The 63,336-nt window shown below is 43.4% G+C and overlaps 1 protein-coding gene across 4 annotated transcripts; it reads left to right on the top strand.

Moving 5' to 3' along the window:
- The first annotated feature begins 4,809 nt into the window (after nt 1-4,809).
- Nucleotides 4,810-60,712, top strand: TFEB (transcription factor EB). 4 transcript variants are annotated; one of them, XM_073666792.1, is made up of 9 exons: nt 4,810-5,052; nt 49,818-50,038; nt 50,711-50,965; nt 53,841-53,921; nt 54,030-54,150; nt 54,969-55,025; nt 55,590-55,665; nt 59,583-59,751; nt 59,855-60,712. In XM_073666792.1, exons 2-9 carry the CDS (start codon nt 49,841-49,843, stop codon nt 60,227-60,229), a joined length of 1,332 nt encoding a protein of 443 aa, XP_073522893.1. In that variant the 5' UTR covers nt 4,810-5,052; nt 49,818-49,840; the 3' UTR covers nt 60,230-60,712. The 4 variants fall into 4 exon arrangements, with proteins under 4 accessions (XP_073522893.1, XP_073522904.1, XP_073522903.1 ...); XM_073666803.1 differs by having other exon boundaries at nt 4,811-5,052; nt 59,604-59,751; XM_073666802.1 differs by having other exon boundaries at nt 4,818-5,052; nt 59,601-59,751.
- Nucleotides 60,713-63,336: the final 2,624 nt, after the last annotated feature.

Here is a 63,336-nt window from a genome sequence, read left to right as displayed (position 1 = left end):
AGGTAGGATGAGATTTTCTGGACTCTGCTCAGGTGCAAGGCATGCCAGCAGGTAGGATGAGATTTGCTGGGCTCTGCTCAGATGCCAGGTATGCAGGCAGGTAGGATGAGATTTGCTGGGCTCTGCTCAGATGCCAGGTATGCCGGCAGGTAGGATGAGATTCACAAGGCTCTGCTCAAGTGCCATCAGGTAGGATTAGATTTACAGGGCTCTGCTCAGATGCCAGGTACGCTGGCAGGTAGGATAAGATTCACAGGGCTCTGTTCAGATGCCAGGTATGCCGGCAGGTAGGATGAGATTTACAGGGCTCTGCTCAGATGCCAGGTATGCCGGCAGGTAGGATGACATTCACAGGGCTCTGCTCAGATGCCAGGTATGCCGGCAGGTAGGATGAGATTCACAGGGCTCTGCTCAGATGCCAGGTATGCCGGCAGGTAGGATGAGATTTACAGGGCTCTGCTCAGATGCCAGGTATGCCGGCAGGTAGGATGAGATTCACAGGGCTCTGCTCAGATGCCAGGTATGCCGGCAGGTAGGATGAGATTTACAGGGCTATGCTCAGATGCCAGGTATGCCGACAGGTAGGATGAGATTCACAGGGCTCTGCTCAGATGCCAGGTATGCCGGCAGGTAGGATAAGATTCACAGGGCTCTGCTCAGAAGCCAGGTATGCCGGCATGTAGGATGAGATTCACAGGGCTCTGCTCAGATGCCAGGTATGCCAGCAGGTAGGATGAGATTCACAGGGCTTTGCTCAGATGCCAGGTATGCCGGCAGGTAGGATGAGATTTACAGGGCTCTGCTCAGATGCCAGGTATGCCGGCAGGTAGGATGAGATTCACAGGGCTCTGCTCAGATGCCAGGTATGAAGGCAGGTAGGATGAGATTTACAGGGCTCTGCTCAGATGCCAGGTATGCCGGCAGGTAGGATGAGATTTACAGGGCTCTGCTCAGATGCCAGGTATGCCGACAGGTAGGATGAGATTCACAGGGCTCTGCTCAGATGCCAGGTATGCCGGCAGGTAGGATGAGATTTACAGGGCTCTGCTCAGATGCCAGGTATGCCGGCAGGTAGGATGAGATTCACAGGGCTCTGCTCAGATGCCAGGTATGCCGGCAGGTAGGATGAGATTTACAGGGCTCTGCTCAGATGCCAGGTATGCCGACAGGTAGGATGAGATTCACAGGGCTCTGCTCAGATGCTAGGTATGCCGGCAGGTAGGATGAGATTCACAGGGCTCTGCTCAGAAGCCAGGTATGCCGGCATGTAGGATGAGATTCACAGGGCTCTGCTCAGATGCCAGGTATGCCAGCAGGTAGGATGAGATTCACAGGGCTTTGCTCAGATGCCAGGTATGCCGGCAGGTAGGATGAGATTTACAGGGCTCTGCTCAGATGCCAGGTATGCCGGCAGGTAGGATGAGATTCACAGGGCTCTGCTCAGATGGCAGGTATGCCGACAGGTAGGATGAGATTCACAGGGCTCTGCTCAGATGCCAGGTATGCCAGCAGGTAGGATGAGATTTACAGGGCTCTGCTCAGATGCCAGGTATGCCGACAGGTAGGATGAGATTCACTGGGCTCTGCTCAGATGCCAGGTATGCCGGCAGGTAGGATGAGATTCACAGGGCTCTGCTCAGATGCCAGCAGGTAGAATGAGATTCACAGGGCTCTGCTCAGATGACAGGTTTGCCGGCAGGTAGGATGAGATTCACAGGGCTCTGCTCAGATGCCAGGCATGCCGGCAGGTAGGATGAGATTCACGGGGCTCTGCTCAGATGCCAGGTATGCCGGCATGTAGGATGAGATTCACAGGGCTCTGCTCAGATGCCAGGTATGCCAGCAGGTAGGATGAGACTCGCTGGACTCAGGTCAGGTGCCAAGTATGCCAGTAGGTAGGATGAGATTCACAGGGCTCTGCTCAAATGCAGGTATGCCGGCAGGTAAGATGAGATTCACAAGGCTCTGCTCAAGTGCCAGCAGGTAGAATGAGATTTGCAGGGCTCTGCTCAGATACCAGATATGCCGGCAGGTAGGATGAGATTTACAGGGCTCTGCTCAGATGCCAGATATGCCGGCAGATAGGATGAGATTCACAGGGCTCTGCTCAGATGCCAGCAGGTAGGATGAGATTCACAGGGCTCTGCTCAGATGCCAGCAGGTAGGATGAGATTCACAGGGCTCTGCTCAGATGCCAGGTATGCCGGCAGGTAGGATGAGATTCACAGGGCTCTGCTTAGATGCCAGGTATGCCGGCAGGTAGGATGAAATTTGCTGAGCTCTGGTCAGGTGCCAGGTGGTATGCCAGCAGGTAGGATGAGATTCACAGGGCTCTGCTCAGATGCCAGCAGATAGGATGAGATTCACAGGGCTCTGCTCAGATGCCAGCAGGCAGGATGAGATTCACAGGGCTCTGCTCAGATGCCAGCAGGCAGGATGAGATTCACAGGGCTCTGCTCAGATGCCAGGTATGCCGGCAGGTAGGATGAGATTCACAGGGCTCTGCTCAGATGCCAGGTATGCCGGCAGGTAGGATGAGATTCACAGGGCTCTGCTCAGATGCCAGGTATGCCGGCAGGTAGGATGAAATTTGCTGAGCTCTGGTCAGGTGCCAGGTGGTATGCCAGCAGGTAGGATGAGATTCACAGGGCTCTGCTCAGATGCCAGATATCCCAGCAGGTAGGAAGAGATTTGCAGGGCTCTGCTCAGGTGTCAGGTATGCCAGCAGGTAGGAGATTCGCAGGGCTCTGTGAGGTGCAAGGTATGCCAGCAAGTAGGACGAGGGCTTTGTCACATATGCCAGCAGGTAGGAAGAGATTTTCTGGCCTCTGCTCAGGTGCCAGGCATGCCAGCAGGTAGGATGAGATTTGCTGGGCTTTGGTCATGCGCCAGGTATGCCAGCAGGTAGGATGAGATTCACAGGATTCTACTCAGATGCCAGGTATGCCGGCAGGTAGGATGAGACTTGCTGGGCTCTGGTCAGGTGCCAGGTATGCCGGCAGGTAGGATGAGATTTAAAGGGCTCTGCTCAGGTGACGGCAGGTAGGATGAGATTCACAGGGCTCTGCTCAGGTGCCAGCAGGTAGGATGAGAGTCACAGGGCTCTGCTCAGATGCCAGGTATGCCGGCAGGTATGATGAGATTCACAGGACTCTGCCCAGATGCCAGGTATGCCGGCAGGTAGGATGAGACTTGCTGAGCTCTGGTCAGGTGCCAGGTGTGCCGGCAGGTAGGATGAGATTCACAGGGCTCTGCTCAGATGCCAGGTATGCCGGCAGGTAGGATGAGATTCACAGGGCTCTGCTCAGGTGCCAGCAGGTAGGATGAGAGTCACAGGGCTCTGCTCAGATGCCAGGTATGCCGGCAGGTATGATGAGATTCACAGGACTCTGCCCAGATGCCAGGTATGCCGGCAGGTAGGATGAGACTTGCTGAGCTCTGGTCAGGTGCCAGGTGTGCCGGCAGGTAGGATGAGATTCACAGGGCTCTGCTCAGATGCCAGGTATGCCGGCAGGTATGATGAGATTCACAGGACTCTGCCCAGATGCCAGGTATGCCGGCAGGTAGGATGAGACTTGCTGAGCTCTGGTCAGGTGCCAGGTGTGCCGGCAGGTAGGATGAGATTCACAGGGCTCTGCTCAGATGCCAGGTATGCCGGCAGGTAGGATGAGATTCACAGGGCTCTGCTCAGGTGCCAGCAGGTAGGATGAGAGTCACAGGGCTCTGCTCAGATGCCAGGTATGCCGGCAGGTATGATGAGATTCACAGGACTCTGCCCAGATGCCAGGTATGCCGGCAGGTAGGATGAGACTTGCTGAGCTCTGGTCAGGTGCCAGGTGTGCCGGCAGGTAGGATGAGATTCACAGGGCTCTGCTCAGATGCCGGAAGGCAGGATGATATCTGCAGGGCTTTGATCAGGCAGCCATGGGCTACTGACATGTCCACTGGAACATATTGTTTTGCTCAACTCTACAATCTAAAAGGTTTTTTCTTTAGTCACTCCCTGTGGATGTGCCCTAAAGCTGCTCCAGTTTCTGCTGTAAGCCCTCATTCAGATGTCTGGTTTTCACATTACACCCACTATAGTCTGTTTTTTTCCACAAAGAAAACATGGAGACATCCGTTTTTTATCCAAGTGCATGGATCTGTGGAAATAACAGTCAGCACACAGATGGCGTCAGTGCAGGACTACATCCGGCCAGGTGCTGTCCATGTCTAACATTGTGATGGAGGGTGGCTCTCTTAGCTTGCACCTGTTCACACCTGCTTTCTGTTTGGAAGTGACGGTCTTTGATACTTAACATTGTAATGGACATATGAGAAAATAATTGATGAAACTGATGGGGAAACCTGACACTGACTATACACTGATGAAAACCATTTGTTTTTCTTCAGGTGTTGATTGCCAAGCCTGAGGTTTTCCCATCACCCTGAGTTGAGTTCCTCTGTATGAGCCTTACAGCGCTCATTACTACCTCACAACCAAATGCTACACCTGTAGAAATATGAAGTCTTCTGATAAAATCAAGGCTGTCAGGAATATCAGCTCCTATATGTGACCTATTATTTGACGCCATCCAGTGGGGCTGTCATACACCAATGCGCCCTCTAGGTGGCGCACCTCGCCGACGAACTTTCACCCAGTTTTAGCGCTAAAGTACTTCCAGTTGGTGACAGTGACCCTCACTGACCACTGCGCATCATTCAGGTGAAATACGGCATTTCCCATAAAAGACTCCCACCTACAAAGCGAACGCATATTAACTGCGCATTACACAGGGCAAGCGCCCTTAACAAACATGGCGGGCTCTGACAAGCCAAAACTTCAGCTCCCATGATCCTCCTGGACGGGGAACTCCATCCTAGTCTCCTCCACAGCTCTTGGGCTCCCCCTGCTGATTGAAGCTGACTCCGTTTTGACAGAAGCCGGTGACAGGGGGCGGGAGAGTCTGCCGGGAGGGGAGCAGAGACCGGGGACCTGAGGCGGACGCGGTGCCGTTCTGGGAGTATTGGAAAGTTGTCGCCATATCAAGGACAGGACGCCCTCGTCAGGTAACCATAGCCGTACTGCGTGACCTTCACGGGGACACAGCGGGAAGCATGCCGGGGGCTGAGTGCCGAGTCCTGCCCCTCCGGGGTACAGCCGTGAGTGACACTGGGCATAGGGCACGGGAGTAACGGGGAGTGCCCGAGGGGGAGGAGCTCCGGTGACACCTGTCATCACTGCACCAGGACACATCCGGGCTCCAGGAGGTTATTGGGGTCACAGCTGGCGGTGCTGTGCGGGGTCGGAGGTGACATGTGCTGTCAGGCAGGGCTGCAGATGTGGAGCGCTCAGCACAGCCGGCATGTCACCACTGTATCGCGACAGCGTCCTCCCTGCTGGCTGTGCAGCTCGGGACATCAGGCACACTGCTCTTATCAGGGCTGGCATGGCGCCTGGTCTTGGGGACCCTCGTCACTGTGCTGTGGGGGGCGCTGCTCTTATCGGGGCTGGCATGGCTCCTGGTCTTGGGGACCCTCGTCACTGTGCTGTGGGGGGCGCTGCTCTTATCAGGGCTGGCATGGCCCCTGGTCTTGGGGACCCTCGTCACTGTGCTGTGGGGGCGCTGCTCTTATCGGGGCTGGCATGGCTCCTGGTCTTGGGGACCCTCGTCACTGTGCTGTGGGGGGCGCTGCTCTTATCGGGGCTGGCATGGCTCCTGGTCTTGGGGACCCTCGTCACTGTGCTGTGGGGGGCGCTGCTCTTATCAGGGCTGGCATGGCCCCTGGTCTTGGGGACCCTCGTCACTGTGCTGTGGGGGCGCTGCTCTTATCGGGGCTGGCATGGCTCCTGGTCTTGGGGACCCTCGTCACTGTGCTGTGGGGGGCGCTGCTCTTATCAGGGCTGGCATGGCTCCTGGTCTTGGGGACCCTCGTCACTGTGCTGTGGGGGGTGCTGCTCTTATCGGGGCTGGCATGGCTCCTGGTCTTGGGGACCCTCGTCACTGTGCTGTGGGGGCCGCTGCTCTTATTAGGGCTGGCATGGCTCCTGGTCTTGGGGACCCTCGTCACTGTGCTGTGGGGGCCGCTGCTCTTATTAGGGCTGGCATGGCTCCTGGTCTTGGGGACCCTCGTCACTGTGCTGTGGGGGCCGCTGCTCTTATCGGGGCTGGCATGGCTCCTGGTCTTGGGGACCCTCGTCACTGTGCTGTGGGGGGCGCTGCTCTTATCGGGGCTGGCATGGCTCCTGGTCTTGGGGACCCTCGTCACTGTGCTGTGGGGGGCGCTGCTCTTATCGGGGCTGGCATGGCTCCTGGTCTTGGGGACCCTCGTCACTGTGCTGTGGGGGCCGCTGCTCTTATCGGGGCTGGCATGGCTCCTGGTCTTGGGGACCCTCGTCACTGTGCTGTGGGGGCCGCTGCTCTTATCGGGGCTGGCATGGCTCCTGGTCTTGGGGACCCTCGTCACTGTGCTGTGGGGGGCGCTGCTCTTATCGGGGCTGGCATGGCTCCTGGTCTTGGGGACCCTCGTCACTGTGCTGTGGGGGCCGCTGCTCTTATCGGGGCTGGCATGGCTCCTGGTCTTGGGGACCCTCGTCACTGTGCTGTGGGGGCCGCTGCTCTTATCGGGGCTGGCATGGCTCCTGGTCTTGGGGACCCTCGTCACTGTGCTGTGGGGGGCGCTGCTCTTATCGGGGCTGGCATGGCTCCTGGTCTTGGGGACCCTCGTCACTGTGCTGTGGGGGGCGCTGCTCTTATCGGGGCTGGCATGGCTCCTGGTCTTGGGGACCCTCGTCACTGTGCTGTGGGGGGCGCTGCTCTTATCGGGGCTGGCATGGCTCCTGGTCTTGGGGACCCTCGTCACTGTGCTGTGGGGGGCGCTGCTCTTATCGGGGCTGGCATGGCTCCTGGTCTTGGGGACCCTCGTCACTGTGCTGTGGGGGCCGCTGCTCTTATCGGGGCTGGCATGGCTCCTGGTCTTGGGGACCCTCGTCACTGTGCTGTGGGGGGCGCTGCTCTTATCGGGGCTGGCATGGCTCCTGGTCTTGGGGACCCTCGTCACTGTGCTGTGGGGGGCGCTGCTCTTATCGGGGCTGGCATGGCTCCTGGTCTTGGGGACCCTCGTCACTGTGCTGTGGGGGGCGCTGCTCTTATCGGGGCTGGCATGGCTCCTGGTCTTGGGGACCCTCGTCACTGTGCTGTGGGGGCCGCTGCTCTTATCAGGGCTGGCATGGCTCCTGGTCTTGGGGACCCTCGTCACTGTGCTGTGGGGGGCGCTGCTCTTATCAGGGCTGGCATGGCTCCTGGTCTTGGGGACCCTCGTCACTGTGCTGTGGGGGGCACATATAGGAGTACACTGACCAGAATGACTGAGCGATTGCCGGTTACTGACAATCTCACCAGATCCCAAGCAAACCTCATTCCCCTTTACTTAGATCCATAGATCTCTGTGCTTTCTATAGGTCACTACCCTTATATGTGCTCATGGATCTGTTACAGAACACTTTCACTGGAAAACCCCTTTAATGGAATCCTGCCCCACTGCTCCTGCAGACGGATGGGCTGAACTGATTGATGCACAGGTTTGTGGGAAAAGCGTGAAAGGGTTTTCTAGTAATCTGATATTGGTGACCTAGTCTTAGAATGGGTCATCAATATTAGATTGGTGACCAGGCACCTTACATCTCACCGATCAGCGGTTACCAGCCCCCGTCATATTCAACAGTGTACAGATCGATTCGACACGCCATCACACTTTTTGTGGCTGCTCCTTGTACTGCAGATTACCTACTAATTAATGGGAGCAGCGGTATCGGGATGGCCACTAATCAGTGTGAAGGATCGGGATGTTCTGTGCACTGTTCACATATGGCTGGGGCTGGTAACAGCTGATTGGTGAGAACGTCAGGTGTCAGACCCCCATCGATCTGATGTTGACCCATCCTAAGACTAGGTCATCGGTATTAGTGGAAAACCGTTCGAAGGGAAGCTGTTGTCAGGCTTTCCTTGTAAGAGCCATTACCTCCATGTTCTCCAACCTTTTTAATTTACTCCTAACAATCCCACTGAAGGGGGAAAATCTGTTATCCAGCACCACATTCTAATGTGCTCTGATGGTCTTTGGACCGTGCTTGGCACCCCCCATCTTCCTGTCTTCTATGTTATCCAAACAGCTGGCAAAGCCTCTATATATGCAGGCTCTCGGCCGGCCGTGTACATCACTCACAGGTGGAAGGGCAGCTTTACAAGGCAGAGAGGGGGCGCGAGCACAGTCCAGAGACGCCCATCGGACCACTCCGCGCACATTACAATGCAGAACTGGACAATTGCAAAGCTTTCTCTGATTTTGATCCTAGTTGTGGACTAAAATCACTTGAAGGGCACGTTCACACAAACGTTTTTTTGTTCCATGTGGAATACAGACCGCACATGGACCAATGAACCAGATGCCTTTGTGGAATAAATCTCGGCATGCTGTAGTCTGATCTGTTTTTTGGGTGAGGCTCACCTATATTTCAATAAGTGCACAAACAAAAGATGCCATGCAGACACCATGCGTTTTAACAGATCCAATGTGATTATTAACATAAATTATATTTGGTCTTGTAAGGTTTTTTTTTCATTATCAATGAATAACGACTGATACTATATGGGTGTCAAACATGGACTAGATTATCTTGACCCGAGCCAGATAACATCTGAGTGCAGTCCTATTTTCCCAGAATGGAGAAGATGGAGAAATATTTTTCTTCCATATTATCCTTAATTATCCAAGAGAATCTGATCAGACTGTGATTTGCATCATTGACCCGATTCTCTCGGATGAGGGAAAATACGCTGTTGTGACCCCTAGCCCAAGAATGGGTGATTATGAATTGTGTGGTCATATTTAGGCCAGTCCTGACTCCTACAGCGCAGAGGAGAAGTGGCCATGCAGGAGTGCGGCTGTGCTCATTGTAGTATATGGGAGAAGAAACAGCCGACTGGTCCAGCTTCTGGTATATACTACAATGGACAGCGTTGCATACATCTTCTTTTCCTTACCTCTGCCTTCCTTATAGGTGGCAGCCCTATAAAATGAACTGGCACCTGTTAGATATTTATGGCACATATTTTCAAGAAATATCTAAGGTAGTAATTGTAAAATTATGGCCATGGATTGGTTAGATTTTACCATATGGCCATAGGAAGCAAAAAGGTTGTGCATTCCTCCATTAGATGGATGGCAATTGTTGCCATAACAGGCAAAGTGTGGGCGGCTTGCCCCTAATGTATCTCGGCACCTTAAAGGGGTTGTCCACTACTAGGAAACCCCTTCTTAAACTAAATGTTCAGCCCGATAAAATAAAAAAAACTATACTCCCCTCCTGTGCCAGCTCCGCTTCAGCGGTGTCGGCACTCGCGGTCTCAGGGCTGTGATGTGGTGGAATGACATGTGATGCCTGGCGCCCAATCACTGTCTGACAGGCTATCTCTGCATGTGTCACAACTGTCAAACATCCGTGACACTTGAAGGCGCAGCGACATTAAAAGAGATGCCGAGCACGCCAAAATACTCGGCGAGCACGCGAGTTAATAGAACACGCTCTCTCATCACTAGTTTCATGCCATGTAGTCCTTCTACTCTATATAACCCTGCACCCACAACTGATTGGCAGCTTTCTGCCTATGCACATTGCACCTAGAAAGCTGCCAATCAGTGGTGTAGACGGGGTTATATAGAGGACATTATTCAGAGAATTGGTAGATCTGCAGCAGAGAAAACACTGGTTGCTGCCATTTTGATAAAATCCCTAAGTGACACATCACTGGAATCAGTCTGTGCCCTTAAATCATGCTGCTCTCAGATTACACAGCAGAACCTGCTGACAGATTCCCTTGAATTAGGAGGAGGTGGCACATGCACGGGAGCTCTCTGTTCACTTCTAGAAGAGTTCCCAAACTGGCTGAGGAAGAACACATGTCTTGTCACTGTGTCATAAATGTGGGAGATGGGAATGTCCCTGTAAGACTTTTCCCCCGAAATGTTGATAAACTCCTGAATATTGAAATTGCAACACCAAGAGGAAAAGTTGTGGCATTAAGGAAATCTCAGGATCTTTAAACATGGTAATGATCTGCAAATGATGAAAAATTGCCACATCTTGCTCGTATTACTGAGAATGGCCTGTGCGTTATAAACATACTACTATGGGCTGCTTCATCTCCGGACTTATCTCCCATCGAGCACTTCTGGGACTTCATCTCTGGACTTGTCTCCCATCGAGCACTTCTGGGATTTCATTGGTCGACCATTGTATAAAGCGAGCTGCCAGCAGATCTTGATGATTTTAAAGGCAATGAGCTGTGGCAAGGACAGCCATAAAACAATGACCTCTGTTAGGAAGCCACCATGTTTTATTGGCCCTGATGTAATGGTGGACATGAGATTTGAGTCCTGTGAATGTCGGGCTTGGCTTGTTTTTTTGGGATCTTCGCTATGTGATTTGTGTCATTGGAGTGCGTTACATAGTTGCGGTGCTGGCGTTCTGCTGCCACCATACTTGTATGTATGGGACATAATGAAATAAAATGAGGCATCTGTTTATATAGATGTGAGAAACATTTGCAGAACAGGACTGTTGTGCAACGTCTGTCCTGTGATTGCAACAGAACTGGAATTATTCTGTGCACCCCTCACAGTGCTGTTACTGTGTGAAGACGATGACTGCTTAAAGGGGAAGGAGCTCAATGAGGACCACTTGGCAAACAAATATATATTACATTTTTTTTTTTTTTTTTATCTGCTGATGTATAAAATATTTTTCTAAGTTCCCTGCCCCCAGTCTCATACGTACCAGCCGCCATCTTCATCTCTTCCCGGCACCGCTCCGGTCGGTCTTCAGCAGTTTGTGACCTGCCGGATCACTCCAGTTTTTGCTGCACGATCCAGAACAACTCAATATACAGGTGCATCTCACTATATTATAATATCATTAAAAAGTTAATTTATTTCAGTTCTTCAATACAAAAAGTGAAACTCATATATTATATAGAGTCATTACAGAGTGATCTATTTCAAGGGTTTATTTCTGTTAATGTTGATGATTATGGCTTACAGCCAATGAAAACACAAGTCATTATCTCAGTAAATTAGAATACTTTATAACAGCTTGAAAAATGTTTTTAAAATCTGAAATGTTGGCCTACTGAAATGTATGTTCAGTAAATGCCCTCAATACTTGGTCGGGGCTCCTTTTACATCAATTACTGCATCAATGCGGCATGGCATGGAGGCGATCAGCCTGTGGCACTGCTGAGGTATTATGGAAGCCCAGGTTGCTTTGATAGCAGCCTTCAGCTTGTCTGCATTGTTGGGTCTGGTGTCTCTCATCTTCCTCTTCACAATACCCCATAGATTCTCTGTGAGATTAAGGTCAGGTGAGTTTGCTGCCAATCAAGCACAGTGATTCTGTTGTTTTTAAACCAGGTATTGGTACTTTTAGCAGTGTGGACAGGTGCCAAGTCCTGCTGGAGAATGACATTTCCATCTCCAAAAAGCTTGTCGGCAGAGGGAAGCATGAAGTGCTCTAAAATTTCCTGGTAGACGGCTGCGCTGACTTTGGTCTTGATAAAACACAGTGGACCTACACAAGCAGATGACATGGCTCCCCAAACCATCACTAATTATGGAAACTTCACACTAGACCTCAAGCAGCTTGGATTGTGTGTGCCTCTCCACTCTTCCTCCAGACTCTGGGACCTTGATTTCCAAATGAGAATTGGAAATCTGGGACCTTGTGGAATGTGTCAATGACTGCCTTCTGGACATTTGTCAAGTCAGCAGTCTTCCCCATGATTGTGGAGCCTACTGAAACAGTCTAAGGGACCTTTTTTAAACGCTTTGGAAGCCTTTCCAGGTGTTTTTTTTTGTTAATTATTTTAATTTACTGAAATAATGACTTTTGTGTTTTCATTGGCTGTAAGCCATAATCATTAACAGAAATAAACACTTGAAATAGATCACTCTGTTTGTAATGACTCTATATAATATATGAGCTTCACTTTTTGTATTAAAGAACTGAGATAAATTAACTTTTTGATATTCTAATTTAGTGAGATGCACCTGTAAGTCTGAGAGCTAGAACAAGGCTCTAAGGCTTAAATTGAGAGCTTGTGACCATTACTTCTGACTTCCGGTCAGTTCGAACTTGCGGTCACAAGATGGCGGCGCAGAATCTTATTGGCTCCAAGAAGACCTGAAGACTGACTGGTGAGTATAATATTAGGGTTGGGAAACTTTGATTAGTGGCGCCACTCCTGGGCTAAAATTAAAATGCTGGAGTGGAGCTTTAAAATGATTGTTCGTTCTTGCTCTTCTCTCGATAAATGATTGTTTTGATCGACTTTAGACTGATCTGTATGGTTGCCTTTTTTGTGCTGTTGTGTTCATAGCTTTATTGCTCTGAGAAAGGTTTGCCCAATAAACTATCCCATGTCACTGAATATTGTGCAGAGGACAAAAAATAGTTCTAAGACTATAAATTCAAATTGACCATAAAGGGAATGGAGGTTAAGGAAATGACTGTTAAAAAATGTTTCCAGATATTATAAGGCTGTGTTCACATGTTACGGCTACATTGCGCCATCTCAGAAAGCTGAGGCAAAAAAAAAATAATGCACCGTGACAGCAGCGTGTGAATGTAGTCCAGATAGTGACCACCCATTTACTGACAAGTCTACTAATCTTGGTATTGTTGGGGTCCCCGCAGTTGGATACGTCGGAAACGCCTTACACACATCTGCCCGGCTTTGTGATGGCTTACTGTGTAAAGATTTAGGCCGATGTGGAGAAAATGTTGCAAAGAGTGATTTAAGAAAAATAAATAAGTAAAAAATAAATATAATAAATATATATGTAATTAACAGGAGAAATCGAAACCAATATTCCAATATTTGATGTGACCACTTTTTGCCTTCAAAATTCCATCAATTCCTCTAGTTACACTTGCACACAGTTTTTGGAACAACCTCCCTGCAGAGTTCCTTCAAACACCTTGGAGAACTAACCACAGATCTTCTCTTTATTTTTATCAGTTAACAAAATGCAAAAATCTAACTGTCTCTTTTTGAAAGTGAGCTTGTACTGCAGCATTTTTTTACACATCTGCCTAAAACTGTTGCACTGTATTGTATGTACACAAACGACAGTGCAAAAACATGTTTGCAATATATTTTATACACGTAAAATGAAAATATATTATACACACACACACAAGCTTAAAAGTCTGCAAACCCTTCAAAAATATTAGTCTTTTTAATTTTTTATTCAATGAATAAAGAACATAAACAATATATGAAAGAGATCGTTCTTGAAATTCATGCCTTTTTGGTATTGTGTCCAGCATTAAAATCCAAAATAATAAGATGTGTTGTGTGGGGTATTTTTTTAATTAAAAAGAAAAAAAAATTCAACGATTTTAAGAAGCCACTAGTGGGTTTTTAAGGCACACTCAGCCCAAGCTGCTTCTTGAGTGCTTTGCCAGTCTCTGGCCATCTTTTCAGTCTTCTTCCCATTGTCTTCTGTAATACAGTATATCGTCAGTTCAGAGCTGGAAAACACCAGAAGAACGGTCAGGTCACTTAATCACTTGGCATTTTTGAAAACCTGAAGCTCAAAAGATGAGCTATATGAAGAGCGAGTTGTTTTTACTTAGTAAAGCTTATATTTAATGTTGATCGAGCATGCTCGGGCGAGCACCTATTATCTTCAGCATGTTCGGGCTTTAAGTTTTCGTCGCTCCGTGAACATGATTTGCGACTGTTTGACAGCTTTAATACATGTGAGGAATGCCTGTTTTTCCAGCATTCCTCACATGTATTAAAGCTGTCAAACAGTCGCAAATCATGTTCACGGAGCGACAAAAACTTAAAGCCCGAGCGCTGAAGATAATAGGTACTCGCCTGAGCATGCTCGTAAATCTCGAGCAACGAGCATGCTTGATCATCACTACTTATATTCATTCTCTTAAGAATTTAGCGCTTTTTCAGGCAGTTTTCAAAGGGTCTTCCACCTTAAGACATCATGTGCACATACCATCTGAATTCAGTAGATGCGCCAAAGAAAGTGATGTCATACAGATGTCCAAAAACTGATGGGCATTTATTCTCTTCTCCCTTATTTAGGGGATGTCTGGAAGGTCCCAACTAGGGAATAGTGTTAAATGTAGAATTCTGCTTGAGCTGTACTCTCCTATCCATAGAAAAATGTAAAGCTGCTACCAGCGCTATCTACATGATCCAGTTTTATCCTAATTCGTGTTTGTATGCATTTGCACTGTGAATTCTCAGTATCCTGGCCTATGAGGCTTTTACTCCCCTTCTGTAGTGGTGCATAAGAGCAGTATACCTGTAATACCACACCTCTGAGCTGATGTACACGTCTGCTGTCGGGCACACCCATGCCAATGGACACAGGGTCACACTTGCTGCACATACTCTTCAGCTGTCGGACACCTGTAAATATCCCAGCTAAGCTTGGTACTCTCTGCCCCCCACACATATAAACACCAGCTCTGCCATCCACAGTGCTAAATAGGACTGGTGACTCCTAGCTACTGAGCCGCGCTGCAGACTACAGGATGCCTGTGCTAACCAGTGCCACAGATGCCAGAGGAGACGGACTCCCTGCTCATCCATATCGGCCACGTGATTTCCCACTGATCTGTTGTATAATTATACTCTAAAGAGAATCCGGTGCTTTTACCCAAATGTGAATTGTACGTTGAGTAATTTCCCACTATTTTATGAAAATGAAACCAAGTCCAGACATACGAGCAGTTAACCTTCTGTACTGTATATTAAATATTGCAGTTGCTCTTCTTCCTTTTTTTTTTTTATATACGGTACTTACATGCATTTATTTGTCACTAAATTCGGTTTCATTAAAAAATTTTGCACAGTTTGTAAAAAGCCAGTCTCTTCAGTTTCCCTGCACATTCAACTTTGTGGTCATAAATCAGCTGAGAGCTCAAAATAAAAGCACTTAGAGAGTTAGAAACTCTCCAATTGGACTTAGCTCACCAGTGGATTCTCAGTTAACCCATTCTGCAGCCAACAATAGGCTGTTAAACAGATGCTATAGAAGGCAAATGGTGCAACATTTTTAATGAAACAAATGCACGTATTTTTGGTTTAAAAAAAAAAATAAAAAATTGCCCCAATGGTGGAGAACCTTTTTATCACACAGTGCTGTGATGGCTACACTGCACTGCCACCTTCTAAGAGCATGCGCTTGATGTTACTACAACCCCTGGCAAAAATTATGGAATCACCAGGCTCGGAGGATGTTCATTCAGTTGTTTAATGTTGTTGGAAAAAAAGCAGATCACAGACATGGCACAAAACTAAAGTCATTTCAAATGGCAACTTTATGGCTTTAAAAAACACTAAAAGAAATGGAGATTAAAAATGTGGTACTCAGTAAAGGTAATTTTTTTCAGACCAAGCAGCGGGAAAAAATTATGGGATCATGAAAAACAAACACACAAAAGAACACTCCAATACATCACTAGTATTTTGTTGCATCGCCTCTGGCTTTAATAACAGCTTGCAGTCTGAGGCCTGGACTTAATGAGTGACAAACAGTACTCTTCATCAATCTGGCTCCAACTTTCTCTGATTGCTGTTGCCAGATCAGCTTTGCAGGTTGGAGCCTTGTCATGGACCATTTTCTTCAACTTCCACCAAAGATTTTCAATTGGATTGAGATCCGGACTATTTGCAGGCCATGACATTGACCTTATGTGTCTTCTTTCAAGGAATGTTTTCACAGTTTTTGCTCTATGGCAGGAAGCATTATCATCTTGAAAAATGATGTCATCATCCCCAAATATCCTTTCAATTGATGGGATAAGAAAACTGTCCAAAATATCAATGTAAACTTGGGCATTTATTGAAGATGTAATGACAGCCATCTCCCCAGTGCCTTTACCTGACTTGCAGCCCCATATCATCAATGACTGTGGAAATTTGCATGTTCTCTTCATGCAGTCATCTTTATAAATCTCATTGGAACGGCACCAAACAAAAGTTCCAGCATCATCACCTTGCCCAATGCAGATTCGCGATTCATCACTGAATATGACTTTTAATCAGTTATCCACAGTCCACGATTGCTTTTCCTTAGCCCATTGTAACCTTGTTTTTTTCTGTTCAGGTGTTAATGATGACTTATGTTTAGCTTTTCTGTATGTAAATCCCATTTCCTTTAGGCGATTTCTTACAGTTCGGTTACAGACATTGACTCCAGTTTCCTCCCATTCGTTCCTCATTTATTTTGTTGTGCATTTCCTGTTTTGGAGACATATTGCTTTAAGTTTCCAGTCTTGACGCTTTGATGTCTTTCTTGGTCTACCAGTATGTTTGCCTTTAACAACCTTCCCATGTTGTTTGTATTTGGTCCAGATTTTAGACACAGCTGACTGTGAACAACCAACATCTTTTGCAGCATTGCGTAATTTACCTTCTTTTAAGAGTTTGATAATCCTCTCCTTTGTATCAATTGACATCTTTCATGTTGGAGCCATGATTCATGTCAGTCCACTTGGTGCAACAGCTCTCCAAGGTGTGATCACTCCTTTTTAGATGCAGACTAATGAGCAGATTTAATTTGATGCAGGTGTTAGTTATGGAATCACCCTGTAAATTTTAATTTCCCAAATTTTTTCCCTCTGCTTGGACTGAAAAAAAATACCCTTACTGAGTACCACATTTTTAATCTTGATTTCTTTTAGTGTTTCTTAAAGCCCTAAAGTTACCATTTGAAATGACTTTAGTTTTGTGCTATGTCTGTTGTCTGCTTTTTTTCAACAACATTAAACTACTGAATGAACATCCTCTGAGCCCGGTGATTCCATAATTTTTGCCAGGGGTTGCTATATGTGCTAATATTGGCAGAAACAATAATGGAGAAACTTTACCTATTTACAAGAACCTGGCCGTCCTCACTAAAACAATGAGGTGGCTGTAACCCTGACCAACAGGGTAAACCGTGAAGGAGTCCCTGGATCCAGAGAGATGAAAATCGTGAACATTGTAGATTTTGGAAAAACTTTTACGAGGCTGATTCATCAAGCAGTCTTCAGCCAGTTTTTTCTGCTTAATGTCGCAAAAATTTTCTGACTCTTGCCATTTTTACATCAGTTGCAACCAACTTTTGAAAATTGAGCAGAGCTCAACCCAGATGGGATGTAATCAGCTTGCCAACACTTTTTTATCATAATTTATGCTACAAAAGTGGCATACAGTATATGAAGACAGATATTTGCACCATGGTACACTTCTTGTGGTGGCTGAAAGACATGCCAAATTAATTTTAAAAAGTACAGTTCTCATACATCTGTGTAGGTAATTACATTGGTTATCATATTAATAGGATTACCCAAATGTGGCTACTCCTTAATTCATTGATCATATGCTTGGGTGTTTTGAGATTTTGGTTGATCATATGACGGGCTGGTGGGATACGTCCTAAGCTGTCATACTTTGGACACTTGTCTTGTGTGTTAGGTGTCTTCACATGTACTGGAAAAAAACCGTACCGGTGCCGTCTGTGTGCACCATCAGTGTGACAAGTACTGGAATAGAATGAAGAATACAAATGACAGATGTTTAGGTGTTAGATGTGCAAAGATAGAGATAGAAATGTCAGTGAGATATATAATCAGTGCAGTGTCTGTAGTTTTCTGTACTTGTATTTAGCACAAAAATAAATAGGCTGGGAAGCTCCATTTTCATTTATCTAAAACAACTGACAGTTGTCTGCTTAGCCTTTATGGTCATTAAAACGGTTGGACCCCAAAAAGTGTGGTCCCCCTATTTTTAATAACCAGCAAAGGCTAAATAGACTGCTGTGGGCTGATTATTAATAGGCTGCTAAGGGCACATGGATATTGGCCCCCTCCCATACTAATAACACCAGCCCTCACACGCCCCAGAAATGGCGCCTCCATTAGATGCGTCAATTCTGATGATTAGCCTTGGCTCTTCCCAATTGCCCTGGTTCGGTGGCAATCTGGTTGATGTCAGCTGACATCAAGCCCAGGGGTTAGTAATGGAGAGGCGTCTGTCAGACACCCCATTACTAACACCGTAGTCAAAAGAAATAAACACACGCCCCAAAAAGACCTTTATTGTCAGCTGGCAGTTCTCAAGATAACCTCTGTATGAGCTGGCCAGCTTTGACCTGCGGTAATCTTAATGACGTCACAGCAGCAGATTCACACGCTGCTCTCATTGTGTCCCGGCTGCCATGGTTGGTGAGCGGTGACGTTACTGATGTCACTGCTCTCCACAGCCTCCAGATGTAGCAGAGTCGGGGATCATCGTGGGACCTTCTTTTTATAGATTTATGGTGGCCCCTTGTGGATTACTTTTATTTTTGCTAGTAAATGGCTAAAAGAGGGTTATTGTCAGGGTGCTTTTTACAATTATAGGACTTTTCTGTGTGTGTTTTTTCTTTTCACTACATGATTAGTAAAGGGAGTGTCTGACACCTCTCCATTGCTAACCCCAGGGCTTTCATGACAATTTTTGACAAATCACAGCTGTCATCAAATATATTGCCCCAATTGCCACTGCACCAGGGCATCAGATGAGCCGGGTAAAGCCCCAGAATTGGTGCATCTAATGTGCTGTGTCAATTCTGGGGTGGCTGCTGGCGTCTATATTTTTCTTTTTTTTCGGCTCTGGATGGGCCATTAACCATGGGCCGTTCCAGCCTAATAGAAGCCGCAGCTGTCTGCTTTATCTGCGCTGGTTTTAAAATATATAGGGGACCACCTTCCCTTTTTTTATTATTTTTTTTTAATGCGTGCTATTCCCAGGCTGATCGCAGGGAGACCAGGCAAGGATGATGACAGTTGTAGTCAGCGCCTGGGTAAAGCGATAACTGTACTGCTTTTCATTCTGGTACTTGTCACACAGATGTCATCGGTGTGCAGCGCGCGTTTCCTCCGTTCTGCCGGAAAAAAACTGACATGTCTGCGGTTTTTCAACACACACACGTGAGAAAAACCTTACATGTGTACACCACCATTGAATACAATGTCCGTATTTGCGGTCCTTAAAAAAACGGACTGCATACAGACCTAAAAAAACGGACCAGTAAAAGGGGCCTTATTTTTAAATTCTGAATTTCTCCTGATTGATTGAGTTTACATAATGTAAAATGTTAGTTCTTTTATTCAGTGCAGATTTGGGTGTGTGTATGAGTAACTTCCTGGTAACACAAATTGAGGAAGCGAAGCTGTCTGCGATGTGGGGATTGCCCAGAGACAAGCATTGCAGTCCAGTTAATGAGCCTGCATACTTGGAAAGCCACACCATGTTGGTTTGCAAGGGGTAGGAGTCAAGTCTCTCCGACCAAAAATCAGGCGCACATTTATAAATCTCTTCCTGTCATTAAAACTCTAGGCTTTATTCACATGGCAGTCAAAGAACTTTTTTCTTTTTTTTTTTTTTTTTTACCGTGATTGGCTTATCTATATATATAATATAATATAATATTATATATATATATATATATATATATATATATATATATATATATATATATATATATATATATAAATTTTTTGTGTTAAGCCAAAATCGGATCAATTTGTCAATTTTTACAATCTGTGTGTAATCAGTTTTTTCTCATAAGAAAAACAATGTCCAAGCTCATTCAATCAGCGACACACAGATGGCATCCGAGTGTCGCCCACGCTGTTACTTGATTGGGTGACTGACCTGCAGATTGGATCAAAATAAGACATGTCTCCTTTGAATGTACCTACCGAAATGAATGGGTTCTGTCAATTTTAATAAGTGACATGTGAATGAGCTGGAAGTCCTAGCTGACTGGCTCACAGGGGAGTGCCCCATTTGGTAACAAGATGCCGTCTAATGCCTATTTCCTAGGCTGTACTGATGATGTATGCACTTGCATATAGATGTATAACCTTTTTTTCTGCAGCAGAGGCCTATCCGTGGGGGATATACACTGCTCAAAAAAAATAAAGGGAACACTTAAACAACAGAATATAACTCCGAAATCAAACTGTCCACTTAGGAAGCAACACTGATTGACAATCAATTTCACATGCTGTTGTGCAAATGGAATAGACAATAGATGGAAATTATTGGCAATTATCAAGACACCCTCAATAAAGGAGTGGTTGTGCAGGTGGGGACCACAGACCACATCTCGGTACCAATGCTTTCTGGCTGATGTTTTGGTCACTTTTGAATGTTGGTTGTGCTTTCACACTCGAGTTAGCATGAGACGGACTCTACAACCCACAGAAGTTGCTCAGGTAGTGCAGCTCATCCAGGATGGCACATCAATGCGAGCTGTGGCAAGAATGTTTGCTGTGTCTGTCAGCGTAGTGTCCAGAGGCTGGAGGCGCTACCAGGAGACAGGCCAGTACACCAGGAGATGTGGAGGGGGCCGTAGGAGGGCAACAACCCAGCAACAGGACCGCTACCTCCGCCTTTGTGCAAGGAGGAACAGGAGGAGCACTGCCAGAGCCCTGCAAAATGACCTCCAGCAGGCCACAAATGTGCATGTGTCTGCACAAACAGTTAGAAACCGACTCCATGAGGGTGGTATGAGGGCCCAACATCCACAGATGGGGGTTGTGCTCACAGCCCAACAACGTGCAGGATGCTTGGCATTTGTCACAGAACACCAGGATTGGCAAAGTCGTCACTGGCATCCTGTGCTCTTCACAGGTGAAAGCAGGTTCACACTGAGCACATGTGACAGACGGGACAGAGTCTGGAGAGGCCGTGAAGAGCAATCTGCTGCCTGCAACAGCCTTCAGCATGACCGGTTTGGCAGTGGGTCAGTAATGGTGTGGGGTGGCATTTCTTTGGAGGGCCGCACAGCCCTCCATGTGCTCACCAGAGGTAGCCTGACTGTCCTTGGGTACCGAGATGAGATCCTCAGACCCCTTGTGAGACCATATGCTGGTGCGGTTGGCCCCGGGTTCCCTCTAATGCAGGACAATGCCAGACCTCATGTGGCTGGAGTGTGTCAGCAGCTCCTTGAAGATGAAGGCATTGAAGCTATGGACTGGCCTGCTTGTTCCCCAGACCTGAATCCGATTGAGCACATCTGGGACATCATGTCTTGCTCCATCCACCAACGTCACGTTGCACCATAGACTGTCCAGGAGTTGGCGGATGCTTTAGTCCAGGTCTGGGAGGAGATCCCACAGGAGACCATCCACAACCTCATCAGGAGCATGCCCAGGTGTTGTAGGGAGGTCATACAGGCACGTGGAGGCCACACACAATACTGAGCCTCATTGTGACTTGTTTTAAGGACATTACATCAAAGTTGGATCAGCCTGTAGTGTGTTTTTCCACTTTCATTTTGGGGGTGACTCCAAATCCAGGCCTCCATTGGTTAATAAATTTGATTTCCATTGATGATTTTTGTGTGATTTTGTTGTCAGCACATTCAACTTTGTACAGAACAAAGTATTCAATGATAATATTTCATTCATTCAGATCTAGGATGTGTTATTTCAGTGTTCCCTTTATTTTTTTGAGCAGTGTATATGGGACTACCTAATCATTAATCTGAGGACATTGATATTAAAGTCCCCTATTTTGTAAATTCACAATCGTGATGAAGCCTCCTGTGATCAATAGAGCGGTTGTGAGACAACATGGAGAAACTTTTGGTGGTCTGAACGATGTGCAGCTTTTCGAGCTGACGCTGTGTCTGATGGTGCACTGGTGTCGCACTGAGTCAGACAGAAAGCAGAAGTTACACACAAACAAGCAGAGCTGAAGCAGAAGAGCTATTCCTGGCCATTGACTCTCCACCCATAGCTACAAGCCCCCTCCTACGCAGGGGGACTGACACTGGCACACATACAGGAATATATAGGTGCACGCTCGCCTACATCTAAGAGCAAAGGGAGCTGTAAATGCAGATACAAGGGATCCAGTATACATAGTGACTGCTGGATGGTCCAATAACATTGGATGTGCTTGGCACTGGCACTCGTCTCCTCTTGGGAGGATGGGCATGTGGCATTGTGACAGATGATGGCCACCAATGCAAAAAGAGAGGGCACAGGTCCCAGCTAAACATATTATCTGCCTCGCTATGTGCGCACACAGTAAATATAGTCCGCCTCAGACCTATTTAGTAGCTAGAAACACTCTCAGGTACAGATGTTCTGCTTCATTGAGCAAGGAAGCAATTTTTTTTTCTTGCTTAAAGCAGGAACAGAACCTTCTGGATAAAATGTAACTGGTCTGGTGCAGCGGGGTCACATTCTGTTCTGTCCTTAACTTCCCTTGTCCTAGACATGCTAATGCATAGTGATGTTGCGCCTTCACTGCGAAACGCGCGTGTGAGGCTGGCTTCATATCAGCGCTAATATTTCTGGTTTTCTGTTCTGTGATTGGAAGAAAAACAAAAAAAACGACCTGATGGAAATGGCGCCCAGCAAACCCCATTAACTTGTGTGTGGAATCTGCAACGGAGGTTTTTATGTTATCAGAAAAATGATGTTGAGAGATCCGATTTTCATTCGAAATCTTTCAGAAACCCCCCCCCTTCATTTCATGTCACTTTTTTTATTAATCTAGGCAAATAGTATGTTTATAAATGTTTTTTAAAGGTGGGAATATACAATGTCAAATCCAGGGTATCTCATAAATTCCTGATTAGGTGCAAGCTCTACCTTGGTTATTCACTTATGGGAACTAAGGCAAGTAGCCCCTGGGGCCCTATTGTAATAAGGGCACCTGACCTTTAACCATGAATTCCGTAGTAAGGCTACTATAACTGTTCTGAATACTCAACAAGTGGCCTTTAATACCAACAAATTAGGAAGCCCTACTTGCTGGAAACCCCATGATCCCGAGTTCCCAGTGCTGTAAGGAGCAGTTTGAATGGAGAAATGGTTGACCGTGATACTTGAGCTTCATTCAATGTCAATGGGGCTTAAAGGAAACTTGTCAGCAGTAGTGTTGCGCGAGTATGTCTCCTTTACCCTTTCGGTGAGCATGCTCGGGTGCTTGCCGAGTATTCTCGCTGTTTGACAGGCAATTCCTTTCTAACAGCCGTGACACTTGCAGCCGCTGCAACAGTAAAAGAAATGCCGAGCATGCCAAAATACTTGGCGAGCACCTGAGCATGCTTGCCGAAAGGGTTAATGAGACATGCTTGCTCATCAGTAGTCAGCAGAAATGTCCATGTTACACTAAAGCTATCAGCAGTATGGTGCAGTCATACTGCTTTTAATGCATGCTTTTTATTTTAAAAATCTGCAGCCTGGTTTTTGTTAAATCTCAAAGCTAAATCTCGGTGTTTTGGGGAGGAAAAGTGTCTAGGGTCTTCGGTTCAGAGGGCTCAGCCATGGCCCCTCCCCGGCCTCTCTTACATTAATTAGAATTTTGGGTTGGCGCCGTCTTAGATGTGGGTAGTGCTCTTGCTGGTCGCGGTGTTCATGAAAATGGCGCATGCGCAGCTCGACCTCTGGTGGTCTTCAGAAAAATGGCACCAGAGGTGGCACATGTGCAGAATGAGATCTTGACTGGAGTTAGTATGAAACCTTTTTTGTGTAAATTTTTAAAAAGTCACAAATCCTAAATCTGACTTCAACCTTCATTTCATAGCTAACCTAGCCCAGATTACTTCCAATTTTATTAAAGTGAAAAGTTGGAAATGTTTGAGCAAAATGGTGCGCATCTAAATTCAAACATTAGGAGGCTTGCCAAGTATGACGTCCCAAAGAGACTTCTATGATGAAAACCCCTGTTTAAAAAAAAATAAATAAATAAATAAGAGGAACACAAAGTACCTTAACCTCCACAGCGATGCAAAAGCTTTTACCTCCAGTAATTGTAATGTAGTTGGTGGCACAACCTGTTATTGAGTTTAGGAGGGCACTTTTTACTTTCTAAATGGGTGACCTAGATATTGAATAACCTTTTTCCGGGCAATAAAAGGGATGATCAGATAAGTCCTGAACCCTTATTACAGCCTTTAGTCTCCACAATGTACTGGGGGTTAAGAGTGACAGTACCCGCTGGGGGCATGTCCCCGCATGTGATGTATGATGACACCAGGCGTCCATTCTTGGTTTGTATTCATCAGATACACAGGTGTGGGGTTCACAATGGAGAGTGCTTTGATATGGTTGCTACAGAGTCTGGCAGCAAAATACTAATGTGCCCCTTTGGGTTATTGTGCCAGAAATTTGCCACCCTTTGCCCAGATTACTGGACATTTGACTTCCACACACGCTTTCTTGTGAGTGAACATGCTATCCATTCTTTTTTTCTTAGAGATGGACACGGCATCTATAATTACATCAACAGAGATCATATTATTGTGTCCATGCGATTCCTGTCTTCAAACTTTGTCCAAATTACAGATTACCAAGTCTTCTCTTGGTGCAACACAAACCTCATTTTTACTGTCTAATTCACAAATGCATAAGATGAAGGAGTCTCCCTGAGATCTGCTCCCACGCACGTTGTCTGGATCTCATGATTGAGGCCTGCAGATACATCTCATTGCATGTGGGAGATCCTGTTTTTGTTTAAGTGTCCAAATTTACAATCAATTTTAGCCGACTATAGTTTCACAACTTGTTTCCCATCTCCTATCCTTGAATATGTATAGGATAATCTGCTTATTTCGTAGTAAATTTTTTATTACGCTTTATTCTTGAATAATCTGCCTAATCTTTTAATTCTGTATTACATACTTTATATGCTTATAAAACTATATACCGTATTTTTCAGACTATAAGATGCACCTAGGTTTTGGAGAAGGAAAATAGAAAAAAAAATTAAGCAAAAGATGTGGTCATGATGCACTGTTAAGTGGCAGTGGGTCTGCTGCTGACACTGTTATAGGGGGAATGTCCCCCAATTCTGTTAATATCCCCCATCCTGCTATATATGCCCCCCTTGTTCCTGTTATATGTGGCACCCATCATCCCCTTCCTGGTATGTATGGCACACCCTTGATTCCCCATCCTGGTATGCTGGGCACCCCCTCATGCTGCGCACACACAAAAATAAACAATCATACTCGCCTCCTCCAGCGCTGTGTCCCACTCTGCTGCCAACACTCTCCCTGTGTGAGCCGTGCATGGCATCACTACTATGCACCCTCACTCAGCGTGAGATGCTGTGGCGGAATAGTCACTGCTCCCCGCGCCAGAACTGTCTGCGTGGGGATCATTCACTCCCCTTAATAGCGCGCACACTGTACTCGCAGCGCGTCTCCTGCTGCGGCCGGCGGTTTGTGTGCCCTCTATTAAAGACAATGAATATTCACTACAACCCATGGGTGTGGCTTGCAGTGAATATTCATGGTCTTTAATAGCGGGCACACAGAGCGGCAGCAGGAGCAGCACTGTGGCTACAGTGTGCCAGCTATTAAGGAAAATGAATATTCCCTGCTCTCTATGGGCATGGGGAGCAGTGAATATTCATTTTCTTTAGCAGCGGGCACGGTTTAGGCTGCAGCAGGCGGCTGCTGCCTCCTGTGCCCCGCTCATCCCCTGCTGCTGCTCCCCCCCACACCCTCACCACCCACAGCCACCATAGGTATAGAGTACGGGGCACAGTTCGGACTATAAGACGCACCCCCCCCACACACTTTCCTCCAAAATTTTGGAGGAAAAAAGTGCGTCTTATAGTCCGAAAAATGTGGTAGTTACCAGCCATTAGAGATTTTGTATGGCTAGGATGAACAATTGGTAAAGACAGATTCCTGTCTGTGTGACCATTGCCATTCCGTAACCAATGATGTCTTTACTGAAAGAAGGTGCTCATTGGTTTCTGTATACATTTGTCTGGGTCCGGGAGCCACAACTACCAGCAGTAACAATTGCTCAGCCTGCTCACACCTACAATTAGGTGTACTAGAAGCGCAGGATTGCACAGCACGGTAGCTGTATGGCAGTGATGGCAAACCGTTTAGAGACCGAGTGCCCAAAGTTCAACCCAAACTCCACTTATTTATCATGAAGTGCCATCACTGTAATTTAACCTGAATACTGAGGCTTTAGTTTAGAAAAAAAACAATTCTTACACTAACATCTTTTCTCTTAAAAGAAAAACACAATAACAGCTTTCAATTATACAAACAACTTTTTATTGAAAGGTAAGTGTTTGCACTTGGCATGCTTCTCTGGAAGGCAATGTGTTTCGGGTACACTCCAGAAGGTACTGCATACTGACTCCTTGGCTCCATCACAAGTCGCTTTGGTTGTCTCTGGCTAAACTGTGAGCAATAATGTCTCGTTCTTTGGCCACTTGACTATTGAGGCATGTTACAGGGCATCCGCAGAAGCGCATATGTTTAGTTCCAGTCACCTGAGGTTTAAGTGGTGAGGTGACCAAAGATGCAATGCCATTGCTTCCTGTCCTGCAGAGACCACCAAAGAACCTTGTGCTAGACCATGGGTGAGGAACCTTATTTCTGCTAAGCATCATTATAACATAATTCGAGGGCCGTTCTAAATTATCAAATTGAAAATGATCCTGGTATATTTGGTCATGTTAATTAGCTCACCCCTAATGTGACGGCCGGAACTGCTTCTCTTTGGTGTGGTAGTGATGTTGTTGCTTCTCACAACTCCTTTTCCAGATTTGCGTCGGTCTGGAACGCAGTTGACTTTGTGATTAAGCTTTGTAAAGAACTTGCAGGAGTAAGTTGTTCCAAACACAGATGTATATTACATTGCATGTCTCCCCACAGTGATAAATCAATCACTGCTCATATGCGACTGGTCCATATGCATTACATACGAGACAATGGGGCTGGAGCATATACATCACATAGGAGACGCTGGAGCATATACATCACTGGAGCTGGAGTATATAGCATAGGAGACACTGGACTGGCGTATATAAATCACAAGAGATGTTTGGGGCTGGAGCACATACCAAGGGTCTTGGGTTGATATCACACACAGAACAAAATCTGAAAGGAGTTTGTGTGTTTCCTCTGGTTTCTACCCACACTCCAAAGACCTACTGCTAGGAAATTTAGATTGTGAGTTCTGATGGGCACAGTGATAATGTCTGTAATGTACTGCAAAAGATGATGGCCCTATATAAGTGCGCAAAATAAATAAAATAAATTTGACTGTGCCTCCTCAGCACCACTACTGTTTAGTAAGAGGGGGGTCAATTTTCACCTCTTGCCCTTGTGGGGTTAAAATAACATTTTCGTGGACAAAAAAGTTTTACTTCCTCTATGTGGCTTCGAATTCTTTAAGGGTTGCAGTTTTTAAAAATTATATTCTTTTCTCTAACATACAGGACCCTCAGTCACTTCAAAAGGGAAGTCTTCCCCAAAAAATGTTGTAAATTGACTAAGGGAAAAAAGTATATAAATGAAAAATTGCTGCCAAACTTTTCACTCTAACAGCCTAATAAAAAGACATTTTAAAAATGATGCTGATTTTTATTAAATATTGTGAGTTATGACGACTTGTTTTAAAGAAACGAAAATTCAAAGTTCAAAAATTGTGAATTTTTTTATTTTCTAAATTTTTCATCAATTTCCAATTTTTTTTTATCTTTTTGCTTTTATTTTATAAAAAATCTTAGAATCACTGGGATATGCTAAGGTAATAGTCAATGCTGGTGTGCCACCCCTTAGAGAAACTGAATCGTGCCTCCTGAGGTGAGGTGCTAATGTCACCGCATGGCTGATGCAGCCCTGAATGCCGGTTTCCCCCCGCCTGCGTAGCTTGATTGACAGGCCTCTCTATAAACCTAGGAAGAGACCTCTCCGTCCAGCTGACCTGGTGAAAGGGAAGCCAGTGGGGCACACCTTCTGTACTTGTCATATTGTTCTGGCCAAACTTTCAACAGTGTTTTTCTCTGAAATGCCACTCTGACATGTCAGGCAGGGGCTTCAAACAATCTCGCGTTTAAATCCCTTATTTGGATTTTGAATTAAATGTAATGTAAAAAAAAGTTTATTAATATTAAATTGAATCTGCCTACTTTTTTCCAGTTTAAAAATAAATTAAGCATATTTGGTACTGCCGCATCCATAAAAGTCTGATTTCTGAAAGAATTAAATTATTTAACCCACATGGTAATTATTGTAAAGAAAAAAAAAACAACTCCATATGTACCATTAACCCCTTCGCGACCTATGATGTAATCTTATGTCATGGCGATCGTTCGGGCACAGGAGCTGAGCTTAAGTTGTAGCTAAGCTGCCACTGACATGGCCACGAGTGGTGCCCGCACCACCCTGGACCATTTAACCACCTAAATGCTACAATCAATATCAATCGCAACGTTTAGGAGGCGGAGGGGGCTCCCTCTCCCTTGTGATCAGCTCCCCCAGGACGTCATCGTGAGGGCCTGATCGTTACCCTGTCAACCCAAAGTCGTCATGACTAACTCCGGGTCTGCCAGCTACGGCAAGCCTGGTAGACCATGCCCTGAGCATGGTCTAAGAGGAGTTCTGTCAGTGCAGTACTGACAGGTATAATGCCTTGCAATGCTAGTGCATTGCAATTGTATCATACCAATGATCAGAGCCATGAAAGTTAAAGTCCCATTAAAAAAATCTCAATAATGAAAAAAAATAAATAAATAAAAATGGTACCAATAAATATGTAAAAACTAATAAGGTACACATTAGCTCTCAGAATGCAATGATGCAAAAACTTTTTTCTAAAAATAGTTTTTGGCTTAAAGCAGCAAAACATTACAGAAATAGTACATTAATATCATATTTTTTTTTAATCATACTGACCCAAAGAATAAAGTTGTATTATCACTTTTACCACACTGTGAATGGCATTAAAAAAAAACATAGAAAGCAATCAAAAAATATTAGGGACCCAAAAATGGCACCAATTAAAATGTTAACTCGTCCCCCACCCCTCCTCATCCCCAAAAAATAAAAAAGCCAAGCCCTCACATAACTGTCGGCAGAAATATAGAAAAATTAAAGTTCTTAAAAATATGGTGATGCAAAATTTTTTTTTTTTTAAAAGACAGTTTTTAGTGTGTAATAACTTAGTTATATATGAAGATGGCTACTCTTAGTAAGCACCTGCACACACCAGTTTTCTGTTTTGGAAGTGGCGGTCAGTGTCTTGTGTAATAGCACCAACCTGAAGAATAAATCAGTCTTGTCACTTATACCACACGGGGAACGGCGTAAAAAAATAAATCCAATTCTTCACCAGCTGTTGATTTGTTCATTCTGCCTCCCAAAGATTGCTGTAAGGCTCGTCTCACATTTATCCTGTGCTTTACGCTGAGCTCTTAAACTGGGGTTTCTGTGTAAATCTCTGAAATACGTGATTCAGATGGAACCCCCAGTGGAAGATTCTTTATAATGATTTAGATCGAGACTCTTTGGACTCCTTCTGGCGGGGTCCGTCTTTTTAAGAGTGCATGAAAGCGCAGTTAACAGTTTTGTGTACCTCTGAAAAGGGGCACCGCTGAACAGAGCCCAGACTGAGTCCAGAGCAACTCTGCTGCCTCATTATAGTCAATGGATCCCTCGGAGGTTTCATCTAAATTGCATCATTCGAAGATTTAGGCCGGGGTCACACTACCATACAACACGGCCGAGTGCTAGGTGATAAAACATTGCATAGCACTCGGCACAGTATTATTCTATGGGGCAGCTCAGATCAGCAGTTATTTTCTCATGCCGATTCAGCATCAGAGAACAATCGCAGCATGCTGCAATTTGCAGCGAGACTCTATTTACTCGCACCCATACAAGTCTATGTCATCCCAGTGCAGTCCGATATATGCCGAGTCATGCCGTATAGAAAGTAATTTCTCCATCTCCTCCGCAGGTGTGCTGCGATTCTTTCATGCGAGAGAATGGGAGCTCTGACACTCGGCTCCCGCTCACAGCAGAGCAGGAGCCGAGTGTCATTAGCATATCACAACCAATGCTCTCGCCTCGGATGCCATACGTTGCTGTGACGCCGACCTTACATGGTAACCCTGATGCAAGTGCTCAGCGTAGAGCACAGGTTAAATGTGATCCAAAATGTTCCCAACAAAAGTTTCAACTCAGTCCACAGAAAAAGAAAGTCCCCACTCAAGTCCATCATTTGTCAATGGAAATGTAGGGGACTGCCACGTTACTGGTAGCACAAAGGCTCAGGTTAAGCAAAATGGCTCCTCATTAAAAACTTGGGGCTAAAACAACATTTTTGTGGTTTTCACCGCCCAATTGTATAAAAACATTTTGAAATTTTTTCTCATTACGCCATTTACTGATCGGATTAATTCTTTTTTTATACTGATAGATCGGGCAATTTTTTATTATTGTTTTTTTTTCAATGGGGCGAAAGGGGGTGATTTTAAACTTTACTTTTTTTTAATTTTTAAACTTTTTTTTTTTTGCTTGCTTCAATAGTCTCCATACGAGACTAGAAGCTGCACTTATCGGATTGCCTTTGTTACACAGTCGATCAGATCACCTGTGTGTAACAGAAATACTAACTTGCTATGAGCGCCAACCACTGGGCGTCGCTCATAGCAGTCTAGCAATGGGGGTTGTCCTGCTAACCCATCGATCCGCAATCATGTGACAGGTATATAGCTGTATAGATCAGCTGTCGCGTGCCCAGAAAGGTGCGGGCTCAGCGCCAGAGCCCGCAACAAAGGGAGGGAGCCGTTGTGCCGTACTATTACGACACACGTCGGAAAGGGGTTAAGGGCATAAAAATTAAGGCCTGGTCAGGAAGGTGAAAACAGGCTGTAGGTGAAGGGGTTAATGACTATAGTTCCTCACTCAAACATCAAGCCTTCATACTGGAAAATTAAAGTTTGTTTATTTTGCCATTTTCCGATATCAAAGTGTATCTTCTGGATTTTTTAAAATCCCTAAATTAGAAACTGTGACATTACCAATTGTGATTGATTGGATCCTGTGATACTTGTCATTGTAATCCTGCCACTGATAATGACAGGAAGCTAAAGCCTAAAAAATGCCCTAGGGGCCAGTGTGAGAATTGTAAGGCTTCAAATTTCCTTTTTATTAATTTTTTTTTAAATGCATATATTTATCACAAAACCATAATTAAACAATAGGACACTTTCTGGTTATGACTTTCTCTTAAACCCTTTAAAAGGGATCAAGAGTTTGTTTTGTAAGAGAAAACAGTCCTTTAGTTATGCTAATTTCATATGAATTTGCTTACCTTCAATACTTTTTAAAGGGGTTGTTCATCTTTTTGGAACGTGTATGTATAGCGTATATATTTCATGTATTTGTAGCTAAAAATATATATATATATATATATATATATATATATATTTTAAATTGGGCTTCATTAAAAATCTTGCACCATTTGGATTTTGCAGGTTTTCTTGCAAATTTAACTTTAATGTAGTCTGTGGTTATAAATCAGCTGAGAGGACCTCAGAACAAAACAGATAGGAATTAAAAATGCACTCATCAGAACAAGCTCACTGTTGGATTCTCAGGTAACTCATACTGCTGCCAGCAATAGACTGTGCAACACAAAGGCTATGGGCAAACAGTGTGAAATGCTTAATAAGACCCAAATGCAGATTTATTCTTTTTGTTGCGTCCTCCATACACAGCTGTCTGGTTATCGCTGTGTACAGGGAAGGAGCAGTAGCTGCAGGGGCATAGGAGACCCAGACAGTAGTGATGAGCGAGCACTAAAATGCTCGAGTGCTCGGACCGAGTAACGAGCCCAATGTAAGTCTATGGGAAACTTGAGCATTTTTCAGGCGGCTCCCCCTGGCTGTCTGCAGAGGACATAAAAATTTCCCAAATTGATGGGAACAGTGCTCAAATTACATGGGAACAGCATGGGGAAGACCCCTGGAAGCATTTATGACTCCCAGGTCCCTGCTGTCAACAACGTTGTCAGAGGTATTACGCCACTTTACGGACTCACAATAAAACATACGAAAACGAAACCAAAATGGATTTTCCTGGGAAATATGTTAAGGAACATCCTTTCCAGGGTAATGACTTGTATATAAAGCAAAATAAATAACCAAAAATACTCCTCCACACCTTTGGGCTACGTTCACACGTAGCGTTTTTGATGCTTTTTTGCATTACTTTCAACCGTGACAAATGCATTCACCGGGAAATGTCATTTTAACATTTTACAACCTTATCTGGCAATGTGGTGTGTGACACATCATCAGACACATCCTGTTTCATTTATGATGGAGGAACTCTGAATGTCACAAAGACTATTTCTATGGGGCAATCAGGCGGCCCTTACTATTCTTAAAGGGCCAGCAGTCGGCTATGCTTTGTTGTTCCAATTATTAACGAGTGAGTCTCCTATACTGTTATTCCATATGCAGTGACTGCAAGGGCTGCCAAAATTTAGGAAAAACCCCACTAACAATTTAAAGACACAGCGCTGGGCCACAGTAACGAGTATGACATGTTCCATTGAAAAGGAGAGGGTCTGCTATTCAGTTATAGGGTATGCAGTGAAGCAACGGCTGCCAAAAATTTGGAGGAACTCCAATGCCCCTTGCAAGAGACGTAGATATGTTGATATGGTACATATGGTGGTGGAGGAGGAGGACAAGAGCAAATAGACAAAATCAGGAAGCGTATACCCATGTCTGGGTGTGAAGACAGAGGTGCATGGGAATAGTTAGACCTCCCAAAAAAGACACTGGATTTGAGTTTGTTACGCTGCTATCATTCGTTGGTGTTGAGAAGTCTGGCCCAATCCCAGCCCTTGTTCATTTTTATAAGAGTCAGCCTGTCAGCATTTTCAGTTGACGGGGATGCGCTTATCAATTATAATTTCACCAGCGGCACTAAAAACCCGCTCTGATAAAACGCTGGCGACGGGGCAGACCAGGACCTCCAAGGCATAGAGAGCCAGTTCATGCCACGTGTCCAGCTTGGATACCCAATAATTATAAGGCACAGAGGAATCACGGAGGACGTTGCTACGGTCGGCAAGGTACTCCCTCACCAACTTCCGAAACGTTTCCTTCCTTGGGAGAATATCCCGTGCCTCAGGGCCTGTGCAATGCATCCTCTTTAATTGTGAGCAGAGATTGATTAAGAAGATGCTAATTATGGCGTCATCGCCGCTCACCATCTTGGTGGAGTCCTCAAAGTTTTGGAAGATGTTACAGATGTCTGACATCCATGTCCACTCCTGAGGTCTTGTGTGGAGTCTGACCTGAATACTGTCGGCCTTGTTGATGCTGGTAGTCAACAACTGCCCTCTTCTGCTCACAAATCCTTCCCAACATCTGCAATGTAGCGTTCCAATGCGTGGGGACATCGCAGATCAGTCGGTGAGCTGGAAGCTGCAAACGCTGCCGAAGCACGGCAAGGGCGGCGGAAGCTGTAGCTGACTTTATAAAATGGGCACACAGGCTGCGTACTTAGACAAGCAGATACGACAGATCCGGGTAGGTTTTGAGAAACCGCTGAATTACGAGGTTAAGCACGTGGGCCAGGCATGGTATGTGTGGGAGCTCGCCTCAAAGCCGCCACCAGGTTCCGGCCATTGTCACACACGACCATGCCTGGCTGTAGGGTCAGCGGTGTCAGCCACAGATCTGTCTGCTCTTTCAGAGCTGTCCACAACTCTTCAGCGTTGTTGTGGTTTGTCACCTAAGCATATTAGCTTCAGCACAGCCTGTTGCCGCTTGGCCGAGACAGTGCTTCCAGCCTCCGACGATGTGGTCATTTCAGAGATGGAGGCTGAAGAGGAGGTGCAGGAGCTGTAGAATGTGGGGGCAACCCTGATTTGACCCAGGGCCTGCTATCCTTGGCGTTAGGAGGACGTGTTCCGTCCTAAGGTCCGACTGGGTCCCGGCTTCCACTATACTAACCCAGTGTGCCGTCAGCGAGATGTACCGTTCCTGCCCACAAGCACTTGTCCGTGGTTAGGTGGACTTTCCCAGTAACTGCGTTGTTGAGGGCTAATGTTGTGGGACACGTGCTTGTGGGACGGCACACCGGGAGAGATAGTGGCGGCTGGGGACCGAGGGACGGCCACCGCCATCAGGTTGCGGAAAGCTTCTGTCTCCACAAGCCTAAAAGGCAACATTTCGAGCGCAAGCGTTCGAGAAATGTGAATTTAGTAGTGGGGCGTTGGCTGCGTATTTGTGCTTTTGTTCCAAGGACTGGGGTAGGGACAACTGAACGCTGCGCTGGGACGTGGACATGCTTGCTAATTGTGCTAGTTGAGTGTGCAATGACAGGTGCAGGGCGGGAGGCATCTTGGCATGCACCATGGACAGGGGATTGACGTGCACGCACAACAGCGGAACAAGCAGTCGTGTCACCCGCAGACACTGTTGCTGGACCCTGGGCTTTGGCCCACTTAGTCGGGTGCTTTGCTGCCATGTGCCTGATCATGCTGTTGGTGGTAAGGCTGGTAGTTTTGCTACCCCTGCTGATGCTGGCCTGGCAGGTGGTGCAAATGGCCTTTTTGGTGTTATCGGCAGAGTCTTTAAAAAACAACAAGACTCAGGAAGATCTAACAGTTGTACTGGCAACTTCCGTCTGTTGGTGTTACGAGGAACGCTTTCCCTCCTTGTGTCTGCAGCCACCACACTGCTTCTTCCTGCCTGTTGTGGTGCTACGCCTCCCTCCCACTGTGTGCTGCTGTCCTTGTTCTGTATGTCCCCCTGTCAGGTGGGGTCAGTTACTATATCATCCACCACCATGTCTTCCACTTCCGCACTCTGATCCTCCTCCTGACTTTCTGGCAATTTTGTCTCATAATCACCATAATCATCCACCTCTTGCGACAGTAATTGCACTTTCCCACCGTCGGCTTAGTGTGATCATGGCTGCTCCAATATTTGGGCATTGCTGCACACGTTCTCCTCTTGACTTGCTTGAAGCTGGCCAGGCGAGAAGCCCAAATCTACAAATGGAAAAGTGAACCGCTCTTCAGCGTGTCCAAGTGTGGGATCAGTTGTCTCCGGGCACTCAGCATGGTGGGAGGAAGGAGGATCAGGGTGAGGAATATGTGGTCCAGACTCATGGCTACAGAGACTTGACCGTGTGGAAGACAGGGTGGTGGTGGCTAAGTGACTGGAAGCATTATCTGCTATCCAACCAACAACCTTTTGACACTGCTATGTGTTCAATAGTGGTGTTCTGCGGCCCCCTAGTAATTGGGACGGGAAGGTCGAGCGACAAGACAAGTGGGTGTTTATTGTGGCACAATTTCAGCTTGCCCATGGCCATTTCCTCGGCCTCTGCATGCACCATCACTTGATATCAGCAAAAAAAAATGACATAAAAATGAAGCCCCGTGTATCATCATGAAAAAAGGATGCAAAGTTCACTTGAATATCCGAACAAGAAAAAATGTTAACTGTTTAAATCACATGAATCCCAAAAAACTCTAAGAATGTGCCTGGTCAGGAATGGGGGGTAAATGGCCTGGTTTTGAACTGGTTAAATATGCTGGTTTATCTTATCTATTATTTTTGCACAGGAGTGGAGGGGGTGGGTGCATTTACGACAATAATTTCAATTTCTTACAGATGCCTGAATTTAATCTTCATCAGTAAAAATGCATGAATTAGGAAATGTGCCCATCAATGCATTTGTAGTATTATGTGACAATGTTTCATACAAGTTCATGTACGGTTCTACATATGACGCGAGGCTCAGATAAGCATCTGTATTAATATTTCATCCCAGAATGTCTTACATGCGCATTATATGACTCGATACAGGAATATTTTTTTTTTTTCTCATTTGTGAATTTCGTGACCTCTAGTGGTGAAAATCAGGACTGACGAGTTGTAGATAGAAGTGATCACTTGGTTGTTTCCTTTTCATTTCAAAGGAGAGTTATGCAGAAGTTTATATAAGTATTTGCCTGAGTGATGCCAAGCAACTTGTGATCCACTTCTTTTACAGGGTATACAGGATTAAGATATGCAGAATTAACAAAATGCACCACTTACTTACTTTGCAAGCACTCCTCTACAGTCATATGAAAAAGTTTGGGCACCCCTATTAATCTTAAGCTTAATGTTCTATAAAAATTGGTGTTTTTGCAACAGCTATTTCAGTTTGATATATGTAATAACTGTTGGATACAGTAATGTTTCTGCCTTGAAATGAGGTTCATTGTACTAACAGAAAATGTGCAATCTGCATTCAAACAAAATTTGACAGGTACATAAGTATGGGCACCTCACCAGAAAAGTGACATTAATAGTTAGTAGATCCTCCTTTTGCAAAAATAACAGCCTCTAGTCGCTTCCTGTAGCTTTTAATGAGTTCCTGGATCCTGGATGAAGGTATTTTTGACCATTCCTCTTTACAAAACAATTCCAGTTCAGTAAAGTTTGACGGTCGCCGAGCATGGACAGCCCTCTTCAAATGATCCCACAGATGTTCAATGATATTCAGGTCTGGGGACTGGGATGGCCATTCCAGAACATTGTAGTTGTTCCTCTGCATGAATGCCTGAGTAGATTTGGAGCGGTGTTTTGGATCATTGTCTTGCTGAAAGATCCATCCACTTTGTAACTTCATATTTATCACTGATTCTTGAACACTATTGTCAAGAATCTGCTGATACTGAGTGGAATCCATGCGTCCCTCAACTTTAACAAGATTCCCAGTGCCAGCATTGACCACACAGCCCCAAAGCATGATGGAACCTCCACCAAATTTTACTGTGGGTAGCAAGTGTTTTTCTTGGAATGCTGTGTTTTTTTGCCACCATGCATAACGCCTTTTTGTATGACCAAATAACTCAATCTTGATTTCATCAGTCCACAGGACCTTCTTCCAAAAAGAAATTGGCTTCTCCAAATGTGCTTTTGCATACCTCAGCCAACTCTGTTTGTGGCGTGCTTGCAGAAACGGCTTCTTTCGCATCACTCTCCCATACAGCTTCTCCTTGTGCAAAGTGCCTTGTATAGTTGACCGATGCACAGTGACACCATCTGCAGCAAGTTGATGCTGCAGCTCTCTGGAGGTGGTCTGAGGATTGTCCTTGACTGATCTCACCATTCTTCTTCTCTGCCTTTCTGATGTTTTTCTTGGCCTGCCACTTCTGGCCTTAACAAGAACTGTCCCTGTGTTCTTCCATTTCCTTACTATGTTCCTCACAGTGGAAACTGACAGGTTAAATCTCTGAGACAGCTTTTTGTATGCTTCCCCTGAACAACTATGTTGAATAATCTTTGTTTTCAGATCATTTGACAGTTGTTTTGAGGAGCACATGATGCCACTCTTCAGAGGAGATTCAAACAGGAGAACAACTTGCAAGTGGCCACTTTAAGTAGCTTTTCTCATGATTGCATACACCTGGCTATAAAGTTCAAAGCTCCGTGAGGTTACAAAACCAAAAAAAGTGCTTTAGTAAGTCAGTAAAAAGTAGGTAGGAGTATTTAAAACAAGAAAATGATAAGGGTGCCCATACTTATGCACCTTTCAAATTTTGTTTGAATGCAGATTGCACATTTTCTGTTAGTACAATAAACCTCATTTCAAGGCAGAAACATTACTGTGTCCAACAGTTATTACATATATCAAACTGAAATAGCTGTTGCAAAAACACCAATTTTTATAAAACATTAAGCTTAAGATTAATAGGGGTGCCCAAACTTTTTCATATGACTGTATTTCACTGTTATGTTTGTTTTCCAGTAATGTTATAAAACTGAAAAAACATCGGTGGTGACTATTTGTCTTTTCAGCTGCACTAAGGGGAGGGGACCAATTTGACCACTACAAATTTTAGAAGTGGTAATCCCCCCTATTCTACCTCTTTAATAGCTATATAAACAAAATAAGTGTTTGGTGTTTTTTTTAAAAGCAAAAAACTTTGTGTAAAAGTAGTAATTTTTTTTAAAGTTATATATTTAAACATTCGGTACCACAATAATCGTACTGACCCATAGAATAAAGTAAAGATGGCATGTAAAAGTTTGGGCATTCCTGCTCAAAATTACTGTTATTGTGAACAGTTAAGCAAGTTGAAGATGAAATGATCTCTAAAAGGGCTAAAGTTAAAAATGTCACATTTCCTTTTGTATTTTGGACAAAAAGAGAAAATTATACCCAAACTTTTACATGCCACTGTATGTGGCACTGTGCACTCAATAAAGAATGATCTTTTGGCTTTCCAAAAAGTGGTATACAAGTCATAAGTATCTCAATGCATCCATCCTCCCCCCCTCCACCACTTCCCAAAAGGCATATACAGTAGCTTTATAAAAATTCTAAAAAATAAATGGTCATTAAGGGACTTTGGTTATCATGCGACGCATTGGAAAGTGTGTGTGTGTGTGTGTGTGTGTGTGTGTGTGTGTGTGTGTGTGTGGGGGGGGGGGGGGGGGGGATCCAAGTGCGTTGAAATTGCAAAAAAAGTGCAATTTCTCAAATTTATTTAACTTTTTTTGGGGGGGTAGTGGTGGAAGGGTTATTTACAATGTTCACTATATGGTAAAACTGACCTGGCAATATGATTCTCCAGGTATGCAGATACCAAATGTATAGTTCTACTTTTTTTTTTATTATTTGTGGTCAAAAAAAAATTGAAATTTTATAAGTAAAAAATTGGCTTTTTTTTGCAGTGTTTTGAAACCCATAATGTTTTCATTTTTCTGGATATGGGGCTGTGTGAGGGCTTTGAGCCCTGAGCTGACATTTCTACTGATGCAATTTTGGTTAAATACAATGTTTTGATTTTACTGGATTTAATAGTCCCCTTAGGGGACTTGAAGCTGCGATCATCCGACTCCTTGTGCTATACATAACAGTGCATCAGCAGTATAGCAAAAAATACAGGATACAGGATACAGCAGACCCTTGGCGCCCCAAATTCACGTCACGGATGCTGATGGGGAGCATGGGACGATGTGTCCACACGAGTTAAATGCCGCTGTCAGAGATTGACAGTGAGTTTTTACAGGTTAACAGCCGCGGGAGGAACTCTTACATAGTTACATAGTTTATAAGACCGAAAAAAGACAAGCGTCCATCCAGTTCAGCCTATTTCTTGTGCACTGCAGCTATTCCGCTATTCCTATACCATGCGGTATAGGCCAATTTACATCATTGAGGAAAAATTCACTTCCCAACACCAATCTGGCAGTCAGATTAAATCCCTGGATTAATTAACTAAGCATAAGATGTAATTGTATTGTTCTCAAGAAAGGCGTCCAGGCCTCTCTTGAACTCATTAAGTGAGTTGGACATCACCACTTCCTCTCCAGAGAGTTCCAGAGTCTCACGGCTCTGACCGTAAAGAATCCCCTTCTATGCTGGTGCAGGAACCTCCTTTCCTCCAGAAGCATAGTGTGCCCCCTCGTCTTTGTCACCATCCTTGGTATAAACAGGTCATGGGAGAGATCTCTGTACTGCCCCCTGATGTATTTATACATGTTTATGAGGTCTCCCCAAAGCCTTCTCTTTTCCAACGTAAATAGGCCTAATTTTGACAACCTCTCTGGGTATTCTAGTCCCTCCATTCCCTTTATTACCTTAGTCGCCCTCCTTTGTACCCTCTATAGCTCCAATATGTCTTTCCTGAGCACCGGAGCCCAGAACTGTGCACAATATTCTAAGTGCGGCCTTACCAGCGCTTTATACAGAGGAAGAACAATGTTCTCATCATATGCCCCTATTCCTCTTCTGATGCATGCCATGACTCTATTTGCCTTCGCAGCTGCTGCCTGACACTGGGCACTCCAATTTAATTTGCTATTAACCAAGATGCCCAGGTCCTTCTCCATGTCAGATTTCCCCAATGGTTTCCTATTTAATATGTATGGGTGACTGCTGTTTTTCTTTCCCATGTGCATGACCTTACATTTATCGGCATTGAACCCCATTTGCCATTTTTTGGCCCAACTCCTCAATTTATCTAAATCCTCCTGTAGCTGTGCCCTATCCTCATCTGTATTAACTACTTTACAAAGTTTAGTATCATCTGCAAATATTGCTATTTTACTATGCAACCCTTCCACTAGATCATTAATAAATATATTAAATAATATAGGGCCCAAGACAGACCCTTGAGGCACCCCGCTAGTAACCCTGACACCCCCTGAGCTTACTCCATTGATAACCACCCTCTGCTTTCTATCACTCAGCCAGCTATTTACCCACTTGCACACATTATCCCCCAGACCAAGCATTCTCATTTTATATACCAACCTTGTGTGGCACAGTATCAAACGCTTTGGAGAAACTCTGATCCATCCACGACTGTCAAAGGCACATGATGGCTGATTGCATAAGTCATCATGTGCAGAGAAAGATGTGGGCTTGGTGTGAGCTAGCATCAAAGACAGGGAGTGAGTTTACGTCATGTGTCGTAAAGGGGTTAAGAACAATTTCTTTATCCTGTCCATATTTGCTGTACCAGATTTTCCAATTCCACCATATACTATGCATACTGGCTATTCTGTTTCAGCAGACTACGCTGCAAGAAGCCAAATGCAGGATCCATTGATGAATTTAACAGATCCAATTGACTTTTAATTAGATCTGTCAAGTTAAAAGGAATCGGTCACTACGTTTTGCTATTTAATCTGAGCGCAGTATGATGTAGGGACAGACACCCTGATTCCAGTTATGTCATGTGCTGGTCTGCATGCAGTCATTTTGTTACTCTGTTTTTTTTGCTGCACATCTAGCAGTGCTCAAATGCTGAGCCCTGTATAAAACCGCAATGCACAGTGTACATAAAGCTGATAATCTGTGCTGGAGGTGAGGTTACAGAGCAGTTGACTAGAAGGCACTAGACACCTAGTCCTGCAGTGTTAAGCTTCTGCTGATAAAACACTGATTTTATTGAAACGGCAGCACTGGAATCAGGCCCTAGATCATCCTGCACAGATTACAAGGCAAAACCTGCTGATTTATTACCTTTAATTCTATATTTTTGCCAAAGAGATAATATTCTACCCATGAATGGCAGCAGAATACAATGCCAGTGTAAATAGAGCCTTAGGGTTCAGCTTTTAGTTACTGCCTCAGGCAGCAGATCTACGCGACACTCCCTTGGGTAGACAGACAAGACTGGTAAAGGCTGCCAAGGTATGAATGTTTGATTCTGCCAACTAGTAAATGGCATATATTCCATGCCATCCCTATAAATAAGGAGAGAGCATTTCTCATGGGCGGTGTAAATATATATAGTATTAATAGTTTTACAGGGGGTGTACCATCCAAGACATTTCTGGCATTTCCACACAATATGCCATATAAACATCCTATTGATTGCAGTGTACAACGGATACCTGCATCTCTTTCCTTTAAAAAATGCTATGCCTAAAGGCCCCCGTACGGTGAATTTCTCTGATATTTCATACACTCAGTTTCCTGCCATACGCTCTGGACATATACTGCACTCATAACATGAATAGCACATATGCTGCAGCCCTAGTCTGCCTCCATGTTTATCTCTATCCGTGTCTAATACTAACTTATGGCGATACCATCGTCTTCATTTTCAATATATTTGACATTTTATAAGTACATATTTGGATATACAGTACTGTGCAAAGATTCATGTATGGACAAAATGCTGCAAAGTAAGAGTTCTTTCAAAAATAGAAGTGTTTAAAATAGTTTATTTTTATCAATTACGGTAATAAACTGCAAAGTGAACATAAAAGAAATCTGAATCACATCAATATTTGGTGTGTAAGTTGACCAATCTTTGCCTTGAAAATGGCATCAATTCTTCTAGGTACATTTGCACGAAGTCAGGGGTCTCATAGATTTATAGTCACAGGTGTTACCAACTATTACTAAACTGGTGATAACTATCATTATTTTCATATGTAGGTTGAAACGGTCCTTAGCCAATTTCTATTATGTAGGAGGCTTAAAACTGGGTGAGGAACAGACCTTGTTACAAAGGGGAGGTTGTATAAAACTGTTTCATGTCACAGGTCATTCCCCATGGCAAACCTAAACACAGCAACAAATCACAAGGTAATTATACTGCATCAACTAGATCTTTCCCAGTCAAACATTTTAAAACAGACTGGAGTTTCAAGATGTGCTGTAATAGCTGTTTTTTGAAGAAGTACCAAGAAATGGTCAATGTTGAGGACTGTAGACGCAGTGGTCGGCTAAGGAAACTTGGTGTAGCAGAAGAAAGACACATCGTTCTTCCCATTCGAAATTGGAAGATGCTCAGCAGTGCCAACAGCTCTGAAATGGCAGAAAAAAGAGGAACCCAGCCGTACCCATGTTCAAGGAAGTCTCTTTGAAAGTGGTCTTCGTGGAAGAATTAAGGCCAAAAAGCCATAGCTTTGACTTTTGTGCATGAAAACATAGCAACTTGGGTGCAGAAAGAAATGTCAATAGGGGGTTCTGGACTGAGACAACATTTTAAATTTTTGGCTGTAAGAGAAGGCTATTGGTTAGCTGAAGGACTGGAGAACAGTACAATGAGTGTCTACAGTGAAGTATGATGGACATTCCTTGCAAGTTTGGGGAGGCATTTTATCAAATAAAGTTAGGGACTTGGGCAGTCTTCAGTGTTGAGAAATATTGGCAGATTATTCTTCCTGATGGTGTTGCAGCATGGATATGTCTGGCTTCAAATTTATGCAGTACTACAACCACCCACAAAACACAGCTGTTGTCATTAAGCACTATATTCAGCAAAATGAAGACCAAGGACTCCTGGAAGTGATAATATGCCCCCCACAGAGCCCTGATCTCCACATTGGGCCCATGTGGGATTACATAAAAAGACAAAGATTTCCGCAAGTCTACATCTAGAGAAGATCTATGGTTAGTTTCTCCAAGATGTTGGGAATAACCTCTCTGCTGAGTTCTTTCAAAAACTGTCTGCAAGTACCTAGAGGAATTGCTTGTAGCACCTTTTCTACACCTGCCTAAAAACTTTGCACAGTACTGTATAGTATTTCATTTTATATGTGACTGATAAAGTTCAAACTTAAGATTTGCATTATTCTAACACTCAAGACATGGTAAAGGGTCAGATATTTAGATGTACAGAGAACAAAGACATATTTATGGCCATTAAAAAGGAGCCATTTAGTAAGAATTTGATCAGTTTTATTGAGTTGACTGCAGATTTACACATTTCACTTACTGCCTTGTTTAGTACTGCTGAGTAGCCTCAGCTCTGTACTGTTTCACCACTGAGAACTCTGCGGTTGTGCTTCTTAGAGTCTGTTCCTTGTTTTGCCAGAAAACAAATCTAGGGAAAAACTGGTTATGATTTCTACAAATTTTCCTCATTTTTTTTCCATTCCTAGGTAAGACTGCATCCTGAGTAGGAAAAGATTGTAAAGTTGCAAAATTCATTTGGATTATTGTATCCTTTAGTATATAGATGAAAGGCGGCACTCCAGCAAACAAAACACTCATTAAAACCTGGAGCCGGGGAAGCGGAGTACCTTCTGGACAACGGCCGTTTGGCACCTTCCTTGTGCTTCAACAGGTCCAAATACGTTTGGATTATTTCCTGGACAAGCCACCTTTTCCTACTCCTCTTCTGCATTCTTGATACTGATCTAGAGGGCCACGTGATCCGAGGATGGCAGTCAAGATCTCCTTCTACATACAATTTGAGTTTCTGTGCCCTAATCACAATTTTTTTGTAAGGTTAGCAAAAATCCCCCAATGCTTGTCTTTCCCCACTCCCCTTCACTAAGGGCTAAGGAGCTTCATTACATCTGTATCATGATTTCCGAGATAAACCAAAACATAGTGCCGTATCCATCTGAAGGGATATAATAATAATAAAAATCTTTATTTATATAGCGCCAACATATTCATAGCAATACATAAATCTCTACATTCCTCCATTCATTGTGGCACAAGCAAGCTCTTGCGATATAGACTCTAATGTAAATTAGAATGGTATAGATCTGATGCCATATTTTAATGGGTTGCTTCTCTAATTTTACATTGATGACCTATCCTAGGATATCAGATTGGTGCGGATCCGGCATCTAGCGCCCCACGATAAGCGGTTTTCAGTGACTGCAGTGGGCGATTGTTACCCGTTGTGGAGCTGAACAGCATAGCTTGGTCAACTGTGTAATTACCATGACTAGTACTTCAGATCACCACCTAGTCATTCAAATAGGGGCAGGTGTGCAGTACCCGGGCGTTATAACATCTGGCTGTTGTCTGTACCAGGAACTGTAGATGGCTGGGTGCAGGGTACCAACTGATATTGATGACCAACTAACTTGAAACCCTTTAATGCCGTGTGGCTAAAACCTCTGTGGGATAAATAATAATAATATCTAGATACTTTGCAAGCAGGTAGAATGAGTGGTTTCCTTCATATCTATTTCATTGTGTAATTTAGAAAACTGAATCCTCTTCAAAAGGCCTCATGAAAATATAATTTGTATCCCTCAGCGTCAGGTGAAATCAGTTGGTGGTGGACTTGGCTTATAGTAGTCACATGCAAAAAGTTTTAGCACCAAAGGTCAATCTTCTAGAAAAAGCACAAAGAAAGGGAGTGCACCCCCGCACAGTACGTCTGGACTTGCAGTATAGACCTTATGCAATCCATAACAAAGGACATGCCCTAATCTTTGGTTTTTGTATAAAAAGAATAGACACAACACTGTAGTAGAGCATTTCTGGGCATCAAACACTTCCCAGCGGCCGTGGGTTGCTGCACTGACGTTAAGTCGTCTTCTCTGCCTGACCGGTACAAGAGTGGAAAAGACAATCCAGACATCCAAACGGTCACATACTGTAGACTTGTTGTGCACCGCTGAAAAGAGAGGTTGATGCTTGCTTTCTTGAACCCAGTCTGGTTTCCATAGATATGATCACCCGTGGGTCTCTGAACACAATGCGTGAAGTGTTCCTTTGGCTTCATGTCTTCTTGGACACTGGATCACGTGACTAAATGATCATGTTTGATTTCCTTTTTGCAGTGCATATATTGTCTAATTCTGTAATGATGTTGGTTATTTTATAGCTTCCTTTGTTGGGATAAATGACATAAGGAGAGAGGTCCTGCTTTGTAGAACACCTTCTATGCTACAACACCCCAGTGATTATAACTAGATTTGCTGAATATTCTAGCTTTCTTATAAAGCAGTTTAAGCTATAAGCACAACCTGATATACTTGCCTATATGTCTTACTGTTTGTTTTTAAGCATGTTATTATATCCATCCCACCAAGTCTCTAAGAAGGCTTTGTCAGATTGAGCTGTACCTGTCTATTTGTCTATAAGCATTTTTTTATCGCAATAGCTATTTGAGCCTGAGGAAGGCACAAACTGTGCCCCAAAACGAGTTCTTCCCTTCCCAATAAATATACTCCATCTGCACGAGTTGCACTTTGGATTTACTTTTTCTTCAGGATTGCCCAACATATCTACATGCTGTATGTGACCATTTAGATGTCAGGTCAAACTTCACTTTCTGTTTTCCTCCAGCAAGGAACAAACTGATATGGGACACATTCCGCAATTTTTCAATACATCGTGACTGAATTCCAGTGGAATTGATTTTGCAATAAGCAAAGGTTTGTTCATTCAGTTTATCAATACAAAACCACAGACTTCAAAGCTAGCAGGCTTAGGCCTCATCTAGATGACTGTAATGCTGGTGAATTTTGGCATCCTTATGACTAGCTTGAATGTTAGTTCATGTCCTAAAAAACACCTTATAGACCCAACTTACAGACATAAGTAACTAACTCTCTTTAGCATCTGTATACTGTCTAGATCGGGCTTTAGTGTTCTGTTTTAGGAACTCTTTCCAATCATCCTTGCCGAATGCTTCTTTGCTCATATTGTAGTGTATGTGTAAGATCTCAGTAATACTGAGGTCTAAGGACTGTGAAGGCCAGTCTTAACACTAATCTTTGTTTTTTTGTAAGTAGTTCAAGGTTGCGTTTGTTTTGTTTTGGGTCCCTCTCTTCTTGGAACAATCAACATATTTTTCATTTCAGTTTCAGTGACTGTGGGACTTTATCAAAATCCATTTGTATCTCTATCCAAGTGTCACACAACCGCAAAGCATAGCAATATTATTGTTCTTTAAAAAAAATGACACTTTTTTAATATTTGTGCATCTTAAAGTCTTAAAGGTCCATGCATCACAAACTGAAATCTATGAGCATTTTTTCATTAGAAATAGCCTGCAGAGCAGAAATCCAATTTTCAGTTGTCTTTTGAGCTAGTGAATGGAGATTAGCTGCTATGGTGTCACCTATACACAAAGGGATTTCTGCTCTTTTTTTTTTTTTTTTTCCCCCCCTTTTTGTAGCACATAGACAAAAGCAGCAGAGGCATGGGAAACATTATACAGCTGTGCTGAGCTATGTGGCTGTGAATCCAGCGCCTGTAATGAAGCAAAACAGTCACTTGCAGCAGCAGCACAATCTTACTGGGGGAAGAAGTGGCTCATAAAGGGAGAAAAAAGATTTGTCTAATAAGATTTGATACACTGTCGATTTTTGCAAGTTTTCCCACCTACAAAGAATGGAGAGGTCTGTAATTTTTATCGTTGGTACACTTCAACTGTGAGAGACAGAATCTTAAAAAAAAATCTAGAAAATCACGTTGTATGATTTTTACATAATTGGCATTTTATTGCATGAAATAAGTATTTGATACAATAGAAAAACAGAGCTTAATATTTGGTACAGAAAGCTTTGTTTGCAATTACAGAGGTCAGACATTTCCTGTAGTTATTTACCAAGTTTGCACACACTGCAGCAGGGATTTTGGCCCACTCCTCCATACAGATCTTCTCCAGATCTTTCAGGTTTCGGGGCTCTTACTTGGCAACATTTAGTTTCCGCTCCCTCCAAAGATTTTCTATTGGGTTCAGGTCTGAAGCCACACCAGGACCTTGAAATGTTGTTACAGAGCCACTCCTAAGGGTAAGTACACACACGTTGTGTTTTGCTGCGTATTTGCAGGAGATTTTTATGTAGATTTTTCAGCTGCGTCTGGCCGTACCAGCAAAGTGTATGACAAACCAGAATTCACTGTTCCCACATGTTGTTTTTTTGTTTGGTGCGTATTTTGTCGCATATTTTCACCCATGGGAAGTAATGGGTGGTCAAAAATACACAACAAATACGTGCGTTTTTGATGCAGCTAATTTCCTGCCAGAGAAAATTTATCAGCAGATTTGATGCAGAAAAAACACAACGTGTGTGCACTTACCTTAGTTGCCCTGGCTGTGTATTTTGGATCCTTGTCATGCTGGAAGACCCAGCCATGACCCATCTTCAATGCTCTTACTGAGGGAAGGAGGTTGTTGGCCAAAATCTGGCAATACATGACCCCATCCATCTTCCCTTCAATACGGTGCAGTCGTTCTGTCCTCTTTTAAGAAAAGCACCCCCAAAGTATGATGTTTCCCCCACCATGCTTCATGGTTAACAGTGTTCTTGGGATTGTACTCCTCCTTCCTCCAAACACTGCGACTGGAGTTGATACCAAAAAGTTCTATTTTGATCTCATGTGACCACATGACCGCCTCCTCTGGATCATCCAGATGGTCATTGGTGAACTTCAAACGGGCCTGAACATGTGCTGACGTGAGCATGGGGACTTTCGTGCCCTGCAGTATTTTAATCCATGACAGCGTAGTGTGTTACGAACGGTAATGTTTGAGACTGTGGTCCCAGCTCTCTTCAGTTTATTGACCAGGTCCTCCCGTGTAGTTCTGGGCTGATTCCTGACCTTTCTCAGAATCATCCTTGCCCCACGAGGCGAGATCTTGCATGGAGTCTCGGACTGAGTGAGTGATTGAGCGTGTGGACAGTTCTCTTATACAGGTAACGATTTCAAACAGGTGCAATTAATACAGGTAATGAGTGTAGAGTAGGAGGGCTAAAAAAACTAACAGGTCTGTGGTCCAGAATTCTTGCTGGTTGGTAGGTGATCAAATCCTTTTTTTCATGCAATTTAATTACCGCGTTTAAAAAAAATTATGTAATATGATTTTCTGATTTTTATTTTTAGATTCTGTCTCGCACAGTTGAAGTGTACCTACTATAAAAATCACAGACCTCTCCATTCTTTGTAGGTGGGAAAACGTGCAAAATCGGCAATGTATCAAATACTTATTTTCTGAAGGTGCTATTAACATTCAATACTTACCAGATGTTGGTAGCAGCCCATCCAATTAACACAGGCAAAGAATTCAAACTATAGATGTCCATAAATTAAGTTGTGTAATAATGAGAAATGACACAGGGAAAAAGTATTGAACATGCTTACTGAAATTTAATTAATGCTTTGTTCAAAAGCCTTTGTTGGCGATGACAGCTTCAAGACGCCTCTTACATAGAGAAACTAGTTGCATGCATTGCTCAGGTGTGATTTTGGCCCATTCTTCCACACAAACACTCTTCAAATCCTGAAGGTCCCGTGAGGCTTTTTCTGTGAACTGAGCTTTAGTTCCTTCCATAAACTTTCTATTGGATTCAGGTCAGATGATTGGCTGGGCCATTCTAGCAGCTTTATTTTCTTTCTCTGAAACCAATTGAATTTCCTTGGCTGTGTATTTAGGATCATTGTCTTGCGGAAATGTCCACCCTCATTTCATCTTTACAATCCTGGTAGATGGCAGCAGTTTTTTTTTTTTTTTTTCAAAAAGGTCAGTGCATTTGTCCATTCATCATTCAATTACATGATGTTTGCCAGTGCTGTGTGCTGAAAAACAGCCCCACACAATGATGATCCTACCTCCAAACTACACTGTTGGTATGGTGTTTTAGGGGTGATATGCAGTGCCTTTTGGCCTCTGCAATATGGTGTGTATTATGGCATCCAAAGAGTTTAATTTTGGTCTCTTGTTACCAGACTATATTCTCCCAGTCTTTCAAAGGCTTTTCTAAATGCTGCTAAGAAAACTTCGAACGTGCTTGAACTTGCTTTTTGTTCAGCAATGGAGTCTTGCGTGGTGAGCGTGCATACAGGCAATGGAGGTTAAGTGCATTACTTATAGTTTTCTTTGAAACAGTTGTGCCTACTGATTCCAGGTCTTTCTGTAGCTTTCCTCAGGTGGTCCTTGGATGTTGGACAACTCTTCTCATAATTCTTTTCACTCCTCTGTCTGAAATCTTGAGGGGAGCAACTGGTCGTGGCCGATTTATGGTGAAATTGTTCTTCCCACTTCTGGATTATGACCCCAACAGTGCTCACTGGAACCTTCAGTAGTTTAAAAATTCTTCTGTAACGAATGCCATCACTGTGTTCTGCAACAATAAGGTTGCGAAGGTGTTGAGACAGCACACTAGTTTTACCCATTGTTGTTTCTTGTGTGGCATCTTGGCCTATAAAAAGGTGTCTCTTATTACAATCAGTTGAACCAGCTGATATTTTTCACTAAGTGGCAGGATTGCCTTCTAATTACTGATAGATTAAAGCTGGTATCATGACTTTTTCCATGGCTTTTTGCACCTTTTTTCTTGTGTTCAATACTTTTTCCCTGTGTCATTTCTCATGATTCCATATCATTTTAATTTCTTTACCTGTGTGAATTGGATGGCTTGTTACTGCCATCTAGTGAGACTTCATGTCAATATCACCTTTTTTAGAAATATATTTACTTAAAAAATTGGTGACCTGTTCAATACTAATTTCACACGCTGTAGGTACAAAAAGTCATACACTTTTGTGCAAGTGTGTCTTGCGTAATAATATGTAACTTTATAGTGCTATAATTAGGCATGGCCCAAATGTATGACCTATGAGTAAATAGTAAGGGTATATTGCACCATTCCGACACTGTATGTTGATTGTGCTGGGATATTAGGATTACTAATCACAAATCTGTCTTCGCTTTATTGATGAGCTCCAAATCTTTATTGTAGGGATCATATAGTGCTCATCCACCATGGCATCGAGAATTGGTCTTCGTATGCAGCTGATGAAAGAACAGGCTCAGCAGGAAGAGCAACGTGAGCGAATACAGCTACAACATCAGCAGCATTTCATACCACATCACATAATGCCTTCCTCTTCTTCTTCGCCTGCCATCAATACTCCTGCTTCTTTTCAACCTCCACCACCAGTTCCGATGGAAGTCTTGAAGGTATAATTTGTTAGTGTAAAATTCGTGCAATTCTGCAGCAGTATTGCATGATGTGTAGAGAGTACAGAGCAACACAGCATTGCTCCATTGGCAACTGTGTATGGCGCTGAGCTGCAGTTCTCAGCAGTGGCCAATAGACCGTGAAGAAAGCCATTTATTTAAAATGCTTACTTGTATAGCGCCACAGGCGTACAGACCTTGTCATCACCCATTATTTCCATAGGGACTCTCAAAGTTCCCGATCGGTATGTATTTTGGATGTTGGCGGAAACTCTAACAAACTCCAGTGAGATGCTGTCTTTGGTCAGACTTAAACTCAGGTCCCAAGTGCTGCAAGGCAACACTAAGCCACCATGCTGCTCTGCTATGTTGTTCGATCTCCAATGTCATAAGCCTTGACACGTGTTTTTTTTAACCCCTTTTCCCTCTATGCATTTTGAGTCTTACCAGTGAATTAACTTCAGATGTTTGTGGCCTACTCCTGGATTTGGCATAAAGGTGTAATAGATGTGGGTCTCACCTCTGGGGTTGCTGGTTGCTTCTTGCTTCCCCTGTGAATGGAGAGGTGTTCGCACATAATCGTCTCTCTCAATTAATTTTTATGAGAAGTTATAGAATTGTCTTTAAAAAAATATAATCTTAGCTATTTTTAAAACTTTTTGTTTACCACAGGTTCAGACCTACTTGGAAAACCCAACTTCTTACCATTTACAGCAGTCTAGAGACAAGAAGGTTCGAGATTATCTATCAGACACTTATGGAAACAAATTCGCCTCCCAAATAAATCCACTCAGACTGTCTCCAAAACCCCCTCCTGCTCCAACGTCTCCTGCCCATCGCCAAGCACGCCTTTCATCTTCAGCCGGAAACAGTGCACCTAACAGTCCCATGGCCAGAATGAACCTGTGCTCTAACCCAGAAAGAGAGGTGAGCGACTACTGTGTATGGGCTACCAGGTAGTGTTTGCCTGGGTGCCACTTATGCCTCATGTGGTGATATTACATAGCTCATATTAACTGCAAGCTTAGATGAACTGTTTAAGAGGTGACCAAGTAATGAAGGAGGCCCGGACAGTTTCTCATCCACACACTAATTTTAAAATCTTTATTTGTCTTTTAGAGAATACACCCATTGGTTTTTTTTTGGGGGTTCTGGCCATGTCCATAACTTAAAGGGATCATGGCAATAAAAAAAAAAGTTAAAAGGCAGAGGTAGAATCTGTATTGTGGAAAGCAGGGTACTTTTCAGGATATACGCAACAAGGGCAAAACCCTTGACCCAAACTTGTACACTCGGGCATCCCCACTATGAAGCATGGTCACTTCCCCAACATAAGTCAGGAAAGATGTTAGCGTTGGAGAGCTTGGCTTCTGTAAGAATGGCTCCAAATATATATAGGGTCATGGATATGTGGACAGTGAGCAAGCTTTCAGAATTTAGGCTCCTGCACTCTTGGTATAACAAATATAAATAATTATTACAGATTGGATTGTATTACAGTACTGTGCAAATGTTTTAGGCAGATGTGAAGACAGAAATGCTACAAAGTAATACTTTTTTCAAAATAGAAATGTTAATGGTTTTGTTTTTATCAATGAACAAAAGGAGAAATCTAAATCATAACTTTTTTTTTTTAGTGTGACCATCCTATGAAACCTTTGATCTTTTTCCTTCAGTTCTTCTAGGTACACTTGTGCCACGAGCAGCGACCACTCTCTGCACAGGTGAATTGGATGCAACTGTAAAGGACTCCACTCCTCACACTCGCTCTTTCCATTCACCTATGGCTGTAGCCTGGTAATCGGCTAAGCCATACTCCACAGCCAGTTTAAACATCCACCCCACACTTCTTGCTGCCATCACTCACGGTTTTGTAAGGCCAGCAAGATGCCTGGTCTGGGTAACACACTACTACACACACATGCATACCCTGCTTTCCCATGCACAATATAAGTATACTGCCTGGATTCTGGCATATACACAGGGTAACACAACCAGGTTATGCATTACCTCTTCAAGGTAGTGGGTATGTGTAGAGCAGCAAGGTACAAGCTTATTAAATTTTGGATTTGATATATGAAAAATGGTATAGTGCTTACACAGTAACAAAGACATGCATACAAGGCAAAAACAATATAAAAGGAACAAAATACTAAAAATTCTCACGGTTTGGATGCCATGTAAATTTGGATAGATCTACAATTCACATTGTCTCTCCTGGGCGTGATAATGAGTTTTTCCTGGATAAGAGAATCATGCAGGCTTTTAGCCCAGGAGAGGTATTGTGAAGATCTGAGATTGTGGGTTTTGATAATCACCTATGCAGGTTAATGATGCAACAATATTTTATTCCTTACATCAATGGTAATTCAGCAATTCCAGTTAAATGTCCAAAATACAATTGTCTTAGTCCACAATCCTCCATATGAGAGATAAAATGATAGAAGCATCGGTGTCCAGTAGTAACAGTCCTTTAAGAAAGTTTAAATCCCAACGACAGCCCACAACTGTAGCAAGTTTATCCAGCCCAGTCAGTACTGCTCTCCATATGCCATCAATCCATCCATGGTCCAGGTCCTCAGATGAGATCCTCTCCCTTCGACGACATTCCACCAACTCCTCACTAAACGTGGCTTCATATCTCCTTGGATCAGCCCCCTGAATGAGCAAAACTGCTCACCCCCCCCCCCCCCCAAAGCTAAGTGTGCATTAGTGGAGGTATTTTCTCAGGTCGAACCCATCACCTGGGACTTCATGTGAGACTCCCTGTGGTGACTGCTCTGTGTGATCTAATTTCAACGCTCACACAATGGGCCTAGTCCCTGTTTGAAAAATCGTTAGCTCCTGAGATACTAATGACATTACTGAAATGCTGGACACTTTACAAGTGAAATTAATGCACGTACTGATGAGCAAGCAGAGCAATAAAACACAGCAAGAAATCACTAATAATACACAACAATAAGATCAACGAAAATTGGTGCTCTGTGCTGGAAAAGTCTTTAGTATATGGGCAGCTCCTCATAGGTATTATATTAGGTTAGGTTCTTGGCAAAGCAGGTCATCTTGTCGTTGGCTATTAGGCACATATGAACTGCCTAATTTATGTGCTCAGTATCTTCATTTTAACTTTTTTTTTTTTTCTAGAGCAGTAATACAATTCCAATTTCATATATTCCATGTTTACATACAATAGCGTTAGAATTCAGCTTTAATTTGTTAGTTACATATGCAAGTGTCTCTCTTAGCTTGCACCTGTTCACACCTGTTTTCCTGTTTGGATGTGACAGTCTGTCTTTTTGATATTTGTTTTCACCCAGCATTAAGCCTCATACACAGCTGTTGCTGTTTCAGTTAATGTTTGCTTCATCCTACACATGAAAATGGTCATTATAATGATCACATCAAGCGTACCTAGAAGAATTGATGCTGTTCTAAAGGCAAGGTTTGGTGACGGCAAATATTGATTTGATTTCTATTGTTAAAAATGAACTAACACTTCTATTTTTTTAAAGCATTCTTACATTTGTATAGTTTCCCACACCTGCTTATCACTTTTGCAAAGTACTGTACAAGTCCATACTGTATAAAATGCTTTAAGAGTGTTCCACATGCACATTGATGCTTCAGCGTTGCTTTATACTTCAAGGACCATTCTTGAGCATTGGATTAGGCAGTTGAACAAATAATTATTCTCTATTTTAATAAATGATGTTAGTGCGGGTACATATTTGTCCATTGTCACTTACTCTGTATATACATACGTGAATATTGACAATCAATCTTCGCGGCATCTTTTCAGATGGATGAAGTCCTTGATAACATCATCGGTCTAGATGACATGTTTGTGTACACAGAACCTGCCCTTTCCATGCCGAACACGGTATGTGTATTTGTGTGAATGTTATTGGGTAGATCGCATGTCTGGGTCTAGTTACATAATTGTTTTTCATTGTTGCTTTTCTTCTGTCCTCATTCTTTTTGTTTGCAGCTTTCTTTTTCCAGTAGCCACTTGGGCCTGTACAATGATAATTCGCAGCTAAGTGATACTGTTGTAGGTGTTACCAGCAATTCCTGCCCAGCAGACCTAGCTATAAAGAGGGAACTAACAGGTACGTCAACAGTATGCATCATATCGAACTCTGTACAGAAGAGGTTAGTATTTTCTTACGATAAACTTAGAATCAGAACTATATGTGCATAGAACACTGACTGCAAGCAGAGGTATTAAAACATTGAAATCCGTATGTGCTTGATGAATGAGCCAGCATGTCGGCATTACTTTTAGTAATGCTGTTGTAAAATTGGGTTGTCTTTAAAAGTGCATTTCAAGGTGCAAAACACCTAAATAATCTTTTTTTTTTTTTTTTTTTTGTTCAACAAATTTTAGATACAAGAAAAAAACTTTTTTTTTTTTTTTTTTTTGTGTATACTGGGGTATGTTGAGGACTTGACTACTGATGATGATGCAGGCACTCTGTTACTGCAGACTGATGAATTGTGACCTTGTGCGATATACTGCATTTACAGTGTGTGTGGGCGATCACAAGACTGCATGTATGTGATTTACATAGTTGGGGAAGATTTAGGAGGTTGCAATGCTCATCAGGTGGTTGACCTTTCCTGGCAATATCAGCAGATTCATGTAAATTTACTGTAATATGTATGGGAACCTTTACCTTTTAGCACCTAAAATTTCTTGCCTCGCTTTTTTGGCTATTCAGCCAGAATCTGGAATGCTGGCCGCTAGTAAAGAGAGCGGCTGCCCACTCCCTGGCAGGTATTTTAACTTGCATGTACATCAATTTACAACAAGGTGTTTAAAAACAAAGTGTTAACAATCTGTATCATCGTTTTTAGCCTAAACATAACAAACCATTGGACCCCCAGTATTGGCCTGGCTAATTAGTTTTGTTTATTATGCTTACAGATGCTGACAAGCGCGCCCTCGTCCGTGAACGTCAAAAGAAGGACACGCATAACATGAGTACGTCATGGCCTACCTTTTGCTGCATACCACTTGCATTTACTACAGTTTAAAGGGTTTGTTCACTACTTGTACAACCCCTTCTCATTCCTCATGTCTGGCCCCATTAAAATAAAAACAGTTATACTAGTCTCCCATGCCGGCGCTGTTCTAGCGGTGTTGGCACTTGCGTTGCCAGGGCTCATGTGAGGTTGTGACTTCACATGATACCTGCACCTAGTCAGCGCCATTTTCACTGTCCCCGCCTTTGGACATATTGAATATCGCCAGGAAGCCAGGGCTGCAGCTCCTCTGACTTCCTCTTGATGATCGATTTTTCTGAAGGTGGAGACAGTGAAGCCGGTGCTGATTGGGTGCAGGGCTCGCGCAACCACTAGCGAGTCCCCGGAACGCGAGTGCTGCACCGCTGGAACGGTGGCGGCACAAAAGGTGATGGTGGGAGGGGGGTTATTTTAACAGTGCCAAACATGAGGAAAGAGAAGTGATTGGCATAGCAGTGTTTTTTAATTAAAAAAGATTATTAAAGCTTTTCATCAATCACTGAATCACTTTGTCTGTTTTCAGTTGAAAGAAGACGACGCTTTAACATCAATGATCGGATAAAGGAGCTTGGCACTTTAATCCCAAAGACAACTGACCTGTACGTTGCTTAATAAAACTAAAAACACTTGCAATGTAGATAAATGTTTGCCGATAGTAACCTGTTCAAGAGGCTAAGAAGGTCTTTACATTTGTAATGATTAGGAGGACAGTAAGGTTTATAGATGTGTTTTTTTTTTGTTGTTTTTTAAAGGGGTTCTCCTAGATCATATCATAATGCTTGCATATAACGAAAACATGTTAAACAAAGACCATTGAGGTTGAAACCTGATGATGCAGGAGTGCTGCTGTCTTCTTCTTTTACTTAGATTTTTGGTCTCTGGACCAGGATATTTCGCTGCCGGCACCCATATATTGGATATGTAATTGTGGATTGTGCTGCTTCTTTCTCGTACTACTAAGATTTGCCATCACTGGGGATCGACCTCTGGGTCCGAACAATCCTGAGAGAGTCAATTACACACCGCTAATAAAGTGCTGCGTCCCCTTCTAACTTTTGCCCGCACAGAAATACTTCATGCCATCTGGCCATGTAGGGAACTGCAACCAGCCCCATTTATATAAATGGGACAGCGCCGCAATTCCCTGAACAGCCATGTAGATGGGGACCTCTGAACACTAAGATAACAGTGATGGGGGCGCAGCGCTGCACTTGCTTTGCAAATCCCGAACATCATCATGCCATAATTTTCTGAAACTGTAAAATCCCTTCAGCCATTTCTCCTTTTGAGCAGTAGTTTTCAGGTGGGACTTTGAAAGAACTGAAATCATCCAATTCCTTTAAAAAATAATTGCAAGGGAGTTTTAAAACCTAAAGTTGGGGCCAACATTATTGTCACCTTTTGAAAACGAATTACACAATGTAAAAAAAACAAAAAAAACAACTCATCTCCTGAAATAAACTTGTGAAACTGCAGATTCATATGTTTGATAAACAAAAACACAATAAAAGTATTCAAAATTGAAGACCAAGGAATCGCACAAATGGCGCCCTTTGTTCAGCTTGATAGAGGACAGACAAAATAAAAATTACCTGTGATTAATTGGAGATTAGACTCTCCTATCCCCACCTGGTCAGTGTTCCCGTTATTTTAATTCGCCTACGAATGGTGGTTTTGAGGCTTTAAAAGGCCAGTTTTATTTTCTGCTCCTTGCTACTCTCACAAAGTGCAAGCAGTCTAAATGGTGCAAGATTATCTCCAAAAATATTAGCATCCCAGCTTCAACAGTTAGAGATTTGCTGCTCATTGAACAGTAGAGAACCCTATGAAACTTGGCATGAAAAGTGGCATAAAAGCACAACATCCCGAGATCTTCCGGGGGGAATTCAGCCTGTTCCACATGACATGCTTAACAAAACAAAACCTTGTATGTGTGGCGGACCACACTGCTTAATCCCTTCACGACCTTGCAATTTTCCGTTTTTGCATTTTCATTTATTGCTCCCCTGCCTCCCAGAGCCATAACTCAAAAAAAAAAAAAAAAAAAAATCAAAACACCAGAATTATGTATTTTTTTGATTGCTGCAACATGGTGAGAGGCGATCAAAACATCATACCTACAGCAAAATGGTATCTGTAAAAAAAAAAAAAAGTCAACTTGGGGTGCAAAAAATAAGCCCTCACCCAGCTTGATATCTCAAAAATTGAAAATGGTGCAGGTCTTGAAAAATGGCAACAAAAGCAAAAAAGGTGTGTTTTTTTTTTTTGTTGTTTTTTGTATTTTTTCCTATGAAAGGGGGTTAATATAAATTTTTATGAATTTTACATTTCTCCTTAGTAGTCTTGAACCTGCCATCACTTTAATATTGTAGTCCTCTTTATTATCGTTCTCCTATGTCACATTGGTGTCCTAAGAGAGTGGACACATGGGGCCTTTATTTGAACCTTAGATTGTCATGACAGCCATCAGCACCCTGTGAGTGTGTTGTTGGAGAGGCGTTGGAAGTGACCTTTAACTCCTTCCCAAGCCCATTGTTATATTAAATGCCACTGTCAATCATCACAGCGACCTTAAATAGGTTAAACTCTTGCGATTTTGGAGCTAGCAAACCGCACTTGTGATGTATGGAGTGGGCTCAGCTCCTGAGCCTGTTCCATCCACCGGAAATGTACGACAGATACCACTAAAGAGTTAAAATATTCTAGATAGTTGCTAGATAGCCACTTATTTCTGAATATATTGACACTTTTTATAGTAATATGATCAAGAATGCCAATAATGTTGTTCACAACTACATATCGGTTGAAAATATTACAGTCTTCCCTATGCAACTCAAGATATTGTATTTTTTTTATTTTTTTAGTGTTTCTAGTTTTATGTACGAAGAAAAAACAGTGATCAGCTCACCCATTCATGTAGAAGATACATTTCCTCGCATGGAAACTGGCAGTGCCACAGGAAAAGTATTCAAAAGACAAGGATTACCCAGCGTGGAAAAAATCGCCATAAAAATAGATAATATATTAATAAAAAATATTAAAAACTTTTTGAGACGTTGTACTGACTTGATGTCATCTTGAGTATTTAAGCAGACGCGTTTCGGAATGCAACTTTCTTATTCATTGCTATCCACAACCATGTGCTTGTCTGCGTTTTAGGTCATATCCTGACTATGGACGTGGTTGGATATAGCCAATCCCATCCTGTGGGGATCTTATTGACTCAGAACAAGACACCACAGGATGGGATTGGCTATATCCAACCACGTCCATAGTCAGGATATGACCTAAAACGCAGACAAGCACATAGTTGTGGATTGCAATGAATAAGAAAGTTGCATTCCGAAACGCGTCTGCTTAAATACTCTGTACTTACTTAATGTCATCCTGTGTCTCAAAGTTTTTAATGTTTTTCATTAATTTTCTATTTTTATGGAGATTTTTTCCACGCTGGATAATCCTTGTCTTTTGAATACTTTTCTAGTTTTATGTGGTGTGGAACCTGCTTTTCTTTGAGTCTACTTTTGATCATATTTAGTTAAACTGGCTTTACAAAGAAGATAAAGTATTCCAGGTCCACAGATTTTGGCTAATGATTCATTTGAGCGCCACCCTAAGTAATGTGTCTTTTAGAGAAATGGCTTTGTACATGTGCCATCTGATGGAATATCCAGATTATGCATGAATATGATGGTACATGCAAAATCTAACTTTCTAACCCCTACATATGAAATGAGAAGAATATAAAAGTACAGTCCAGCCCCATCTGATTCTGGGGTGCACTGTTAAGCTCCTGTACAAAATGGAGCCATAATACCACCACTTGCATAAGGTGTAAGAGTGTTGATGTGCTTGTTGCTTGAGCGCTCAGCTTAGAATGTGAGCTGACCTGTCCGCTGTCCACCTTCCTTCTGTTGAGTGCAAAAGTTCATTACCAAAATTTAAAGAACGCTCTTGCAATATAAACCACAAGAAAAAAGTACTAAGGTACAGCTCTGCTCTGCACATTGCAATCTGGGGGACTAGTCCCATAGAGTCCAGAGGTGGGGGGAGATGATCACTGTTTCATTTAGATACTTGCCTCCATAAAGTTAGGACTACTTAACAACTTTGGCCACAACTGCACGTTTTGCACAGTTCTGCTGCCACATCAAAGGGCCATACAAGTGAATGGGGTCGTACTGCAACCAGCAAATCAAGAAGTCCAACTTTTTTTTTTTGGGGACTTTCTACACGCACTTCCCTTGGGGTTGCAATGTGACCCAATTTATTTGTATTTCACTGCAATGTAGCAGCAACATTGAGCGATCCTTGGTCACCATGTGGCTTTATCCTTGTAGTAGAACGATTTTTGCACAAAGATGCTTCCTGCCGCGCGGTGATCTTCTTTACACACGTTCCATTTTAAAGCCTACACGCTTTGTAATCCAAACTGTTTTAAAGGTGACGCGTCCAGTTTAAACAAATTATTGAGTTGATATGTTTTCAAGAAAGCAAGATGTTAACAATTACGTAGCCCTTCTCTTGTTCTCAGCAGTGATACCCGCTGGAATAAAGGCACCATCCTGAAGGCATCAGTGGACTATATCAAACACATGCAGAAAGAGCAACATCGGAGCCGTGAACTGGAAACCCACTCAAAACACCTGGAAGTAACCAATAAGCAGCTGTGGCTTCGGGTCCAGGTAACGTTTTCTGCCGTAGTCTGGTTGTGTACTGGCTTCTAGCCATATTCTGCTTTTGTGCCAGGCGTATGTTTCGTTTATTAAAATTTCCTCTGTCTTTCAGGAACTGGAATTGCAGGCACAGGCACACGGCATTCCAACAATTTCCCCTCAAAGCATGAACACAACTGAGGCAGTCAAGCAGGAACCCGAAGCAATGCCTGGTCTTCAGCGCCAACTTACCGTCCCACAGCAGGGACCATACCAACAGCAAATGGACTTTTCGTCAGGACTTGGTTTCCAAGACAGTGTCTGTGCAGACACCTCTTTTCCTGCTCTCTCGAGGACAGAGCTAGACCTCATGCTACTGGAGGACACTATGTTAAGTTCTGATCCCATGATGACCTGTGACCCTCTCCTCTCGACCCTTTCTCCTGGCACGTCAAAGGCCAGTAGCCGAAGAAGCAGCTTCAGCATCGATGAGGTGGATGGCCTGTGACATTATAATCTAGGAATGGATAACCTATGCTACCCTGTAGTGTAAAAGGACTGTAACGTAACTCAACCTAAACATAATTGTCCAAAATCACACTGCCTTATTTATGGGACAGTTTTTAGCCGACAAGTCACAACTACTAAATGATATGCATGGTCATTTGGTGCAGATATACTCAAACTGTACTAGTAATCATACACAAAATGTTGGCCTTGATGGATTCTTCTTAGTTGAATAAGTGGTTTAAAGTTATTTAGAGAGTCCACATTTGCCTCTCTACACATCTTCATGATGTCGCCGGACTACCTAAGAAGTACCCAATGCCATATGGATCAGGTCCATCAGCGAGTATCAAAGAGACATTATTTTACAGATGCCACAGATAGATCACTGCCTCTTTCGTTTCTGAGATATATGCAAGAATTATTTGCCAAGAAACCAAAGTGCCTTTACATGTCTGGCGGAGAAGGACCCATGTGCTTAGATGTTGATCGGAATGAGAGTGATTAGGAAATTAGTGTAAAAATGGGTTTATAACTTCTAAATGAAAGGGAATTTGTCACCAAGCTTGCTTTCCCATCTGAGAGCAGCGTGATGTAGGAACAGAGACCCGGATACTAGTGATGTGTCACTTACTGGGCTCCTTTGTCATTTTACATCTTGCAGATCTACCAATTCTCTACTGCTATATAATCCCGCCTTCACCACTGATTGGCACATTTCTGCCAATGTGTAGTGTATCCAGAGCAAGCTGCCAATCCATGGTGGGGGTGAGGTTATACAGAGCTCATGTCAACAGGAGATTATCACTAAATTATAGCCAGCAGCCCCAGAAGTAATACATCGCTGGAATCAGTGTCTCTGTCTCTACATTATGCTGCTCTCAAATTAGCTGGCAAAAACCTGATGCAATTCCCTTTTAAGAACCATTTGGCTTGGTTTGTTATTGTATAGAGGACAGAGATTACAGTTATGTTAAGCTGTATAGGTCACCATGAGAATGGAAGTGTGTGTGTGTGTGTGTGTGTGTGTGTGTGTGTGTGTGTGTGTGTGTGTGCGTACCCGGTCTTTGCTTGTCTGCTAGATTACTAGAATCTCTTTTGCCAGGGTCTATATTGATTCATTATACAGGGGCCTTTTTATCACGAATGGCCTCTTTTCATGGCCACTTTTGTATTACTAGCTAATTAGTATCTGCTAGGACTGTTAAACTGCTCAGGGTTACAGATGCCTTAATGTTTGTGCCTGACCGCAATGCTCTTGGGACAGTTCCCTTCATGGGTGTTTGCTAAATTATTTTTTCCTAAGGCATCCAAGTGGGAGGGCAGCCTCTGTGAGCGTTTGCCATGTCTATTGGTGGCCATACAGGATTTCGGCATCCCAAGCTTTGTTCTCAATTGTTATAGGCTGCCACAAGTGATGTCTGGAGGTTGCTTATTCTACGCTCCCCATTAAGCACATGAGATCATGTTTTATAAGGTGGGGTCGGGGGAATAGCTGTCAGACGAACATGGTGTTTGGCCACTTGTTTGTTGTGGTTTTTTTTCTTTATAACATGGAGATAATGAAACACTGCCTGTATGTACATAACCGGTCATCACTGAAGAAAATGACTGCCTCACAAGGAATAATGCAAATCCTGCGGAGGACATCTTTAGCTACTGGATCAGAACTTTGATTTAGGCTTCTTCCCTTATGATGCCTTAAAGGTTTTTGTAGCATAAATGTTGCAGAATCAGTGCAACAATCTTCTGCCTCAACAGAGGGTTTTCTGGATCTGCACATAATATAGTAGATTGACTTAGATAGTCCTTACCACTGCCACCTCATCATTTTATGGTGGGCCTTATTACAATGCAATTTAGCACAATCTCTGTCTAGGGTGCAATCCTATGGTTTTTATTTTGGCAGTGTCACAATTCTTTTACTAAAAAATGTCCTCTGAACACTTTAGATTGTATGGTTTTGCCTGATTTTTCCCACTGTACATGGAGTCCATGTACAGGCAAATGCACAACTACTGTACATCCTCTGGTGATATCCTCTGATGTCACCTGCCCATCAGCAGCAATGGATTTGTGGTCAATAAATGCAATATATTGTTTAATATGTTAATACTTTTAATCCACCTGGCAATTCACAGAGAAAGCAGTCTTCCAGACGTTACGGTCCTCATCTTGGTGCCCACTGTTGGTGATGGAGTTGATCTTTATTCGAGTACCCCTTCTCCTTGACCGAGGGTTGCGTTTCCTGGATATTCTGCACTGTAAAACTGTTGTTCATGTGTGCATCTATTCACACTGCTGCTTGTTGTGTGCATCTATTCACAATGCCGCTTTATAATCTGTTTTAATCTTGTAATTTTTTTCCCCCATTTACCTTTTTATCAAAAGCCACCAGAGGGTGCTGCTTGTATTAAAGAGATACTGAAGAAAGCACGTTGGCTTATTTATTCTACGTAAACATGACTGTATGTGTTTCGGTGATATTCGCACATGCATTTCTGTTTTTTCATCTATAGGGTAATATGAAACATGGTGTTTTAAAGGGATTATCTGCTTCAAAAAATAAAGTTTTAAGTTTGTCACTCATATAAATATATGGAAGTTGCCTATATATTTTTATTTCCAAAGATGTCCCTATCTTCAGATGTGAACAATGGTTCCTGCTTCTCCAGTCGATTTAAGATACTGCACATGTTATATGTGGACATTAGTAATGTTAAGTGAGACAGTCATCTCCTTCACTCATTTCTATAGCTAAATCAGACCCCCTTTTTAGCAGTAGAAATATGGTCAAAAAATTGTGGAAACCCCTTAGTACCCGTTTGCCATGTGTATGGATCAAATCCATAAACTGCACACAGCCATGCAATCTCCGCGGACAATCATTAGTAGCACAGGTTGTACTGAAGAGCTCAGTGATGCGTCAGATGGATGCTACATTTCCACAAGTTGGTTTGCAAAATTTCTGATATTTAAATCTGCCTTGATCAACTGTAAAGGCTAATATTATGAAGAGGAAGCCTCTAGGGGTAGGTACAGCTTAACCACAAAGTGGTTGACCATCGAAATTCCAGAGTCTTAAAGTGCTGAAGTGTGCAGCACATA

Source organism: Phyllobates terribilis, unplaced genomic scaffold (assembly GCF_046119375.1).
Source record: "Phyllobates terribilis strain yellow unplaced genomic scaffold, ASM4611937v1 Scaffold_2__4_contigs__length_985480577, whole genome shotgun sequence".
NCBI lineage: Eukaryota > Metazoa > Chordata > Amphibia > Anura > Dendrobatidae > Phyllobates > Phyllobates terribilis.
Note: the sequence above shows the minus strand (reverse complement) of the source record. Positions and strands in the feature narration are given on the sequence as shown.

What these genes read in the sequence shown, in the direction of transcription:
- TFEB (XM_073666792.1), top strand. Translation starts at nt 49,841, where the DNA reads ATGGCATCGAGAATTGGTCTTCGTATGCAGCTGATGAAAGAACAGGCT. An exon ending in GAAGGACACGCATAACATGA is followed by an intron (nt 55,026 to 55,589) that starts GTACGTCATGGC and finishes GTCTGTTTTCAG; the next exon opens with TTGAAAGAAGACGACGCTTT. An exon ending in AGCTGTGGCTTCGGGTCCAG is followed by an intron (nt 59,752 to 59,854) that starts GTAACGTTTTCT and finishes TCTGTCTTTCAG; the next exon opens with GAACTGGAATTGCAGGCACA.